Raw genomic sequence first — 71,648 nt, forward strand, 5'->3', positions numbered from 1 at the left:
TGCTTAGTGCTTGTGTAAATATAGGAGATGTGGATATGGGGCGACGTATATTTTCTTCGTTAGTTGATGGGAAGTATGGAGTTCCACCTAGTGTGGAGCACTATAGCTGTATGGTTAATCTGTTGGCGCGTGGTAAGTTTTTGAATGAGGCGTGTAGGTTGATGTATGAGATGCCGTTTGAACCTTCTGTGAGTACTTGGGGAGCTCTGGCTGATGGCTGCAGAGCTCATGGTGCCTTTGAGTTGGCTGAATTTTCTGCATGGAAACTCGTGGAGTTGCAACCTGAGTGCAGTGCGTATTATGTTGCGTTGTCTAATTTGTATGCAGAGAAGGGGAGATGGAATGATGTGATGAAAGTGCGAGAGTTGATGGCTGATAGAGGACTTAAGAAGGATATGGGCAGCAGCACGGTCAAAATTCAGGATTCGAAGCATCCCCTTGAGTTGGCAGCCTGATGTTTTGCTTCAACACTGTTTTCTGGTAAGGAGGAACGCTGCAGCTACATTGTAAATATGATTGCTAGGTTATGTTCTTTAGTCGTGTTGAGGCATTGATTCTAGATTATGAATTCTTGAATACTTTAGTGTAGTGAATATCTTAAAAATGAAGCTTCTACATTGATTTTTTCCATAGAAATCCTTCAACCACTTTAGGATTCATCTCTTGTATCCTTTGCAAATTCATATAGTTATTCACAGTTGCTCCATGTAGTAAATCAATCAATCAATCAATCTTATGAATTGTGATCTAGTAGAAGAGATTCTCGAGTTATTCATAACATGAAACTCTCAACTTCCCCTGTGTGTAAAATTTTATGAATTGGATGACATTGTAGAAACCATGCCCACACTTATTAAAAACAATAACTAGAGATTAAGTTCTGTATATGTACATTAGTACATATCACCCAACTTTTGTCCAAACATATATATATATATATATATATATATATATATATATATATATTTTTGATCGGGCAAAGTCATGTTAGATGTTAGTAGTTAGTTCCCCATCCACTCTAAGAACCACCTTATCTCTCCATTCACCAAATCCACCTTATATCTCCAATCTCCAATTCGCTCCCAAGAGGGATCGAACCCGGGTCACTTCACTTAAGTGAGGACCTGGTGGCCAGTGGGCTAAGCCCCCTGGTTTGTCCAAACATATATATTACCTACATATTATGTTGTATTTTAATTGTGTAGTAATGTAGTATATTTAATTAGGTAAGTGTGGATGAGATTCTTGATTTAGATGTAATGTCTTCCCTTATCAATATTTGTTGGGAAAAATAACTCCAATTTCACTGTTTACTGATTTTAATTCTTTGATTTGGTTGATTTTTGTTCCCTTGCAATGTTTTAGAATATTTCAAACTGTTATGATAAAGGTATGCTAAAAGAAACAGGTCTTTATGATCTGAGCTCTCAAAATCAGGCATATATCTATACTTAGCAAATAAGCAGCAAAATATAGAGTTCTTTTTCTTTCTTGTGGTCCTTTGGAACATGGAAAGCTGAGATTTAGATTATTGAGTTCCATGACTCGTTGACACACTTTTTCCAAATTTTCTGATTTAAGATATTCAACAGGAAAGGAGAAACTGATATTACGAAAATGAAGACCCTTGGAGCTCACTGGTTGTTATGCGTGGCAACAACCTTTTGCCAAGCTGGCCTTGCCATGATATCCGCAATCCAAGCACTCACATGAGGGCGTGAAACAAAGATAGCTCTAATTCGTGAGGCCATCAAGAAGTGCAGTGTCGGGAGATGATGGAGATCTGCTAGAGTGAAGCAGTCACCACCCAAGTACTTGGACTGCACCAGACGATCTTCATACACATCAAGAACCTTAGCCAGCTCGACTTCTTGCTCTAGGACAACGGCATCATCTGTACTCATCCCCAATAATGGTTTAACACCAAGTTCCCAGGTTAGCTTGAAGGCTATAGGTTCATATCTCTGACTCTCCACCTCCGACCAAACAAAGGCGGTTGCCATCTTTCTTTGATCCTTGCATATGAACTCAGTCCCACTGTCGGCATAGGTATGTGCTATGTATTGATTTATGGCCCTAGATTCTGCATTGCAAGTTATTACAGAGTTTGATATGTTGTTGAAATCGACATTTCTCTTACGTGAAGTATTTATGATCCTCAGATTCAAGAAAAGCAAGAGTTTTACCAAAGAGCTTGAGGTCTCCATCTTCAAAGGCTGGGACTTGCCCATAGGGCTGCAAAAGGTTTGTATAGCTTTCCATTAATGACGTTTAACATTTTTCGGGTTCTGAGAAATGACATTTAGAGTTTAGTTCTGCTTACATTGAGAGAGATGAAGGGCTCCTTCTTGTGCTCACCAGTGCTCATGTTAACCGGGACGAACTCGTAGTCGAGCCCTTTCTCGTTGAGGCAAGCTAGAACTCTTAGTGTTGCGGTTGAGTTGAGGTGGCCATGGACCTTGATTGCCATTTTTGGAGAAGAGGTAATTAAAGAAGGATTAGAGGAAAATGAATGATAAGTTTCTTGTTGAGCTATGGAAATGGAGGAGTGGAGCTGGTATTTATATTAATATATCTTGTTTGAAAACAATGGTACTGATAAGTGAAAATTTCATATTTGCTAAATTAAACCAATGTATTTGGAGAATAAATATATATTCAGCTTTTCGAAATTGTGGATCTCAAGTTTGGTTGTTCCTAGATTTGATTTTCCTGTGTCTATTTACTTAGTGAGGCAGAGAAAGCGACTGAAATTATTAGTAAAAGTTGGCTGAAATTTTGGTAGTTTGAAAATCTTGTATTGTATCTAAGTATGTACACGTGTGTAATTCTTAGTGTTTATTGTATGTTAATTTCTCTGGGTTGGTTGGTTTCAGATTGCAGTTTATCCAACTGCGGAAAAGTTTGTTGGTTGACGTGATTCGCATCAAGATTTTATGCATAAACATGATCTTGAATTTCATGCATCCTCCTAACCACTTAGTTACTATTATTCTCACCCACTTGCATTATTTATTAAAAATAAGAAAATTGCGTTAAGGTTCCGAAACTTTTTTTCTTTTATTTTGTTTTCAAACAAAGAACCCATTAAAAACAAAATTCAAAAGTTACAAGAATATAATAACATAAAATTGTTCAAGGATTTTGTGAGTCATGGTCGCATCCCGAACTCTGCCAACATTTTAATCTGAAATTCAGGAAAAGCATGGTCTATTATTTCATGTAGTTATTAATGATCAATTAAAATGTAATACTCTCTCCGTCCACGAATTCACTTTATATCCTATTTTTCGAAAATAATATCACCCTTCAAATTCTCATTTATTTACACATACTGTCACTAATGGACTCAAATAAATCCACAGTCACTAACTATCATTATTTTTTTGTTTAATTTTTAGGACTCCTCCATTTATCAAATATACAACTAATTTTCTTAAAACTCGTGTCCACTCCACCTGAAAACTGAATTTGTGAATGCAAAGAGTATTTATTTATATATTTATTTTTCTATTTCCCTTATCCTATTATGTGTGCGACATATATTTCGACATGAGGCATGTTTCAATACTACCTACGAAAATGAAAAAATCTCTTGATACAAAAAAATACTTCTTCCCTTCACCATAATGTGATGTTTTTGTCATTTTTGCCCACAATGAATGTGATTTTTCATTTTAGGACAATACCCTTTTACTTTATCTCATTCGCACAAAATCTATAAATTTCACAAACTATTTATTTATTACCTTATAAATCAAATTCAATGGGACCTTTTCTTTGCTTTATACACATTTTTAATATTTTTTGAAAACTCGTGGCCATCCATCCACACCACACTTCCGTGGATGGAGGAGGGAGTATTACCTACTATAGATATTAATTGAGTCGGGCCAGTTGGGCCCAAACCGAATATGAATGGATCCAGGCGCAGAGCACGAACGTACAAATTAATTTATATAGGTCCAGCCCGACGCACCACAGCCCAGGCCCTTCTCATGCCTATTTAATTTAAAATATTCTTATCGGAATAAAATCCTACCGAATTTTAGTTGGCAAGTCAAGATGGGCTTTAATCATATTGAAATTCAGCGTATCACACTTATGTCCTATTTTGTGTTTCACTTTTAATTTTTTTTATTTTTTTTTCAGTTTTAATTTTATATGTTTTAGTTTAATTTTGTGATTATTAACTAGGGTGTATTCATCTAATTAGGGTATATAATTATTTTTTATTATTTAATTTTACTTTTTTTAGCTAATAATATATATATATATATGTATTTATTTATTTTAATTTATTGAAATATAATTAAGTATAATTCATAGTATTATTATAAATTTTAATTTTATAAAAAATATTATTAAAATAATAAATATTAGAATATAAGATAGTAACACAAATAAAATTATGAGATATTGGATCTGGTCCCGACGAAGAATCCGCGTGGGCATGAGATGGTTGCTTAGGCATCTCTGCTTCTTGGGTCTTCACAACATCATCTGACATCTCTATGCATTCCCAAAAGGGCCTCCATTCAAAATCTGTTTCATTTTCTTATCTCTCATTGTTTCTACCGAAATAGATTGGTCTTTTTGAGCAATGAAATCGAGAATTGCTTCTTACTACTAGTATATAAATAATAAATTCACTTGACAATTGCTTTTTTTTTTTTTTATAAATTACATAAGTAAATAAAGAAAATTTTAAAGATCGCGCGATTGAATCCGAATCTCGGGTCTTGAACATTAATCTCCCAATACACGCATACACCCGAGAATTGCTTTTTATTACTAGAATTGTTTGAATGACCTTCAAAGATGTATATTTTTCATTTTTTGACACTATCTCACCATAATTTTTATTTTGTATATTCATTTTCTCAACTTATTCACAACTTTACCACAAATTCATTATTTATATTACCACTATCATAATATTACGATAAAAATGAGTTTTTTTTCTCCATTCATAATATATTTAGCTAACATTTATTATAAATCGCGCTCTCAAAAGTAATACACACTGCTAAGAAATTGAGCAAATATTTTTTTTTTATAAAAATTACTAGTATTTTTCGCGTACAAATTATCAATACGATTATTTTAACACATTTAACCCAATAATTATCCCAAAACATCTTTTTGTGGGTGCATTTTCTCTTTTGAGCAAGTTGGGCGATATTCATTTTTGGACAAAACTTAGTGGAGCCATGATTCGTGGGCCTCGTGGCGATTTATATATTGTTACACGTTTAAAGATTGAGGAAATATTATAGGTGTAAATTTCTACAAAATAATTTGGTATTACGTCCCTATCTGCATCAATATATAATAATCCAAGGCGCATCTTTCCGAACAATTTGAATCACATATATGTATCAATAATAATGTGAAATTTTAAATATTTTCTTTGTATGTTTACTAAAACCAACCCGTGGTCCAATTACCAACTAGTACAATACAATCCTACTAATAATGAAACAATTACTGGGTTATTCTTTTTTTGAGAGAACTACTGGGTTATTCTAAAATACTAAATTTCAATATTCCAAATTTCCACTCATTATTCCACATTTAAATTTGATAACAGGAAAATAAGAAATGAAGTGTGGTTATGATCTCCACGACTTCACCCAAACGCACACAAAACAAAAACCAGCTCAACAAAGGCAGAAAAGAAAAAAAAAAAGAAAAAAAAAAAGATAAGATGGCAGAGCAGAAATTAAGCTCCAATAACCTTGAGCCAAGCGGGGCGGGCCACGAGCGCGGCGGCCCAGGCGGCGACGCAGGGCCGCGCGTCGAACAGCGCCTTGACCTTGGTGTTCATCAAGTTGGCGACGATCGGAATATGGTGCAGATCGGCCAAGGAGAAGTCGTCGCCGCCCAAATACTTGGACTTGGCCAAGCGAGCCTCGTACACGTCGAGAACTGCAGCTAACTGCGCCTGCAGCTGTTCCACGGCGCCCTCGTCCGTCGCCATCCCCTTCATCGGCTTCACCAGAATCTCGAAGCTCAGCTTCTGCCCCGCCGCGTCGAATCTCAGAGATTCCACTTCCAACCAAACTCCGATGACTCCCATCTTCTTCGGATCCTCCGAGATCAGCGGGGTACCCTTGTCGGCGTACGCGTGCGCGATGTATCTGGTTATGGCCCTCGATTCTACACTCCATTAACAAAAAGAAAATCAATCAATCTTTGTTTAGAGATATGTAATTAATGATGAATTCAAGAATCTTTACCGAAGAGCTTGAGATCGCCGTCTTCAAAACCCGGTACCTGCCCGAATGGCTGCAACGAACCACACATGATATATACTTGTCAGACTAGAGAGAGAGAGAGAGAGAGAGAGAGGAGAGATGAGGTTAATTACGTTGAGTGAGAGGAAGGAGTCCTTCTTGTGCTGGCCGGTTGATAAATCGACGAGCACGAATTCGTAATCGAGCTGTTTCTCCTCTAAGCAGAGAAGAACTCTTTTTGCTGCCGGAGAAACGGGGGAGCCGTGGACCTTGATCGCCATTAATTCAGCAGAGATTAAATTAATTTGTTGAGTGAAGATGAGTTTGAGGGGCACTTCATAAATAGATGGACTAGTAATTTATAACAGTGAGATCTCAATCATTCATTTATTTATTTTACTGAATTTTAGTGGAACTTTGTGTGTGACATACTGACATGTTACAGTTTAAAATAATACTACTAGTATTAAAGTCTCAATCATGTGAAAGGGTAGTTGAAGTTTTACATGTTCAAATTGGAAAATTTGGCAAGTGGCAACAACCGTGTTGTCACCACGGAAAATAATGCACCATATTTGTAGCTTTGGACTTTCTAGCTACTACCAAAATGATATCATTAATTGCGTGTTTTGTCATTGTATTTGTAATCTATTATATAATAGGATTAAGCCTTAAATTATGTGGCATATCTAAAATCTCACCATTTCAAAATTTACCATATATAATCTTCATCATTTATTAATTAATTAACTATTACATTCTATATAAAGATTCATTAATCGTAATAAATATAATTAATATTATATATATATATATAATATTAACATTACATATAATCTAAATTAATAAATTTTATTATTTATTTTTTCTAGATAATAATTAGATTTACATGTCTGATAAGAAAAAAATTATAATCTATATACGATAAATTATTTTAATTGAATGTAAGTGATTAGATATATATTTGTTATTAATTTTATATTTCTCAATAGCGTACATATTATATGTATATGCTACAATATATTATATTGTATGAATATATATATATATATATAATATTTATATTCTTAATTTTCAATAAAATTAATTTTAAATTAAGTTTGAATTGAGACATGCACATATATGTAAATTATAAACGGGTCCGGTCATTGATTTACATGTTTGCATAATAAGGCACAAATTCTATAAACTGATTACTTTAAAACAAAATCTTATTTTATGTCTATCAAAATAATTAAAATTTTATTTTTATTTTTTATAAAATAAATCCATACATTTTATTTATATAGGGAAGAAAAATATATTTTTCATTTCTGCAAACTTTATTTGTTTCTGTTCGTCCATTACTACAATAATAATAATAATAATAATAATAATAATAATAATAATAATAATAATAATAATAATAATAATAATCTATAATACGATTAGGCCTTAGCCTACGTGGCATGCCTCAAATTCTTTCTTTTCAATCTCAATCTCCAACGTGGCATTTGAGAATCCAATCTATATATTCTCATTCTCACTTTTAAAACAAAAGTCACGCCTCCCTCTTCCTCTCCCCATCGTCGCCGTCCCTGAATACGGTCGGCGTCGTCTCCCCCTTCACTGTCTCTCTTCTCTCGATCATTTTCTCTCTCTAAAGTCGATTGCACACTCAAATCAAGCCCTAATTCTCCCCTTAAACTACCCGCCTCTCTCTCCCTCTAAATTCAGGCGTCGCCGCCGTCCTAAGGGCGGCGTTGCTCCGCCTCATCTCCGACTCTCTCTTCCATTCCTTAATTAGTTCGATTTTGTTTCCACTTCTTAAACCCATGAGAATTCTCCATTCGAAGCAATTAATACAAGAGCCCTAAGATTTCTTTTTCCTATAACCCGTTGTCGTTCCTTCTTCTAGACTCCGGCGAAATAGTCGTCGTTGAGCTTGCGGTAGGTCCGCCGCCGAGTCACCGCTGAGCCCTGGAGTTCGTCCACCGTGTCGTCGACCCCCACCCCACCGACGACTTCTCTGTTTTGATACCTCCATTTCCTGATCTGCCGTGATTCTTCCTACACACCTATGGTAAATATTAAATTAGTTTCCTAATTTAATAACGTGTTTCACTATTTTAAATATAGAATGATTATTATTTTAGAAAGAACAAATTTTGGAAAGAATTTTGGCATCTGCTATCAAGTGTGTTGTGATTGTTGCATGGAAGCAATATGATTTATCAACTCTGATGATGGGTGAAATATGCAAGGTCCTAAGATCAGGACACGTGGCTTTGCTTGGAATACCAAAGATGAGCAGCAAAGAGCAAAGAAGCTGTGAGAAATAGGCAGAGGAAAAAGTCCAAAGCAGAGCTTACCAGAGCAGAGTTGGCAGAGCAAAGCTTCCAGAACAGAGCTGCCAGAGCAGAGCTAACCAGAGCAGAGGGCCAGCGTCAAGTTGCCAGAGCAGAGATGCCAGAGCCAGAGCTAACCAGAGCAGAGCTTCCAGAGCAGAATTGCCAGAGCAGAGCTTCCAGAGCAAAGCTGCCAGAGCCAGAGCTAACCAGAGCAGAGCTTCCAGAGCAGAGGGCCAGAGCAGAGCTGCCAGAGCTAAGTCATTAAAGTTAGAGCCAGAGCCAAGTCGCCAGATCCAGAGTCAGAGCTAAGTCGTTAGAGTCAGAGCCAGAGCCAAATCGCCAGATCCAGAGTCAGAGCTAAGCTATTGGAGCCAGAGCGTGGAGCCACACGCTAGAGACAATTCGCCAGAAGGCGGAGCTACTTAGCAGAGCGGAGCCAAAGAGTAGAAGTTTGCCCCAAGGAAGGAAATACAGAGCTACTAGACAGAGCGGGATGATGAGGACAAAATCCAGCTCTATAATTAGGGGACAACGACCTGACAAGTTATAATCTAATAATAGCCTTAAACCAGGGGGCTTAACCCACTGGCCACCGAGTCCTCACTTAAGTGAAGTGACCCGGGTTCGTTCCCTCTTGGGAGCGAATTGGAGATTGGAGATATAAGGTGGATTTTGGTGAATGGAGAGATAAGGTGGTTCTTGGAGTGGATGGAGGAACTAATTACTAACATCTAACATGACTTTGCCCGATCAAAAAAAAAATCTAATAATAGCCTTAATTAGTTTAATGGCGAGCATGCGGAATAGATGACCAAATGAATTTACTACTTTACCCCGACTGTAATGCTTATAAATACCTACGATGATGAAATAAAGCACACGCTCTCTCTTTTACTGCTTTAAGAACTCTTCTCTTTTCTTTCTCTCTAGAGTTTGAACTAATAAAATCACATACATAAATAAAATATCTAAATTGTTAGAGTTATGTTTGTTAGATAGTTGACAATTGGAGTCATGGTTGAATATAATTTCATATTTGATGATGCTCTCTCAAACTCTAGATGAGATGATGCTCAAAACTCCAGACGAGATGATGCTCTTTCAAGTTTTAGACGAGATGATTCTCTTTCAAGTTTCAGACAAGATGATGCTCAGAAGTTAGAGGTGATCTGTCAAATCTGCGACGAGATGATGCCCACAACTTGGTTGGTCTTAAAACTCCAAATGATACGATGTTCGATAAATCAGTTATGGTCTTTTAAATCAGGCGAGATTATTTTCATAATTAGTTATGCTTTTAGAAGTTCGGAATTATATGATATCACAATTCAATTATGATTTTTCAAACTCCTTATAAAATTATGGTCAAAAGGCAAAAAAAAAAAATTTTGAACAAAATTAATAAATCTTGTAACAACAAATGCAACAAATCAATCCTCCATCATACCCATGTCAAATTTATATGTATTTCTACTCTTTTTTTTTCTTACGCGTCAACTTTTTATAAAATTTCATATGAAAACTGATGGGTATTTTTATGATCTCAACAAAATTAATAATTTAATTACTAAAAGTTGTTGAGATTAATATAATTTAAAATGTATTACTAATTTAATTTAATTTAATTAATTATATAAATAATTTACATAAAAATTATTTTATATAATTATCATAAGAATAACATAAAATACATAAATTACAAGAAAATATGTACCCGTCGAATTTCAACGGGTAATACACTAGTCAGTGTTAATAGGATGAAATACTCATCTCTTACGTCGTCGTCACTAGCTCATTAGTTCAACTTCTATAAATAATGTTGTGTGGATATTATATTTTCATTAATTTGTTTGGTTATTTAATCTTTTGTTTATACTAGTTTAGTTGTTGATTTGTGAGTAAATTTATTCATTCCTTTTAATATATGTTCAATTTTATAAAATGATCTAAAAGAAAAATTATTTAGTGGGGGCCAACCACTCACCCATCTCTGACTACTTCAAATTAACCAACCTAAAATTAAATTGATTCTATATTTTTTATTACATAATTATTAACTATCACTATGATAAAATGTTTCAGCAGTGACATAATTTTTGAAGAATTATTACCCTAAGAATAAGAAGTGTGTCATAAAAATAAAAAAATGTCAAAAAAATTACTTGTATCAATTTTTGTTAATAAAAAAATTACTTGTATTTTTATACGTAGCAAAAGTATATAGATGTATGTATGTATGGATGTCACAAAATTTTACTCCATCTATCCCATTACAAATGTCTCACTTTTCATAATGAAATGTTCTATTACAAATGGAGTGAGATTTAATGTACCATATTTTATGTTTCACTTTGTGTCCCACTTTCAATTTCGTTTAATTTCTTATGTATATTTTCTTCAATTTCAACTTTATATGCTTTAGTTTAATTTTGTGATTATTAACTAGTGTTTATTCCATCAATCTAGGATATATAATTATTTTTTATCATTTAATTTCACTTTTATTAGCTAATAATAGGTTGATAAATTCAAAGTCATGGTATATACTTGTTAAAAAAATTAATTTTTTAAAATTAAACTTCAATATAATTCATAGTATTATAATAAATTTTTATTTTATAAAAAATATTTTAAAAATAATAAATATAAGCATGGGACACAGTGACACACATATAATTGTGGGACACTGAACCTCATCTCATTACAAATGTCTCATTTCTTTCTTGATAAATAATTAAAAGATTAATTAACTAATGATGTCACCACTTACTCTCACTATATACCTACTTTTACAAATTTTAATATATTTATTTTCCTCCATCAACTTATTTTATCTACTAATTACACATTCATTAATCTCTGTGTTCAAAAGCAATGAGATATTTGTAATGTGATGGAGGAAGTAGCCTTATACAAAAAAGTACTCCCTCGTGCTCACTCTAATAGGCTTGGTAGGCACATGTTTTAATGATCAATTAACTAAAAAAGTGAAAATCAAATTATTAAGGTATTTGTAGATTATAATTCATAATTATAAAATTAAATTAAACACTAAATAGCCGGACAATAATGACACATCAAAAAGTTGGAAAGCAAAAAAGGAGACAAAGAGCTATAGAGGATTCAAATATTTTATTATTATTTCCTCTATTCCACTTATATTGATACACTTGTATTTTTTATTTATCCCACTTATATTGAAACTTTTCAAAAATAGTATGCGTTCCTTACTTTTTCTACACGCATTAAATAAATGATTCTCATTCACTTTACACTCTCAACCCTTTATCTTAATTTTCATATTCAAAGTAAAAGTGTCAATATAAGTGGGACGGAATGAATATTTGACAGGTAGTTTTATGAGTGCATACGCTCATAAATTACATGTAGTACATATAACATCATTGGTTGCATTACGTAGGTGCATATGTCATCCAAATTTCTCAAAACTTGGCTTTTCATATGTTGATACCTAGTAGACCTGTCCTCTATTCATTTGTTTCCTTTTATTACTCTTTGGTACTATTAATAATAATTCACTTTTTTGTGTATTTTATAACAGGGTTAATTGTCGGAAAAATCATATACTTTTTCGATTTTTGGTTATTTCCCATGACAAAAAAAGTATGAACAGAAATCCATGAATTGAAAACTTAATTGTAATTTTCCCCTGCGTTCATTTTCCGGCGATCTCCGATCCAACGTGGCATAATTCATTCCATCTGTCAAAATAAATTGATGACTAGGCATCCACATCGCCTGATGACTAGGCAGCCACATCTGGAAGAGGAAAGGGGAGGGCGGAGGCGGCGAGGTGAGGCGAGAGGGCAGAGGTTGGAGGCGAGACGAGGGCGGCGGAAGTGGGAGCCGGGATCTGAATCAGTTACCCAAATTTCTGAAAGAGGCGCCGCAGATCTGGTTCTGTCTCCCTCCCCCTGCTTTGTCAAGCAATAAACCCTAATTAATGAGAATAGAGGCGAGCGAACTGGAATAGGAAAAGGGAGGGCGAAGGCGGTGTGTGGAAGCGGCGAGGCGAGAGGGCGGAGGTTGGAGGCGACTAAGCGTCGGGGACTCGGGGTGGAGTCACGAGGCTCGGGCAAGGCGACCGTTGACTGGTTTGCTGGCGCCGGAGGTCGAGGTGACGGGACTAAAAAAAGCTTCACTATCGCCGCAAAACTTCAATTCCCGGCGATGACACGCTGGAAATCCGATTGCCACCTCGGATTCAATTTGGGGAAAAAATGGACGCAGGGGAAAATTACAATTAAGTTTTCAATTCATGGATTTCTGTTCAGACTTTTTTTGTCATGGGAAATAACCAAAAATCGAAAAAGTATATGGTTTTTCCGGCAATTAACCATTTATAAAATATATATACTTTCATCCGTTCTTATAAAATGTATCCACTTTTAAATGACATAAATTTTAATAAAATAATTAAATATGTTGTGAGTTGAGTAAAAGTCTCACGTTATTGTGAGTAGAAAACTTACCAAAAATTAATTAATATATTTATTATTTTGAATGAAATAATCTATTTTCAAAAGAAAATAATCAATATTTTAAACATAAATATAAATTTAGAAAGTTCGTGTAGGTTCGATTAAGTTCGTGAGCTTCAAAGTATTCGACAAACAAAGTTCGGGATTCAATTCGATACTTAACAAGCCAAACTTGAACACACCACTATTCGGTTCGGCTCGATTCGATTACATTCCTAGTCATCATACCTCGCTATTATATTTATTATTTTATTATTTTTTTGTTCACAAAAAAATTGTCATATTATGAACAATTACAAGTTTTAATAAAATTGTCAATTAAGTTATTAATGAGATAAACTCTTATTTAAATATGAGTGAAGTTACGTAGACCCTACTACTATAAATGGAAGTGATAAATATTTCGTGAATGAACTGAAAAGAAAATTATGGCAAATGTTTCGTAGACGGATGGAGTAATTTTTTTAAAAAAATTAAAATTATTACAATATTATGAATTATATCAAAAAAATAAAATTTTAAAAACTATATAAAATTGTGGCAAATGTTTTATCAATGTATTATTAACTAATAAAAGTGAAATTAACTGCATAATTATATACTCTAGATGAAATAAATCTTAGTTAATAATGACAATCTTTTTTTTATAAATAAATTAACAGTATAATACGAAGAAATTTAAAGGGCACGCCACATGCGACTCAAACCCAAGACCTTTTATTGGCCTTAGGCATTAACCCCTTACTCACAAAATTAAATTATAAAAATTAAAATTAAACAAAAATTATGTAATAAAATTAAAAGTGAAATACAAAATGGGACACAAGTGTGATGCATTGAATTTAAGTGATCTCGGACCACCTAAATTTATTGTTATTATTATTAAAAACCATGCGCGCGGAATCAAAATACAGTGAAGGAAAATCAGGGGGGCAAACCGAATAAGGCACATTTTCAAGCTTCAAGCTGACACACACACACACACACACTCATGGCCTCGGCGGCATTTCAATTCAATCCGCAGTCGGCTAGAACCTTTTGCCAAGACGGCCTCGCGGTGATGTCCGCAGCCCAAGCAGCGACGTGAGGGCGGGCGTCGAAAATCGCCTTAACCGGCGTGGCCATGAGATACTTCAAGGTGGGGAGATGGTGGAGGTCCGCCAGAGTGAAGGCGTCGCCGCCCAAGTATTTGGAGTGGGCGAGCCGGGCTTCGTACACATCAAGAACCTTAGCCAGCTCTGCTTCTTGAGCCTTGACAACATCATCATCTGTAGGCATTCCCAAAATGGGCTTGATTCCGAGTTCCCACGTTAGCTTCGCGGCTGGTGGCTCGTATCTCTGAGCCTCCACCTCCGCCCAAACCTCCGCCACCGCCGCCTTCTTCACGTCCGAGGATACTAGTGGAGTACCTTCTCCGGCATATGCACGGGCGATGTACCGAGTGATAGCCCTCGATTCTGCATTACATAGTTAAACACATTAATCCTTGGTGTGTGTGTGTGTGTGACAGAGAGAGAGAGAGAAAGAGAGAGAGGGTTTACTTACCAAAGAGGTTGAGGTCTCCATCTTCAAAGGCCGGGATTTGGCCGAACGGCTGCAGGGAGCAAAAGAAGATAGATGTTAGTTAAAACCTTTTTACTGTTTTTTTTTTTTTTTTCATTTAGGATTTTTGTAGAACAGTTGGTGTGCACGGGAAAGCATGGCTTACGTTGAGAGATATGAAAGGTTCCTTCTTGTGGTCGCCGGAGCGCAAGTCGACGGGGATAAACTCGTAGTCGAGAGATTTCTCAGTGAGGCAAACCCGAACTCTCAACGTTGCAGTTGAGAAGATGCCGCCGTGGACCTTGATCGTCATTGAAGAAGAAGAAGATGGATTTGGAGATTAATGAATGATGAATTGGTTAATTGTTGGAGATGTTTGCAGTAGGAGATATGGAGCAGCTATTTATACCAATTTAATACCTTGAGAAGCTTTCACCAAAATAAATTTAAAATTTTCTAAATAAGTGGTTCTAATTATTGGTATGTACACAAATTACATGTGTACATACGTCACATGTATATATCTAGTACTTATGTCTATGAAAAGGGGGTATAACATGTGGGATTCGGACTATTACATAAGTGCATATGTCATCCAAATTTCTCAAAAAAGAGAAATTAACAATAGGGTCAATCTGGAGCTAAGCGTAAAGGGGAAAAAAGTGACATAAAAAAACTGATCAAATTTCGCGGAACAATTCAAAAATGAATACTAATCAAGTTTTGTGAGACGAACAGAGTAGAACCATTGTCACTTATATACTCATGTTCACCAGACTCCTCTGGCGCCTCGACTCCTCTGGCGCCTTGTCTCCTCTGGCACCTCGACTCCTCTGGCGCCTGCGGTCCCGTCTTTTGTTCGTTCTTGTTGTTTTCCTTTTCCTCACGCTTGGGTTTTTTGTCTTTTTCTTGTTTTGGTTTTTTCGGACCTTCCTTGTTTGCGGCTGTGCTCTCAAGGGTTTTTATTTTTCTTCAATAAAATTTCTATTTCAGCAGCACCACGAAGGCTCGCACATGTGAGCTTTTGTCTAATTTAATACTCTTGATAGCTTACTTGATAGGAGGAGACCACATTGAGTAAGGAGGCTGCATTGTGATTACTTGATAGTCTACTTGATTTTTTTAGTTTTGATTTTTATGTTTTTCATTTAATTTTAATTGCTCAAATTTAAATAAAATAATTTACTAATAATTAAAATTGCATTAAATAAAGATCCTAAATATTACATCAAAAAACACCTAAAGACACATTAAAAATTACTTAAATCCTAAAAAATATATTTAAAACTAACATTAAAATAACTAATTTCAAAGAAAAGAAGAAAATATATATAAAAAAAAATGGGTGATTCTCGAGTATACTCGAACAAACGAGTAACCCTCGAGTAGGCAAGCTCTGCAACGGACTACTCGATGCTTGGGCTACTCGAGTAAGGGGCATCGAGTAGCCCGTTACTGATGCTCTAAATGCTTAAATAGTTAACCCAAAACAATTTTATAGGTGGATCTCAAAATGGGATTGGTTTATTTTTTAACGAATATTAGTGGATCCATGATTCGTGGCTACTACACATTTTTCTTTTTTTGAGGGGGCTACTACACATTTATATATTGAGGAATATATAGGTGTAAATTTCAACCGAATAATTTTTTTTTTAATATATTACACTATAAATCCATTTCAACCGAATAATTTGATATCTCATATCTTTCTTTAAACATCAATAATGCAATACGCATCTTAGCGAAACTATATCCACCGTATATCAATAAATTTAAATATCGAATGTTCCTATAAACGATTGGCTTCTGCCACGTGAGAAACTATATCCACCGTATATCAATAAATTTAAATATTGAATGTTCCTATAAACGATTGGCTTTTGCCACGTGGAGGACGGCATAAATTTTAATAAAATGTAAATGAAGTTGTTAGTTAGTGAACTAAATTTTTTATTTTAAATATAAATTGAGTTATATGTAGATTCTAGCTACTACTATAAATAAAAGTAACAAATTGTTTGTAGATGAATTGAAAGTAAATTATGATAAAAATTTTGTGGATCAAATGAATATTGTTTTATGTTCCCTAATACAAACTCCCGTAGAAGTTTGCTTTAATAACCGAACACACAATAATTAAATCTTAAAGAAAACATGAATTGACTAATGGCTCTAAACCACTAGTTACAATATACAACTAATTTCCACATTTCAATTTTACAAGAAAATACTTCCTCCATCCCATATGGATAGGCTGATTGGAATTTTCACAAAGATTAAAAAAAATCATTGGAAATGAAAATATATAAGTAAATTTCCTAGTATGCCCATATTTATTATTTAATGATGTATTAAAGTGAGAGTAAATTAAAGAATTAAATAGGAATATAATAGTAAATGAGTAAAAAAAATATTACTTTTTATGGAAACAAGCCTATATAAATGGGACATTCAAAAAAGGAAAACAAGCCTAAGCATATGGGACGGAGGGAGTAGGTAAATAGAGTTCATCAAGAGTTCCAAGTTTCGTTCATGGACTCCACCCCATCGAACACATGCAAACAAAAATATTTTAATAAAAGAAGTTTACTTTTAAGATTAGTCTACATAAGTTAAAATAATACTCCCTCCGTCCCACTATAAATATTTCATTTTCTTTTAATGGGATGTCTGATCCATTTTTTGGCTAATAATTAAAGAACTTACATTCATTAAATAATGGGCCCACCAACTCTTCTTTCACTATATTTACTTTTAAAATAATGCTTAAATAATCTTCATCAACTCATTTTATCTACTAATTACACATTTCTTAATATCCGTGGCTAAAAATCATGGGTCATTTGTAATGAGACGGAGGGAGTAAGATTAATTCATTATTTACTAAAATGATTCAATTGATGAACTTTGATTACGGGAAGAGTTTAAGGACTTTATTAGTAAAAGTAAATGCAACTAATGATATTCAATTAAAGGAATATTCTTGACTTTAAAATTTATTGAGTGAGAGTGCAATTCAAAACTCTGGCCGACATCGACCATTTCAAATTTAAACACTAGCCAACATCGACCAATTCAAATCTATACATCGGCCAACACCGACCAATTTGAATATGATTCCAGAAGAAGATGACGACAATGGCAAATTTCCCACACAAACAATAAATTCAAGATCTTCTGTTTATCAAATCAAATCTGAAGATGGTGCTCTTTGTCGTTGTGCCGCTGCTGCGAGTCCGACGACCCTAATTTCTGGAGAACGTGGATGGGGGCGAAATTAGGGTTTCACTCATAAGGGAAACGACGAGAACAGTGGGGAAGAGATAAGGGGAAAGGCGGTGAGAACATGCTATGAAAGAGAGGGGATGCGACGAGAACATAAAGGGGAGGCGGCGAGAACAGACGGTAGAGGAGAGGGGAGGCGCTGAGAACAGTTGCAGAGAAAGAGAAATGAGGGAAGTGGCGAGAACAGGCAGTGGAGAAGAGGGGAGACGTCGAGAAGAGAGAGTCGTGTGTGGAAAGAGAGACATGCTTCAATTAATAGATAGAGTAGGTTAATAAGTGAATGTTAAACATGTCCTAATTATTACCCAAAATAAAAATATACCATGAATATTGGAACAATTCAAAAAGAAAAACATGTATGTCATTATTATTGAAAGAGAGGAAGTATATATCAAAATGTGAAGTGTATTTTTGTTGGGTAAAGATAATCTTTTTTAAGTTATAACTAACACATGCGAAGATTCGAACTCCCAAATAATAATTGTAAGGGAAAGTCTTGCTAATTGAATTGCACTTTATCATATAATTGAAAATAAATTTTAACCATAATAAGTGGAGTAATGGATAATACTAGTCAAGTTTTATTGAGATTTGCCCAATCTTGACCGTGTAAATTTTATATACAAGCCATTTTTGAATTGGGGAAAGGGAGATTTCAAATCTTAGATCTTTCTATTTACGCACAAAATCTTTACCGATAAAATAAAACAATAATTAAATCAACAAACATTAAAGAATTGACTTGATTGTGAGATCTGCTGATTATGGGCAACTTTTGTACTATTAGACCATGATCCATAACTTTCGCTCCTAACAACTTGTATAGGAATTTCCATCCAAAAAAATAAAATAAATAAATAAATAAACAACTTGTATAGGAATTAGAATATTATAAATTTTTTTTGGATTAATTGCCCCTAAATACACCACCTTTCATTGATTTCTACAATTGCACATTACTTTTAAAATCCGCATTTAAATACACCACCTTTCCTTGAATTCTATAATTGCATATCACCTTTAAATCCGCCCCAAAATACACCACCTTTAAATTTTTTCTGTTTTTGCACATGACTAAAAAATCATCAAGAAATAAATTAAAGTGTTAATTTATAAATTTAAATATCTTTTTAGCAGTGGAAATATAATAAAATAAAATTCTTTATAAAAATTTATAAAGAATTTTATTTTATTATATTTCCGCTGCTAAAAAGATATTTAAATTTATATTTAACACTTTAATTAGATTAGGGTGTTACCACTTTAAATGACGTGGCTTTCAGATTGGCAAAACTGTGTCGTTTTGAATGTTATGATCGTATGTGTTACCATTTTATTAACGTGGACAATAATTGCATGTTCCCACACTAAGTATACTATGTATGCTTATCCCATATTTAATATTTCAGGTAAATGACATTGGAGGCGCGTGGAGAGTCGAATGGGCGCGTCGAACCTCTTTAAAAAAAATAAAAAAAAAATGTTTCTTTCAAACTCATTATATTATTCATGTGGTACTTTTGGTTATTGTAACTCTAAATTCCAAATTATATCGAATTCGTGTGAAATTTATTAAAATAAAAGTTTCATTTTATTTTCTTAATGTCATGACTTGTTTATTTTTTTAATTCAAGTTCTTTCTAAAAATTTATTAGAGAATTTAATTCTTTACGAAAATACTTATATATATATATATATATATGATTTTAAACTTTATAAAGAATTTTATTTTATTATATTTTCGCTGCTAAAAAGATATTTAAATTTATAAATTAACACTTTAATTTATTTCTTGAGGATTTTTTAGTCATGTGCAAAAACAGAAAAAATATAAATGTGATGTATTTTGGGGCGGATTTAAAGGTGATGTGCAATTGTAGAATTCAAGGAAATGTGGTGTATTTAGGGGCAATTAACCTTTTTTTTTTCATACTATCCGCATTTTTCATGCTTAACGTTTTAAAAATAAAACAACCAAACAAACTACTCTAATTCACCGTAATGGTTTTGGCCATATTATTTTCCAATGGATGCCTTCCGTAGATCAGTGGATATTAATTGTCAGGTTTTTGTGTTTGATATGTTAAACAAATATGTTAGTCACACAATATTGGTGGCCTATATAATTAATAAGAAAGACACAAAAGCCCCTTCGTTAAATGAATTTTTTCGTTTGATTAATTTTGGAGACAAAAAACAAGGGCAAATTTGGGAGAGAGATTTTAATCTCAAACCCCATAAAACGTAACGGAGGGGGGCGCCTGATGTGTATTCCATCAAAAACAGTAGATTAACTCTGAGTCCGGACCATCAAGAATATTTTAATAGGATTTCAAACACACGTAATGCGCCGTATACCTTTGCTAATCCACTCTTATGCAACCAATCAAACGAGGCTAAGAGCATCCACAACCCTTGTGTCTTAGGCTGTATCCCCACCTATGACACAACCCTTCACAGCCTTTGTGTCTTAGCTTGTGTCTTAAATCTTCATTTCCACAAAATCCATATTTCTACACTTCTACACTTCTATGTTAAAATATTAAATTTTCATTAAAAATAAAATTCAATATTACATTAAATATTCAGTATTACATTAATTAAAATGATAAAAAAATTACATAATTTAAATTTTATTTTAAAATTTAAAATGAAATATTCAGTATTACATTAATTAAAATAAAATATAGAATTTTAAAATAAAAAACGTTACAATAATTTTTTAGGTGAAAAAACTAAAGTAATTAAAAACAAAAAAATAAATAAATAACGAATCAATCCCACCCGCCGCCCACTATCTTCTCTTTCTTCCCCAAATTGTTTCATCCCTATCTCCTCTCTTTCTCTACAACTATATATAAATTCAAGAAATCAGTTTTTTTTTTTTTTTTTAATAAACGCGCGTTCCATGGATGCGCCTCACCCTTCTCCCCCATCGACCCGATGTTCCAGGGAGACACGGCGTCGACACAGGCCGCGTCTCCAGCCCTCTGCTTTTCCTTCGTCCCGCATCGAGATGTTCTAAGAGTAACAAATTTCACGCTGCAAGACTTTAAAGGATAGTACTCTCTCCGTCCCACTCTAATAGACTCATTTTCCTTTTTGGGATATCCCACTCCAATAGGCTCATTTTTATTTTTGGGTAAAAAAGTTGTACTTAATTGGTGTGGACCACACCATTTTACTACCACTTTTCTACTAAAAAATAAGTTTTCTTAATCTTCGTGCCAAAAAAAGTGAGTATATTGGAGTGGGTCGAAGGGAGTAATAAATTTGATGACAGTACCTATATATTGTAATTATTAAAAGTTAAATTTCAAATAATGTGTACAAATATTTTTTTTTCTACATAATTATAATAACTACAACGTCCATCCATACGATAGACGACCAACATGAAAATTAAACGATATTTTAAATAAATAAATATATATTAAACATAATCAAAATATAATTAAGTAAATGCAATTATTTTTTTTAAAAGTGAAATAATCAAGACCAATTACTCAATAAAAAAACATGAATGAAGATGATTTTAATTTATTCTGTGTTGTGTTATCGATAATTATTTTTTTAGCAATGGGTTAGTGAGAAAAAAAGCGATTGAACATGATACATATGTCGTTCATTTTCAAATAAAATGTAGATGATCTTAGTAAATTAAAATAGATGTGCTACTACAAAATTAAACTGTTCAAACTAATATTAATATTATTTTTAAAGAAAATTAATAATGATTCTCCAATTAATGATTTTTCAATGAGTTATTTGATGTTTAATATATACGTAAATGTAAGTCTAATATGAAATCCAATTAAAAAATAATACAAATATGTTAATATAAAGAAATACTGTATAAAAATCATACAAACATAACTAAAGATTTAATAAATCTAAACCACATTTGAAATTCTATTTTTAAGATTATATAATTAATTATTTATCTACAAATTTATATCAATATCAATACAAATTCTACTTAAAAAGAATAATTTTTAAACTAAAGAGTTCTGAAATGAACCAAAATAATTTTCATTTTTTAGTTGTATTAAAACTATTATAATAAAACAAATATAAATATGAATAAAAAATTATATAAATAAAATAAAATTGATATAGAAAAACAACCATACCTTCAACATTAAAAAGAAAGGAGACACGAAAGAGAAAAAATTAATTTTGTGAAACGATTATAATGTTTTCGTTTTTAAATTTATTTTTACATAAAATTAAAGATCTTGTCATGATTTTTTTAGTTTAACATCCATATTATTATTATTTTTTCCCACAAATTTAATTTGATAATTTTTAGAAAAGAATCAAAATATAAAAGAAAGAAAATTTGATGTGAAAACCTTAGTGTATTAAACTAAGTTTTCATATACTTCCTGTGTCCCACTAAGCATGACTCAAATGTTTTGGATACGTAAATTAAGGAAATGTTGTTTATAACTATAAAGTAAAGTAATTATACTTAAATCTTAAGGTATAAAGTGTATTTTGACCCATTATAAATGAAATATTGTAAATTGGATTTTGAATCATGCTTGGTCGGACGAAGGGATTAATATATGAGGTGGTCTTGAGGACAATCGAGTGTACCGTACAATCAGGTTGCACCCTTACTTAGACTCTGACCAGCATTCTACTTAGACTCTGACCAGCATTCTGATCTCAATCTGTACCTTGACCTGAACTTTATAAATAAGTACTATTTTGAGTGCGGGCCAATTCGATTATATGGTACACCCGATTGTATTCAAGTTTTTGTGTTAATATCTAGATTACTTTAGAACGAGCCTCATGCCTGAAAAAAGACCGGCCCGCCTTGACTTTTTTGTTGGACTCCTAATTTTCGATCTCATACCAACCCTAAAATTGCGTAGGTGGACTAATTTTGATACATTGATTCTATCGAAGATATTTTTATCATTATTTTAAAGCAATTTTATCGAAACATATTAGATTAAAAAAATGTGAGACTAATAGAATTCAATGTAGACACAAAAATATGCAATCAAGTTGTGCAATTTCCAGCATCATAAACTCAAATTATGTTAAAAGAAGTAGAGAATTCATGAGCAAGAGCTACACCAACTCATTAAACACAAACCAACAACTTAGCATGTGCAGAATTGTGTGTGTGGCTAAGCCGCATTTATCTTCTGCCAAGCGGGGCGGGCCAAGAGCGCGGCGGCCCAGGCGGCGACGCAGGGCCGCGCGTCGAACACCGCCTTCACCTTGGTCTTCATCAGGTTGGCGATGATCGGAATGTGGTGCAGATCGGCCAAGGAGAAGTCGTCGCCGCCCAAATACTTGGACTTGCCCAAACGGGCCTCGTACACGTCGAGAACCGCCGCCAGCTGGGCTTGCCCCTGTTCCACCACGGCCTCGTCCACGGCCATCCCCTTCATGGGCTTCACCAGAATCTCGAAGCTCAGTTTCTGGCCGGCGGCGTCGAATTTCTGAGATTCCACTTCCAACCACAGACCGATGATGGCCATCTTCTTCGGATCCTCCGAGATTAGTGGAGTTCCCTTGTCGGCGTATGCATGCGCGATGTATCTCGTTATGGCTCTCGATTCTGCAACACCAAACAAACAAATGTATCTCAAATTTTGGAAGTGTCATTTCAGTGAACAAGTGGAGTGCAAGACAAGATTTTTTTTTCTTTTTTAATTTTACCGAAGAGCTTGAGATCGCCATCTTCGAATCCCGGCACCTGCCCGAATGGCTGAATCGGAACAAGAAATGTGGGTCAAATTAACAATTAAAGAAGATGCAAGCAATTAAGAAACACAGAATAATGGTTACGTTGATTGAGATTAGGGGCTCCTTCTTCTGCTGGCCGGTTGCTAAATCGACCAACACGATCTCGTAATCGAGGCCCTTTTCTGCTAGGCAGACAAGAACCCTTCTCGCTGCGGGGGAAAAGGGGTGGCCGTAGACCTTGATCGCCATTGCTGCTGTGTTGAAGAATAGGAGTGAAAAATGGTTTGTGGAGGAAGATGAGAGTGATGTCTAGTGCTTAAATAGAGAGATGATCTCAATCATTTAAGATTTTACTCATTATGTTAATACTATTATTATACGCAAGTCAAAATAAATAATATACTATTATTACACCAGATCCTATGCTATTATATTGGAGTATGATTTTTGTTATCATATCAAATTATAATTATAATTATAATTAAACAATTAAATTTATAAATTGCATAAAAATCAAATCTTGATTTTAATTTCATTCCTCGTTCTTTTAGTTAACGGAAAATATTAAATCAAATTTTTATTTTTATATAATTTATAAAATTGACAATCTTAACTATAATTTATTAATTTCTAATGGATAAAAAAATTGATGTACCGCTGCGCGTAATAAATGTTTAGAAATAATGTTATCGATCTAATATATTATTAAAAACTCAATTTTGTGATTTTTTTTTTCAATTGTGTGGAAGATGCTAGAAGAAAGGGTTGAATTTTTCACGTCTATATTGTAGTTTTGAGTTTTGAGAGATAGCGACGAGGTAAGTCCCCTCCCAAAGGAAAACAACGCCAATAGCTAGATCTGTAATTTGGACTTTATAACGTGTTTCAATATATTTGGATATATGGTTGCTTAATGTTAGATTATACAATTTCTAATTTTATACTGTTTGAAATAAATAAAAAAATCTTTTATTATATCTATTAATTATTCTTAATATTTACTTGGTAGTGTTCAATTTTTTTTATTGAAACGGGCATTCAATTATTAAATTTAGTTCAAAATTAGAATTAATATAATTCTATTTTAAAAATATAACATGTTTCTAAACATGAAATGAAAAGTTATTGATTAAAATAAATTGCCAATTTTTTTTAAATGCAAATATTCACATAGATATAAATAAACATTTAATAGAGTTCACACCATAAATTCAGTCAAAATTCTTATTGGAAATATAAATATTTAATGAATTTTTTATTCCATATATATATAATATTATTATATTAAAAATATATATATAAAAATAAAAAATCAATATTTATTATATTTGATCTGGATCAAATTGATCCAAACACCATCGCCCTTTATTATTTAGAGAAAGGATGGAGTATAATAGCATGTTCTAGAACTACAACATATGGTCCATGACCCCTTTCTTAGGCTTTAAATATAGCGTTTTAAGATGCATTAAATTAAATATAATTAAAAACCTTTGGTAGTTCACAATCACACCCTCGTGCACTTTCCATGCTTTAATAAATAAAAAAGTCTTTCCTTTTCCCAAAAAAAAAAAAAAAAAAAAAAAAGCAAGTAACAAGTTTCACACTGGAGGGCCAAGCACGGTATGACGGTATGTTTGATTATTTCATCTCATGTTTTTTAATTAATTGAAGTTTTTAAAAGATAATTGTACATTTAATATGTATGAGTAGATATACAATAAAATTTCCGATTTTATTGTTCAATTATATTGTGATATCTTAATTTCAAATATATATATATATATATATAGGGAGAAAACATTGTAGAAAAAATATAGTAGAAAACATTGTAGAAAAAATATATATGATACATAGATTATCATACTTCATACATCACCTAGGATGCTCTTAGCTTTTTGTTAGACAAATTTTGTAAGATTGAAAATCCAATCCTTAGCCCTGACTTTATTTTTGGATGAATTTATTTTAAAATATCGAAACAAACAAAATTCCTCATCAACACTGCGGCAGATAAAATTAATACAAACACCACCTACTCCCTTCTCCCTACTGCAACTAACTTCACAAATAAATGGGTAAGAAAACTTCAGTGTAGCATTTATTACAATTGCTTCTTTCTGTCATGACACATTTATATATACATATATACTTCCAGTAATACTTTTTGTGTTTTCAATAATTTAACATTGATCATTAACCCCACCATCATATAATATCCACTTTTTCCACACATTTTAAAATTGAATAAAATTAAATTATTTAAACTACTTAACATTTTTAAGTAGTTAAAATATAATTACAAAAATTTACAGTAATTGCACTAAAACACACTAGATTTTAATCTTATCTCACATAGTAGAATTGGTATAGATAGTATAAATGTTTAAGCAGACAGTATAGCAAGCAAAATCACATCCCATCTGTCTCCATTTTTTCCTCGTTATTGTTTCTTCTTCAATTCATTTCTTCTAATCTTAGTGGATGCTCTAAAATGAAGAACGAACCGCACCAGTTTGTAATAAAAAGTCAACACTTGATTCCATCAATATTCTTTTAGCTCGAATATGATTTTTCTTGTTTTTCAGGTATGCTTAGCTCCACACTGTTTTTTCTAGTTCGAGTTCGAGCTGCTCCAAATTATTGTATAAAGATGTGTTACATTTTAAACAAAATATTTAAATATATTGAGTTTAAAGTTATTATGGGTAGAGAAAGAGATGAAACTATGGGCGACCTACTTTAATATTTTTGCCGCTTGTAGTCCATGCATTAGTTACCTTTTTTACCTCTGATAAAAGCAACCTTTTCCAGTTTTGATTTTATTGAGCTAACCATATACTACAATACAATATTCATACAAATACCACAGCAAACGTAGCATCACCTCAAATTAACATACAGACACAGGATTCTCTTATTTGTTAGTAGTTCACAGCTTCCATTTTTGACACAAAATGATGAGTGAGAGAGATAGTGGTGCCAAGGGCCAACTGGAACCGGCGGTTCGACCCTGAACCGGCCCAGTGGTCAACGGTTCCGGCTCGGACCGTTGACCACCGGGCCAGTTCAGGGCCAAACCGTCAAACGTTAAGGGCCGGTTTAGGTTCACATATATTTCGACCCTGAACCGGCTGTCCGAACCGGCGGTTCCAGCCGAATTTTTAATTTTTTTTAAAAATCAAATTCATATCCTACATTTTTCAATGTGGAATTCAACTTAACTTATAAATATATAACTTATATTCATGTAATATATAACTTATAAATATATAACTTATATAATAACTTATAAATATATGTTGTATTTTTTAAATTTTGCGTATATATATATACTTAACTTTAATAATTTTGAAATTACTCAACTTAAAAATCTTAAATAATATAATAACCTACAAATTTTGAAATTTTAATAATTTTTGAAATTTTTGAATAATTTTAATAATATAATACTTAACTTTAATAATTTTGAAAATTTTCAACACTTGTAAAGTAAATTTTTTTGAAATTTCATCACAAATCATTTAATTTCATAAAAAAGAATACAATTTTTTTTTTAAAAAAAGGAAAAGCCCGTGAACCGCCGGTTTTTGACCCGGCCCGGAACCGCCGGTTTAGGGTCCGAAAACCGGCCCTTCAAATTTTAGGCGGGCCGGTTCAGGTTCATGAAATTTTTGAACCTGAACCGCCAGTTCGGGCCCGAAACTCCTGAACCGGTGGCAACCCTAGAGAGAGAAGGAGATAGAAGAAGAAGAAGAAGGGCTTCTGCTTCTCAGAGGCAACTAAGGTTTGGAGTTTGGTATATTGGTTGGTTAGAATTGTTGCCACGTGGGCATCCTTCAAACGAAATTTCGTTGGAGCTATAAATTCAACCAACTTTAATTAAACCGGTTATCATAAATTAGTTCAAGAGACAATAATACAATAATACTATCTATATATGCCCACTAGTTAATACGTAAGTCTAAATAACACAAGTATTCAATTCTAATAAAGCGATCTTATGTTATTTTGGCTATATGACCAATTTGGTCAGACCAACGATAAGTAGGTATATTATCAGCTTTGTCCAACTGAATAATTTAACGAATATAACATCGCCTCACACTTTTCTTAAAAGAAATATCACCTCCGACTTAACAGATAAATTAACCGCTAGAAATACTCACTATTTTATTTTATTTTTAAAACAAGAATTGATGAATGGACCAAAATATCAAATTAAGACACGAATTGATGGACTGAGAGAATATACCGTATAATTTTATACAACTTTCATCCCAATAAACATGACACATTTCTTTTCGTTATCAATATTTAGGAAAGTAAGATTTTAATGGAAAGTAATTATGTGAACTTATATTTAATATCACCACCAGAAAAAGAAAACAGACGAATATTAATAAGGCCGGAGGAGTAATGCTTTTCAAATAAGTACCCTAAAAAAGTTTAATCTGAAATTTATCCAGATGCTCTTTAGAGGAGAAAAAAGCAATGCATTTAAAGTGAGAACTCAATTACTTCCATCAAAATCAAATACTACTACTAGTTAGACTTTTTACTATAATCTCTAGAGAGCGAAAAAATATCGTGAAGCTGCAGCAGATGACATAAAAGCAATAAATATAGAAGCAGATATTGTCATTATTCCCATTTTTACAATATTAGACTGGTTATAGATTAAGCAGTTTCACTCAGTTGGTTGCATTTACATTTGGATATTTACAACGTCATCGCGAACCCACAAATTAGCAGCGGGAAAACATTAGAGTGGAGGCAGGGTAGTATGATACTTGTGCTAAAATGCTTCTTCTGGCTTCAGAAAATTGTGATACTCCAACTGTGTCATCTCCCCACCACTCCCCGGCTCGAATTTGCACCGGTAGAAGCTGCATATACATTCACCAACTAATCAGTATCTTTTCTTCTCTCTCAACAACTTACTACAAAATGATATATAAGCATGTTTGTAGATATCACTTACTAAAAAAGGATATACAAGATGTAATATATTATGGGAAGCAAATGCAAAATGTCCACCAAAGAAAACAGATGGAATTTCAACTCTTGTTAGTACTCCCTCTAAAGTTATTAAGCATCATCGTTTCAGAGCTTACATCAGTTCCATTTAATACTTCAATCCTGATCTTATTTCGAGTTTATTATATTTTTGACGTATTTCTTAATAACCATAAAAATATCTAAAACAAACTTTAAACAAAATCAGAGAAGTATTATCTTTTTCCCTTCGTATAGAAGCTCAACTTTGTAGCTCAAAACATCAAATGCCCAACTAGCCAGCCCAACTTGAATAATTGCACCTAAGTATCAGCTTTACAAGGCCATGTAGTTGGAACATATAACCACCTAGAGAGGCGGGTGCCAACCATAGATCTTTAATTGATTCTTTAACCTAACAGTTCTTGTGGTGCTTAATTACTCATCTTTTCTTCCACTTAAAGGAAAAAATTGTAAAGTTAACTGATGTTTAGAACCCAGTCTGTGCAATTCAACAGGTCAGCCAATCTAACTTTACCCAGATAGTAATACTTAGAATAGGAACAGTCCTTTCAGAGGTTTGTGATTTGAACAAGGCCAGGTCTATGACACAGGAGCCTAGCAGCTGCATGTAAGCTTGGAAAATAGAAACTTCCAAACTAATTGAAGTAGTACAGCTGGGAGTTAAATAAAACTGACCTTCCATCCAAGCCAAGAATTACCACTGTATTCTTCTGGTGACCAAAGGCAACAATATATTGATATCCTTCAGGTAAACGGAACTGAGCCACTGACCACTCTGAGCTGAAATATTTCGGAAGGACTCCTGCCAAACAAAAGAAAACTGATTCAGGCCGTGAAGCATTCAAAGAGAGGCAATACATACTTGATACTTTCCATTTCCTCATTGCCAATTAGACATATTCTTATGAGAAGACAAACAGGTCTAATACTAGCTAACAACCGTCAAAAGGGGAAAAACATAGAAAAAGGGACAAAGAAAGAAGTCAAATAGAATTTGTACTGGAACCTAGAAAAGAAGCTCCTCAATGCAAGCAGCAAATAAAACCAAGCAGTATCCAAGATTTGACAATGGCCGACATGAATGATTTAAGGAAATTCCAGATAACCAGATTAATTTCCAAATGAACGCTACAATGAAGCTATATAACAACTATGCTAATAATTTGAGCTTCTAATAATTCTCTTCAATCTTCCATTAGTACTTGTGGAAAAAGAATCAATCCAATTTCCTTCTGAACTCAGATAAAAACAAAGCCACCAATTTGCAGACTCCACAATAAAGCAAGGGGCTGCAATATTTCATTAAATAAGAGAGTATAACTGAGGATTATACCTTTAATGAAAGACAGTGAAGAGCCTGCCGTCACAGTTGAAGGGTTCGTATCTGGAGGACTGTTTGACCTCTCGCTTCCAACATTCCCAGAATTAACCTTAAGGCTGAAAACATGAACAGTGCCCTTATCACTTGACACTGCCAACCACTGAGCTGTGGGCGAGAATGCCACGCTATATATTTCTGCCCTGTCCGCACCCCTTCGAACCTGCAGCATATTATAAGTGAGCTCTTCTTAGATCATTTTTACATTGATTGAGCATAAAACATAAACAAACTTATCAAGGTGCAACACACAGAAAACAAGAAACAAAATCAGAATACAGCTTTTTTCCACACTTCAGAACAATAGCATTGTCACCAACATACTCACAACAACAATATATGCACAAACAGACCTCTAAAGAAAGAACATCATAAGACTATAGCAATACTCTAATCCATTCGATGTTAGCTCATGAGAGAAACAAAGGGGCTCCAAAATTCACAATCTCTCCCATATATATTCCAAAAGAAATTGTTATCTAAATGGCTCTTAGCACTTCTCAAGACCATGTTTTGAAATAACCAACATTAACATTCAGTCCTCAATCACATAATTAATGCTTACAGAAATGAATGAATGACCAAACAATCCAGTCGCAGTTAGTTTTCCATAGATTTTCATGAATGGACACATATTTAAATCAAGCTGCAAAAGGTATACATTAATTGAACTCCCTCCATTGCTCACCAAGTGCCTATTACCATATTGAATCTTTTTTTTGACATGATATTACCATATTGAATCTCATCAATATTACCACATTGAATCTGATCAAGGTAATCCGCCACAATATTTATTCCCATTGCAATTATTTGCACCCTAGTCAACAAACTTAATGGGAACTGTACATGTGAAGCTGTTCATGTCTGCAAAGATAGAAGTCTTGGCATACCTCCAGAACATTGTTGCTGTTGAATTAATTAACTAACATGGAGCACTTTTATCGAACATTCAAAGAATCAACTCACGCCCAATGGCCTACATTATATGACAAATAAAACAACATTGCTAACAACATAAACAAGTTACCTCCTGCAGCAAACTTCCATCGTGTGTATTATATATCCTAACAAGCGTCCCCTTACTGCTAGCAGTTGCCAGCAGATTCCCATCTTGCGAGAGCGTGAAGCACGCAATTCTGGAATCATGAGCCATGATGAATTTAGTTCTCTTTGATGCGTAATGTTCCACCCTAACCTGCCCCTTCTGCAGCCCAGGACAAACCAGCACAAACGATCCCGCAACCTGCGACACTGCGCAGAGTCCCTTGGGGTTCGCAATAGTCTCAATTTGATGCAGCAGCTTTAAATCCGCGAAATTGTACACAAAAATCTTCTGCTCGAGAACAACAATAATTCGGTCCCTCCGAAGTCGAACCCCGCGCACTTCAGACCTGAAGGACAACTCCCCAATACACCGGCTCTGATGATCGTCCCATATCATTACCTTATTCAACGGATACTGCGGCGAATCGCCACCGCCGACTAGGGCAAGGATATTGCACCGAAAAAGCATCTCGACGGCGCCAACTCCCCCGCCGTTCCCATCGAAATCTCGGCGGAAGATCTCGCGGAAGGGATCGCAGTTATAGATTCGGAAACCCCGGTCGGTGCCGGTGGCGAAGCAGCCGTAGTCTTGGTTGAAAGAGACGTGGAGGAGCTTGATCGGGCTAGGGTTTAGGTTGGGGGTGAGAACGGCGGGGTTATTGTTGGCGGCGGTGGAGGAATCGCGGTCATCGGTGTCGGGAACAGCATCGTAGGGGGATCCTCCGTCGTCCGGCGGCGTGTCGGGCTGGAGGCGCTCCTGCTGCTGCTCGAGGTAAGGCTGGAGCATGGGGGAGATCAGATTGGGATTAGGGTTAGGGTTTGGATGGGAGGCGAGGCTCGATATGGTGGCCATGGCGCAGGCGGGGACCCGGATGGAATTACGGGAAAAGGGGAGGAACGGATGATTTTGGGGGCGCAAAGGATCGAAGCGATGAGGGAGGCTAAGAAGAAAGGCAGTGAATTGACGATTGTAGCCTTGGGAAATTCGGAGCCATCAAGGGACAAAAAGGGTAATTTATTGGGACAAAGACGAAGTGTTGTCACTGTATACGATTCGTTAATTGGAGGGCACGTAATGTAAAAATTAAACAATAACAGAGAGTGACGTGTCATCTTCCTTATCGATTTCAATCCCAATATAAGTAACTCGTCGAGTTTTAATCACTTTATAATAGTATAATTTATTAGTATTAATAGATTATAAAAATAATTTTATATTTGTATTAAATTTTGTCATCTAAGTTGTTAGTTATAGTGAAACATACATCAAAATGATAAAGAGTGTATGGTTTAATTATCCACACTCGTTCAAAATTTATGTACCCGCTCGCACTCAATCCAAACATAATTAAAAATTTATTTTATTAATCATTTCACTAATTACTCAAATCTATTAGGATTTATAAATATAAATTGTTTGTTAATACAGTGTGTGCAAGCATGCATCGAACCAAACTCATTCTATAGAGCCACCTATCAAGCTTGAGAGCTCAACAACGAAGCGGAGCTTGCCGAGACGAGGCTCGAGCCCCACGGTCGAGTTCTGATGTGGATGCTTTTAGTGGCGTAATTTAATTTATTTTATGAATTGAGATATTATAAATGAGACATCCCAAGAAAAGTATTAATATTGATTAATTGATCTGTATTTCCAAAATAAGAGGTACTTTATTTATTTATTCAACGATGTACACATGATCACTAAATATGAGTTTACACAGCGTCTGAAATCGAAAATATTACTCCATCTGTTCACAAAAAAAATTGACACTATTACACTTTTGATCTGTCCACAAAAAATTTGCAATTTTCATTTATAATAATAGAGTCCACATAACTCTACTCACGTTTAAAATAAGACTCTTACTTCATAAAATTTATTCGCATTTTATTAAAACTAGTGTACCTCCCGCACGATGTGCGGTGATGTGATTTTAGATTTGTGTAAAATATGCGTATATTATATAATTATTAATTTAAATTAAAATTATTAAAATTTGATGCCAAGTTTTTCTCTACAAATTGATCCAATTTTCTAATATAGTCAATGTAATTTATACAAAATCATATTCCTTCAGTCTCATAAAAATATGAACCTTTTTACGTTTCTACATTACCTCACCACGATCATTTTACTTGTTATCTTTACTTTTCATCAAGTAGAACCCCTTTTCACTCACAGTACATTTTTATCTAATAAATCTTAAAACTCGTACAACTTATAAATGTTCATATTTTTATGAGACAAAGGGAGTACTACCTCCGTCCGCCAACAGTATACAATATTTATTCGATTTAGCGTCAACAAAGAGTATATTACTTTCTTTTTAGGACATGTCCACCCTTTTTCTTTTTTTTTTAACCATAACTACTCATTTTTACATGATTCACACTCAATTTAACTACAACCGCTCGTTTTTATATGGTAAGACCCTTTTATTCACTAAAACACATCTACCAACTATTTTATTAAATAATTAATCACTATTATTTATTTTTAAAATTTAATTTGAAATTAAAATATTATAATTACAGGAAAAATGGGAGTAAAAAAGGAATTTTTTTAGTTTTTAAAAAAGGATTAGTTGTAAAATAAATTATGAATCGAGTCAGCTTTATTTTCAACTCATGTATTTATATACTCCCTCAATTTTAAATATTTCCTCATAAATACCAAATTTTTATAATATTTACAATTGGGGCTTTCCAACACAAAATTGAAATAAGAGTTTGAGAAAGTAATTAAAAATAATTAAGATCGAATTAGTTTAATGAGATTATTGAATTATTATTTCATAATAATTACATAATGTCCTATTAATAAATTTTAATACTATAGAATTAAAAGAAAGTAGAAAATTATTAAAGTTTAATAATATGTTCAACAACAATTCTTTTTGACTAAATATTCAACAAACAATAATTTGGCAGTTCGTTTTCCATTATTATCGGCAGAAGTGGAGTGAATTTGATTTTTATTTTTTAATTATTCATTTTTCTCAATTCCAAATTTACCCTTCAAATTAAATTTATTTACATTTACTTTGCTTTTTATATATATAAAGATTCGTGTCGTCATAATTTTTTTGTGGAATAAGATATTAAAATTAGTGCACATTTATCATTCATTGTCTTTTTATTGTCTCCGATTGGGATGCAATGTTAGATGGGTGATGCATTGGACTGCGTTACTTTCGTCCCAAGTCACCAAGTTGACATTCTCATTTGCATCCAAAATCAGGAATTTAAAATAAATGGACGCGGTTGTTTATGTAATATACCAACTAGTTTAATTGTAGTACTTATAGCTAGTTACGGTTTTTGTCCGTTTCTAGGACATTAGCCAAGTTTAATTGATCAAATTTATCCGTCAAAACCCATCATAAAAATCTAATCCACCTCAATTCACAAGGATTTACATAGAGGGTGTTTGGCTAAGCCTATAAACTCTTTAAAACAATTTATAAGTTGCTTAGAAATTACAAGTTATTTAAAGTGTTTGGCAAAATAAGCTCCGAAAGAACTTATAATCTACAAAAATAAGTTCCAAGTGCTTATAAGCTCCTCATAAAATAAGTTCATCTACCTCAACTTATTTTCTTATTAATACTATCTTATAAGGAACTCTCATTTTGCAAAAATAACTCAACTAGTATAATTTTTTATTTTTATCATATATCATTCTAATTTCATTTTTATTCGATTTTCTCTCTCTAACAAAATTTTTCTCTCACTAACTAAAAATTCTCTTTTTAACTTATAAGTTCAATTACCCAAACACTTTGACAACTTATAAAGCTCTTAGAAAACTACGTCTTATAAGCTCTTTAAAATAAGCTTAGCCAAACACTTCTTATTTTCATATTTCACTAGATACCACGTCTATCTTTAAAAAGAAAAACTAAGGTACGCTCTATTAATTTAATGGAAGTCGCAAATTAACCATACTACACTTAATTATTACAATGATGACCAAACCAAAGATTTCGTAAATGATAGTCTAACTTTCCAAATTCAGCCAAATGTTTGCGTATTTTTTGTCATCAAGCCAACTTACGATTAAAATATGTATTAAGATTTTCTAGATAGCCAAACTAGATAGAGTGTTAATAAATAACAAAATAGGGGCTTTTATAATAATGACAATGTACAGGACAACAACAATTAAAATGTACTCCTACTTAGCATCTGATAGAATTTATGAGAGCACTCACCAGTAACTGAAATCGCAACAACTCCTGCTTACAAGACCACTTTTTTTCATTCTTCTTTTCGAAAACGCTTATGATTTATGAGAGCACTTTCACTTGGCTATTTTCAGTTTTCACACACACACGCAAGCATATGTGTATAGTTGTGTATAAATTTAGTTAAAAAGTAAACATAGAACTTGTACTCGAAACCTGAGGATCAGTAAAATTTGTTGAAATGGGGTGAAGTCGAAGTCAAGGCTGGACCTGGGAGAAGTATGAACATAGAAAGATTACTTCATTTTTCACCTGCACCTCTTTCCTGTTCCAACAGACACCACGGCATGAGAGCACTACTCATAACATGAAATATGAACAGCATAGTCACAAGAACACAAGGTGGAATGGGCGAAGGGTTAATATCTCTTTTGGCCTAGCATATGCACAATTTTTATGTGTCCTAACATAAGTCTCTTTAATAATGAGTACGTAACATTTTAAATGAGTTTCTGGAGATTTGGAGAGAAGGATGACAGGGAGAGAGAGAATGGGAGTAAGAAGAGAGGGATTGAGTTTAATAAATATATAATAGAAATTAATAAATTTGGAGTACCACTTAAGCAAACCGTACCAACTAGGCAAGAGGGTCCGAATTTGGAGTGCCACATAAGCAAACAGGTCCGAATTCCTATCAGCAGGACATCATCGTGAAAAAATTGCAAAGGAATTGCAAAGGTTAGGTAATCATTATTAAAGAGGCTTAGGCTAGGACATAGACATAAAAACCTACATGCTTTAGGCCAAAAAGTGATATTAACCCAATCAGCAAATCGTGACAGGCATGGGATCCAGGTTAAGACAGAGTGAAGTATAATATTACTGCATTATAAATGATATGATATCGAGGGAATGAACTAAACTAAAACAAGTAAGCAACTAATATGTCTTATTTTAACTTGAGCAAGAAACCAAAATATACTCAGAAAATACTCTGGACCTGCAGATTTCATATGGTGTTTAAGCTTGTGCAAGTCATACCAAGGAGGGTGAATATATATCAGGTTGCTGACTTCCAGATCAGCATCGTCCGACATTCTTGGGTTGAAGATGATAGTCATAGTCCTTGCCTCCTTAGGAAAATTCTGGAGACATAAAACAAAAGATCATTCGTATATAAGGTTAAGGAACATGTGTGCAACTCTGTCAATTTGCCCATGCCATGATGCAGTTACTAATCACAACCTCTTTGAAGTTTCTCTACTGTGAGAAAACTTATGGGAGTTCTCCATGAAGGCACATCTACGAGATATGAGGACCTAAGTTTGGAAATATCCCAGCAAAGGCAACTGCCTACTAAAATTAGATAATGTTTAAAATGATCTAGTTTTTATATTCTGGGAGCAAGTGAACCTTTCCATCTCCAACACAATTACAAGAGCACACAATCAGCTTTGCTTCCAGAGACCTCGACAAAATTCTGACCATAACTGACGTTCCTTCATGTGGAAACAAAAGGAATTCAAAGATCAAGGAATTACTTGGATACAAATGGTGGTATGTAGATAAATAGAATGTTCGGTCTCACTTTTACCTTTGAAACCAGTTTCTGCACATGCATTCTTTAAGGAATCCATCTCTCTTTCTTTCTCAATTTGCATTACTTGCTGCAACTTCCTATACATTCCACCACTGCATGATTTACAACTCAATGTGAATAAAATGAAGAGAATCATGAGCTGCATTTTAGAAATCCTGATATCTAGCACGGTAGCACCATACCCACCACAAGGGTCTAGGAAAAGAAACATGCAGTCTGTCATCAATTGCAGAGACTGTTCTGAAAGCTTCATGAAATTGGTCTGCCATAGTCCTAGAGATAATCGACTTTACACTTTGAGCATTCTCCTGACACGACCATTTTGACAGTCAAGCAGGTAAAGGTGTGATGCATGGATCAAATGAGTTCAAAGAACTTTGATAGCCATTTAGCTAGGAACTACCTCATTCTCACTTTCAAAAGAAGAGTCACTATCTAAGGCCTCAGGAAGATCCTTGCCTTCTTGGATGCTATCACCCATTGGAAGCACATTTCTTACTAAAATAGCCTGCTTCTTTCTTCTTTTCTGGATCTCCTGCATTCCTTATATAACTGAATGTAAAATGTACATGCAGGAGAAAAGTTTATAAAAGAGACTAACCAGTTTGGAACTCCCTTCTTGCAGATCACTTCTCTCAAGGAAGCTACCTAGAATCTCAGACATTGAATGCCCTCTGGTGTCATGTTTATGGGACATTTCGAAAGGGTGTATGCGTTTATCATGAATGTTCAGCTGAGAGTCGGCCATATTAATGTGCATCTCATCGTCAGCTACAGCACCAATTTCATCTGCTACGAGGATATTGTCAGATGATGCCCCTCCATCACTATCACTGACAACCAAAGATGGGTCTGTTTTATCTGAATGGCAGGGGAATGAAAATTTGACCTTAGCCTTTCTCCGGACCCGTCCTCCTACATGTTGATTATTCAGTATAACATATATCAGTTAAACTTAAACCACAAACCTAGGACATAAAGAGGACCTGGGTGATGATATAGAAAATATTCTTCATAAAAGCATCTTTGCTTTAGGGAGACAGGGTATATCAAAAGAACGTATAAACAAAGAAAGAATGTATACATGATTTTTGTCATTTAGCTTTTGCCAGAAACATATGCTTAGTACCTCTATTCGATTTCTTTTCTTTCACAAATGCATCATGGTGGTTTGAGGAACAGCAGGGATTCTCATTTGACCGGACTAATGCCTCCACTTCACGACTTGCTTCAGACCATGTGATGGCCAACTTTTCTCTAACACTTCTAGAGGTACCAGGATCGATTTTCTGGATGTGTTACTACTCAATATTTAGAAACTATGATTATTAGATATATAAGATGGCCTTCTACTTGTTCAAACATAAGTACCAGACCTCATCATCAGAAATAATTTCTTCATCAGAGTACGAGACTGAAGCTACTTCAGGTAAGCAGATAAGTCCTTTATTGGAACGAGCACGGGTAGCGGAGGCAATTCCATGGTAGTGGCTGCGAGAACTATCGCTGAAGATAGGAGGTTCAACTTCATCTTCGATTTGATAACGTCCTTTTTTCTATCAACAAACAAGATTAGTAATAGAAACTACAACCATCGAATTTTAAGGATATATAAGGATTACACTGTTATTTGTGTCCTCAATCATTCTCAAGAAATCATAACACCAAGTCACCAATAGCAGGGACGAAGTTTTAATATTGAAAATTCGTAACAATTTAAGGAATAAGATTATTTTTCTTTTTTTCCTTTTCTACAAGGAATAGATAACTTTCATGTTTATATAGTAGTAAAAGCAAGTTTCTTCAGTACGCATTCCAGCAAACAAAATTGGCCAACATATTTTGTAGAGCATATCCAGATAGTTCTTATAGTACTAAAACTTGTAGCTTTTAGAGTTTGCAGTAAATACCCCAGGGGATGAGATGGACTCCTCTGTAAAGGACTCTGCAGAAACGCATCAGGTTATTCCATTTGAGTTTGGGACCCGAGCTCTATAACTAATATAGCTGAAATGCAGAAACAAGAAATAAATCACATAAACTACCTCTGAATATCTCAAGTTGTGAGAGAACCTGTATCTTCCCCTGCCAAAAATCATACTAGTATTTGTTATGGTAGCCTTTGTCGAACATAGACAGGGATACTAAATTTCATTATTTCAATAGGCAGATAAAGATCATTGCAAACTCAAATTCTGAAATAATTCACTATTTTCACAATACATTATTACACTTTTATTTCGACGAATCAGAACTAAAAAAGTGCAAACAAGGATGTGACCAAACGTTTAAGTATGCGTGATTGATAAAAGCATTTACCTTGCCATTTTCCTCTCCACCCAAGGAAACAGTGTTTCGTGTCCAGTCACCATCCGGACCTTCATCCTCTTCTGATAGATAATAACAATGAAGAGATAACAGACAAATTTGTGAACTAAATACAGAAAATAAACTTGTTCAAGATTTAAATCATCAAGTTGACCAGAGAAAGCGTAATCAAAACCCTAAATCGTACTTCATCATCATAAACTTAACACCAAGCAGAACAACCGAACGCCAGATAAAAATCCAGACATATTACCAACTTCGCAATCAAAATTTTCATATATCAGAACAGAATCCCCCGTCCCCCAAATCATATAGCAGAAATTAAATAACCGAATTTACCGAACGAAACATAATCCGGAAGAAGAACGAGAGGAAAATTCAATAATCTTTTTTCACTTGATTGATATTTCCAACTCTTACCAGATATGCTCTGATCGGAATCTTCATTTTCTCGCGCTTCATTTCTAAACTACAAGTCCGAAAGCAAACTTTATCAGCAGCGGCAACAAAAACGAAATAACAACAACAAATGCAACTGCAGAATATGCAACCAAAGTAATAGATAAAATTATTAGCTAATTACTTACTCCAGCAGCGTTTCTCCGCCACATTCGCGTAGAGCTGGCAAATTGGATAGCGAAATTATGAAATTTTCCCGCCCTAAATTGGAACTCGTCGCAACAATTGCTTTGGCACAAATGGTGTTTTCTCGCGCAATGCTAGGCCGACTGAAGGATAGCGATTGTAGTTGCCAATGGAAACTACTGTAACTCTTGAACCGGACTGACTGAGAATAGGTGAAGTACTTTTTCTCTTTTAAAAGCGTTTTATGCCCAAATTTTGCCTATATTTTTAGAAATAGAATACATTTTCAATTTTGATATCTCATACTCCATTCCTCGACTGTAGTGTAAAGTGCGGTGTGTATGTAATAATGTAAGGTCGTGACTCGTGAGCTTCAAAAAAATAAGAAGAAGAAGAAATGTGTATAGGGTGGAAGAAGAATTCACCAATATTGATTCGTCAAGTACTCTGTATACAGGGTTAGATTATAAGGGGAATTAGTGAATAATTATTTTCATGAAAAATAAGAACACAGAATAAGTTAATACTAGTAATGTCTTAATTACTATTGAGACGTTCAACTAGTAAAGTCACTACTTTTTTTAATAAAAAAAATAACAATTTAAAATAGGGTTAATTACACCAAATATCGCCAGTTTTGCCTGAATTTCATTTTTTCCATAATTTTAAATAAATTTATTTTTTATCACATATTGAATTAGTCGTTCATTTTTCCCACGATTTTTTCCCCTCAGATCGGAGTTGACGTGGCATTGATATGGCTCGCTGGCACATGCCACATACGTTCCACTCCGGTGGTTGAAAAAATTACGTTTTTTATTACACTAAATATCACGAACTTTGCCCGAATTTCATTTTTCTCATAATTTTTCATTTTTTTTTCATTCTTCACTCTGACGATTGGTGGTTAGCGATGATTTGTGGAGACAATTCTATTCTGTAATTTCGAGCTTGGGGCGGGGGATGGCGGAGCTTCTATGATTTCAGGCGTCGGCGACGAAGTTGGCCGTCCCACAGCGGGTGAGTGGCAAGAATGGAAGACCAATGGCTAGCGGCGCAATAGAAGACACAGGACTGGAGGCGCGATGGAAGACAGACGGTGACAAACATGGTTTTCGTACCTCATTTTCGTATGAATTGTTGTCATTTTCCTTTATGTTTTGCTTGTGAGTGCTTGTTTGTACCTTAATGTTATGCTTTGTTGATATTTGATGCTTGGTATAGTTTTTGGAGTGTTTTCAGGAAAAATCAAGGACTAATTGGAGGATTTTGAAGACATGAGATTGAAGTACGTCTCGAGAGGAATCCGTGAGCGCAAACGGCGACCAAATCCGAGTCCGGACGAGGGAGAACGGAGCAAAACGAGCAGTCTGCGCAAAGAGCCCAGTAGCCCGCGGTCACCACCCGCGGCCGCGGGGAGGGACCGCGGCAAACTCACCCTCGACACCAGAAGACGCCCGCGGTCACCACCCGCGGCCGTGGGGTGGGACCGCGGGTCCCCTGAGCATCCCCACGTTTGAAGGCCGCGGACGCGGGCCGTGACCGCGGGAAAAGGGCGGGGCTTCCCCCAAGTGGGCCCCAGACGTGATTTTGAGCCCTAAAACCCCATTTTCCCCCCATTTCTCACATCATTCATCTTCCCCAAACATTCAATACACTCTCCTACCTCCATACTAAACCCTAACCCCCATTAATTTTCCTAGCTTCCATAACTTCACTCAACCACCAAGATTTGAAGAGGCATTGAAGAGGAGAGAATGAAGAAAGCAACCTTGAAATAGGATTTGTCACTTTACTCTCTATTTCATTTATGTATCTCTTTATTTTTGGATTGTTGTTTGTGAACATGTTAGGCTAAAATCCCCCATTGGTTTGGGAGTTAGGCTAGTAGATTATGTAATGGATTGATTATTATGCTTAATATATGTCTTGATTACTTCCTTGTCATTATCTTTTCAAGCCCTAGTATTCTTTCTTGTATGGATTGTTGGCCACTTTCTATGCATTTCTCATTTGTGATTTGAATCGGGAGAGGATAATCATAATAGATTAGGAGCTTGAAACATATTAACTCAATAGACCGGGAGGTTGAGAGTTGGGTGAGAGTTTATCGATCTATTTGTGCTTTTGGGAGTTATAGGTTAGAAGTTGACCGGGGACGGCAACTATGACCCGTAATCTACCGTTTTAGTCGTCCGGGAGGGGCTAGAACTAGTTGGGAGATCACTCTAGATAAATAGGAATATCAAGACTAATATTGAGCTAAATTGAAGTCCATTGCTAATCCATCGATGCCTAATCCCTAAACCACCTTCATCACTTGATTAATCCACTTTGTTTGATTGTTCTTATTTTGTCTTTGAATTTGTTAGTTAATCAAACCACTCACCTCCTTGTTTAGTCTAAATAGCTCTAGCATAATGACTTAAGGTAATCACTAGAATTTGACTAGTAATTTGACCTTGCTTCCCTATATTGCAACTACACCGTATACTTGCGGTGTAGTAAAAATAATAGCGAACAGACGTCGGTGGGCGTCGACGGCTCACAGCGCCTTGACGGCGAGATGGGTGGCGGCCGACGAGATGAAGGAGAAGAAGACGGCCGATTTTTGTTGACGAAGAAGACAACCGATTCTTAGGGCTTTTTTGTGTGATTTTGTTACCTGAGTAATTTTAAATTAATATATGTTTTACATCAATGTTATGTGTAAATTTAAATCCACATCAACGCCACGTCAATTTTTCGGTCATCGGAGCTAAAAGTCGTGGGAAAAATGAACGACTAATTCAATCTGTGATAAAAAAAATGGAATTTTTTTAAATTATAAAAAAAGGGGAAATTCGGGCAAAGTTGGTGATATTTGGTGCAATTAACCCTTTAAAAAATTACCAACAATGGGCCCAACTTATTTTATACATCAACTCACTTAAAATAATTCATAAATTTCTTCCACCAACCTACTATATACACTAATTAACTACACTTTTCTTAATACATGTGCCCAAAGTAATGAGACATTATTAATGGCACATAAGGAGTATAAATCTGTGAATAACCTGTTTGTGATGCACGAACAATGTATTTAGTTAATATGGTGAAAGTTTTGCCTCCTTCAGGATTTAGACCTCAAATCATGCATTACAAATGGCTTATTCGTAGATTTGTACTGACTTATTCGTTATTTTTCTTTTAATAGGTACTTTTGAATAAATTAATATCAGCCATATAATTTAAATTTCTAACGTTCCAGAGTCATTCTCATTTCTCACCACATTTAGCCATTCTTATTAGCTCATTTATGTATATATGGGGAAAGTTCTAACAAAAACCAATATTAACATGAGGAATTAGAACTAATCTTGAACATGTAATTTTTTAATCTAGCGGTTATGGTACATTTCTTTATTAATCACATTTTTTTTTGTTTAATTCATTTAAAATTGTCGTTTTTTATTATATTTATGCATAAAAGATTAAATATGTAAAATGACTTATATTTAATTAAAGAAATATGAGATTTTTAAGGGATTATAATCCACTATCTTTCAACTTAATTTATTTTCGTTCGTCTAGGTTTTTACTAGTTTTCTATTCTTAGTATTGTACCTTAGTTTTAATTCTCTCATATTTTATGTAATTCATCACGATTTATCATTCGATCAAAGTGAAATCTTATCGAAGGCAGTGGAAGCAATTGTTCATATACTATGAACATGGTATTTCTTAAATTTATTATTCGTTGATTAATATCATATTTCTTTTAATGAAATTGTTGTCGAAATTATATATGTAAATTTGTTTTCTTATTATTTTGGAAATTACGATATAGTATGAATTAATATGTTTGTATTGCTGAGAGTTTTTGTCGTTATGATGAAAGTAGAAGTTTTATAGTTTCATTATATAAAATGCATCGTTGAATTGTTGTCAATGCATATATAAGTGAAAATTTAAAATGCCTTATTCTTTAAATTATATATGAAAAATGCTCTCTTTTATAAACATAAACTTTTTATGCCTTATTCTTTAAATACCTTTGATATTGATAGGTTTGTTTGATTTTTTGTGAAAGTCTTACACATTTAACCGATTTGACAGCTATCAGTCAACGATTCGACAACTATTAATCAAGAGTACATGTGATCGGTGCATTATCTGACCGCCAAGCAAACCCATCAACATCAAAGGGTAAAATAGATTATTCATTTTTAATTTGGACATAAAATGTTTAAGTTTATAAAGTAGGACATTTTTAACATACAGCTTAGGGAATAAGGCATTTTTACCTATTAACACTATATGAATATATTAAAATGCATGAACATGTTCTTAAAGTGTTGAAAAGTGATTGCGAAAAGTCAAATTTTGTGCAATCTGTTGTTGCTCATAATGTTTTTGATATGCACAAAAAAAGATGGTTGCACAATCTATTATTAGTTTTCATATATAATTTATTATTGTCGCACATAATATTCTTGGTCTGCATTAGTTCAATGCAATTTTAGATTTTTTTTGTAAAACCTAACCTCTCATTCTCTTATGCGAGATTAGATTTTTCCTCTAAGATATCATCTTTGTCAATCATTCTCATGACAATACACTTCGTTAATTCACTTACTCTTGTAATCGTTCTTCAACAATACAATCTCCTTTCGCCCGTTACCATTTTATCTCATTTACTCCTTTGGTTTTAGATCTATTCGTAGAAATTATTCCACCATGTCGTTATCATCTCTACTTGAGTTCGTTATCATCTCTATATGAGTTCGTGGTTTCAAAGATCTAGATGGAATTTCAATTGGAGAGCTCGAATGTCAAAAATTCTATCTGAATTAATCCTTAATATTCGTTGACTAGAGTCTTCCTTTCGCATCAAGTTTTTATTATTTTCTTCAATTATTTTATTTCTCTTGTTCTGGTTAAAAACCCACCACAGCACACAATACGACAAAAAAAAATGTGTGTGGAATAGACTCGTTGTAATACAAATTAGGGCTAATTGCCTGTAAATTCCTAACGTTTCCACGGAATTGGTTTTTGCACCTTTTTTTATTTTTCTTCTTTTAAATACCTAACCTTTACTTTTCGTCTGGAATTTATCCGGCGACCGGTTTCCCCCAAATTTTAATTGACGTGGCACCGGAAAATGACACCGTGGCACCGGAATGTGCACTGTAGGATGCCGGAAATTGAAAAGAAAACGACGCCGTTTTCATTAAGTAGAAACGACGTCGTTTAGTGTCATTTTAAGCATTCACATTTCAATCCCCAATCTCATTTCTTCGATTAGGGTCGATTTTCTAGGGTTCATCGACGAATACCATCGGTCGTGGGCGATTTGGGACAGAGCAGCGTGATTTCGGGCGACAATCGTTAAGAAAAAGATGGCGGCTGGTGAAATGACCGACGACGAAGTCGTTAACCCGTAAGTATTCGTCTCTCTAGTTGCCGAATTATGATTGCGAAAGGTTTGGATTTTGATTGTAATTGTCGGGTGTTTGTTGTGTGCAGTGATACTTTTGCTATTTTTATACACCACGGGGGTTATTTTGATAAGCATGCGGGGTTTCCGGTGTATGCGAAGGGCTTTTACTTGGGTATTTTTGACTTGGTGCCAAGTTCATTTGATTATGCTAAGCTTAAGCGTGCTGTGAATTATGTAGGGTATAAGTAATGGAATAAACTGTACTTTCGTTACCCTAGGACAAACACGTTTGTTTTGATTGAAGGGGATCAACAGTTTAGTCAAATGATGAATCTTTTGAATGAAGGGCTTACTGTCATAAGTGTGTATGTGGATGGGGGAGTAGATGATGGATCGGGTAGATTGCAAAAGAACACAGGAAACATAGATAACACACATAATGCAGTGTTTACCAATCCTAAAGAAAAGAAGAAACAACAAAATGAACCAGTTAATATAGATGTTGAGGAAATGCATGATGCTCAAGAAAGTCAATTTGTTGAGGGTAGTTTAATAGACACTGTGATGATAGAACCTGAAGTAACACAAGTACAATCTCAGGCTGGGGATGGGGACCTAACACAAGTAGAAAATGAGGCTGGGGGAAGGGATGGCGAATGATGCAGCAAGTTCTGACTTAGATGAGATCCTTGATATGGTAGAGCAGGAGTTTATGACTTTAGAGCAGGATGATAGTGATGATGGGCTGAGTGAGGAAGACTTAGAGAATGATGACCCTGAGTATTTACATGCTAGGAGAATGGCTAGGGAAACTGATGATGAGGAATTGAACAGGCTCATGAAACAACTGAATGAACCTGTCATTGATGCAGATGCTCAGAGTGAGTATGAGGCTAGTGATAATGATGTCAACAGTGATGAGACTGATCCTGAGATGGATACTCAGACTGAGAGGGAGGCTAGGAACAATTCTCATAGGATTGTTTATGACCCCAACTGTGATCATAAGACTCTTGAAATTGTCCTTGGAATGAGATTCCAAGATGGATGGCAGTGTAGAGAAGCTTTGACAACTTGGAACATAGAACAAGGGAAGTTTGTCCAGTTTAGGAAAGTTAGCAAAAATAAATGTTTTGCTAGATGCATTCCACCATGTCAGTGGAAGGTTTATGGGAGTATTGACAACAAAGATATGTGTTTCAAGATAAAGACATATGGTGGTGATCATAGCTGCCCTAGGCATATGAGCAACAAGCTTCTCACAAGCAAATGGATAGCTAAAAAATACTTAAATGTATTTAGGGCTAGACCTCACTTCTCAGTGACAGACCTTAGGCAGGACATTGTTCAAAGATTTCAGTATGATATACCTAGGGACAGGTTATATAAGGCTAGATCCATTGCTAAGGAACTGTTGAGGGGAAGTGTTGAGTACCATTATGGCTTGCTTAGGATATACTGTGCAGAACTTAGGAAAAGTGATAGGGAGGGCAGATTTGAATTGATGTTGGGAGATGGCCATGTTTTCAAAGGGTTATATGTGGGGTTTAGTTCATTGTTAAAGGGGTTTAAGGCATCTTGTAGACCTATAATAGGACTTGATGGGTGTCACTTGAAAACTTTTCTGGGGGGGGGGGGTACTGTTGTGTGCCATTGCAAAAGATGGGAATGAGCAAATGTTCCCAATTGCATGGGCTGCATGTGAAGTTGAAAACGAGGAGTATTGGAGCTGGTTCATGAAGCTTCTGCTGCATGACTTGGAAGTTGGAGATGGTTCAGATTATACATTCATATCTGACCAACAAAAAGTAAGTACCAGTTTTATTGATTTTACAGTGTTTATTCATTGCTATTTATACTAATTTCTTCTATTTGCAATGCCAATCAAGGGTTTGGAGAATGCTGTGAAGGAGATAGCTCCCAATGCAGAACATAGGAATTGTTCTAGACACATCTACATGAACTGGAAGAAGTCCCACAAAGGTGGTACGTTGAAAAACATCTTTCTGAGAGCTTGTAGGAGCATTTATGTGGAGAAGTATAACACTCATCTACTGGAGATGAAAAGAGAAAGCATTGATGCATTTGAAGACTTTGTGTCTAGGGACACAAGCAGGTTCTGTAAAGCATTCATCTCGACTACTATGAAGTCAGACATGATAGACAACAACATCTCGGAGACCTTTAACGGGTATATTTTAAATGCAAGAGGGAAGCATGTCATACACATGCTTGAAGAGATCAGGAGCAACCTCATGGTGAGACAAGTCAAAAAGAGGGATCAAATGTTGAGTGTAACAGACACTATATGCCCAAACATAAGGAAAAAGCTTGAGAAGCATAGACAGAAGATTTCTGATTGTGTTGCCAGGCCTTCACTTGATTCCAAGTTTGAAGTTTCTCACTTCGAAGACAGGTATTATGGCTTCATGAACTTCTCCTTGCAATTTCTGAATTTATTAAATATTGAATTTTTTGTGTACAGGTTTGTGGTAGATATCAATGCCAATAGCTGCACCTGTAGATATTGGGACCTCACTGGAATCCCATGCATCCATGCTGTCAGTGCACTGCATTGGATGGGAAGGGACCCAGTGGAGATGGTACATGATTATTACAGTGTGTCTAGGTTTTTGAAGGCTTATGAAAGTGGTCTGGTGCCCATAAGAGGTGAAAGCATGTGGCCTGAAGTGGAGGGATTTAAGGTGAAACCTCCAGCAGTAAGGAGAATGCCTGGGAGGCCCAAGAAAAAGAGAATCAGATCAGCAAATGAGAGGGAAGGTAGGAATCCAACTCAACTGTCAAGAGGGGGGATGATCATGACATGTAGGAGGTGTGGGGATGCAGGCCACAACAAGAGGAATTGTCAAAATATGTTCCTTGATAAACCTCCTGCTCCTAAGGTAAATATCTTTTAAATTCAGATTATTCTTGATTGCATTACTATTTCAAAACTAACTAATGCTATGTACAATATAGAACAAGGTTGGTAGACCTCGTAAGGTGAGAGAAGAAGGCACTCCAAGCACTTCTACAAGTACCACTCCAAACACTTCTACAACTACTACTGGAAGAGGGGCTGGAAGAGCTGGGAGAAGCACTGGAAGAGGGGGTGGAAGAGCTGGCAGATCCTCTGGAAGAGGTGGAGGAAATGATGTTTTCTTCAAAGAGAGGAACTTTGCAAGAGCAGGGGCTGGTCTGTATATCAGTGAGAGGACAAGAAATCAATACCTAAGTGCCCCAAATTCAAGAGATGTTAGAGTGATCCAAACAAGGAGCAAGGCCTCAATCCCATCAACTGACATTCAACCATGAACTTTACTTTTGAACTATATGTTACACATTTTGTATTGATGTAAACAATGATCTGCACAAATGATGTAAAACTCTATTTTGGGAGATTGTTAATGCAAGTTGCTAGTGCTTTTGTTCATACAATGTTTGTTCAGTAATTTATAATTAAAATCAAACTCATTTCATTCCATCAACAAAAGCATGAGTACAACTTGCACTTTAGGCCATTACATGTTCTATATTATAAGCTATGGCAGTTTACACAACATATTGTTTGCAAACAAACCAAGTACTATGCCTAAAATGAAGACTATCATCTGAACTTTCCTTTCTCTTTTCCTACTTTCAATCTCTTGATCCTTCATCATAAGCTTGAATTCTTCAATCTCAGCACACTTCACTTCATACATTTGCATCAAATCGGCATATTTTTCCTTCTGGATTTCTCCCATCAGAGTGCTAAATTTCAATTCCTCATAAGCTTTATCTCTCTGCAGAATCAAATTGTTCATGCTCATCTTGTAGTATGTAGTAAGCTCTGGATCAAACCAGCTCCAGAAGCCACAATTGTCAGACTGCAAAAAATCCAAAAAAGTATGAAATCCAAACCTAAAGAGAAAATACTTCAAAGAAACTAACCATTTTCTGAGAACATCTGCAGAAACGCCGCAGAGGATTTTTTTCAGTTTGAGATGTATCGATTTTGGCTGGGATTTTATGCTCACAAACAGGAACCCCTTCATTGAACTTCGAATTTCCACTGGATTGTGAAGACGACATAGCAAGATGATGAAAGCCACAATCTAATCAGTCGAATTTTTAGGGGATGTGAAATGGGCTACGAATCTTCCACGATTCCCTATTGATTCGCACTCTTTTCTCTGAATTCGTCGATGAACCCTAGAAAATCGACCCTAATCGAAGAAATGAGATTGGGGATTGAAATGTGAATGCTTAAAATGACACTAAACGACGTCGTTTCTACTTAATGAAAACGGCGTCGTTTTCTTTTCAATTTCCGGCATCCTACAGTGCACATTCCGGTGCCACGGTGTCATTTTCCGGTGCCACGTCAATTAAAATTTGGGGGAAACCGGTCACCGGATAAATTCCAGACGAAAAGTAAAGGTTAGGTATTTAAAAGAAGAAAAATAAAAAAAGGTGCAAAAACCAATTCCGTGGAAACGTTAGGAATTTACAGGCAATTAGCCCTACAAATTATGGGGAATATGTATGAATTCGTTATAAAATATACCATGAATTCAAAGTGAAAATTTTGCTCCCTATGAGATTTGAATCCAGAACCGTGAAATCATCCAACAAAATGATGAATTCGCCGTAGATTTTTGTTATCTAAGGTTGAAAATTATTTCTATCTTATATTAAGTTTGAATAAGGGATAGACAAATAGAAACTCATTTTAAAATATAGATTATGAATCATTTTTAATTCTTAAATCATAAAAATCTACGATGGATTCATTATTTTGTTGGATGAATTCATGATTTTGGATTAGAATACTATAGAAAGCAAAAACATTTAATTTTTGAATTTATATATACATTTTCACAACAAATTTATATTTCAGAAAAAAAAAAATTATGAATTGGTAGTTTATATTCCCCTAAATATATCGATTCTCTAATTTCCCAACATATATATGCAGCTGATGAGTCATCCAAACTTGTGGGAAGAAGGGCTCAATCCAATTAATATTTCAAATTGGTTGATTTCATTTTATCGTATGGCGAGGGAGACATAGCTAGCTAGCTAGGTTATTGACAAATGCAGTATTTTGAGAGTGAGAAAGTGGTCCCTTCGGCATCTAGGGTTACTACATAGTTAATTGGGGAATACCATAGGTTGTATTTTCTTATTACATAGTTAATTAATCGCCAACAAAAGTCGAGTACACTTTATATTACAAATTAGATGTTTAGATGCTCAGTGTGTACAACAATATTTTCAAGGATACACGAACTGACCAACCACGTGTCAAGCACACATATTTTTTTTGGATTGAAGTGCTTTGATTTATCATCACACAGCCTGTTTGGTTGAATATGTAATTTCTTGAAAATAGCTTAGAGCATTGGCAACGCAGCTCCTCGAGCATTACTCGAGTAAGGCAATTTCTTCGTGTATGGCGTTGCAATGGCTGTTTCCTCGAGTGCTCGGATAGCACTCGAGTGGCGCGTGCTGTGCACGCGCCTCAAATAAAAAAAAAATTATTTTAATTTCTAATGGCTGTTTTTTTTTTTATTAAAGTTTTATGTAATATTTAGGATTTTATAATTAATGCAATTTAAATTTGAAATAAATTGTGTTATTTAAATTTGAGCAATTAAATTTAAATGAAAAACATAAAATCAAAACTAATGTTATCAAGTAGGCTATCAAGGAACCCAAATGCAGCACTACCTACTCAATAACACAACCACTATCAAGTAGGCTATCAAGGAACCTCATTACGGATGCTCTTATAAGTTGAGTAACTTATCAATTCTTTTAACACAAACTTTAATTTGAGTACATTTGGGTGTACCGTATAATCGGATTGACCCGTACTCAAAATATTATTATTAATTATATGAGTTGGGTCAGGATATGAGTTCAAATCAGGGTGCGGGTCAAAGTTTAAGTGAATGTATAACCTGATTGTACGGTACACCCGGATATACCCAAGACCACCTCTTCTTTTAAAGTGTTTGATAAGAAAAGCTCCTAAACACTATTAAATTTTTAAAATAAGCTCCTTGCCTTAACTTATTTTTTGTAATCTTATATGTGCAATAATCGTTTTATAATTAAATTTTAACTATGGTTTAATTTGTTATTTCTATTAAATAGTCTTTCTAGTTAATCCCTCTTCAACTTTCTCTATTTAACAAAATCTTTCTCTCTCTAACCCAAAAATTTTCTCTCCAACTTATAAGCTAAATTATTCAAACACTTTGACAACTGAGCTCATAAGTTCTAGATGAAAAACTATATATCTTATAAGATCTTGAAATAATTTTTTTTTTTTACTTGGGGGAGTTGGGGAGGGGGAGCAGTGGGGTTTGAACTCGGGACCTCACTGTTCACACACAGGAGATCGCACCGCTTGGTGTCTCCTTGGCGACAAGATCTTGAAATAATTTAAAAATTGTTAAAATTTATAAGATCTTTAAACTAAGCTTAACTGAACACAATCAAATTCAAATCTACTATTTAAAAGTCGTTTTGAGATGTAAATTAATAGACTTGTTGTCTGAGATGCGCCATGAAGTTTTTATTGATTTGCAACAAAACCTAAAATGGGAAATTAAAAGAGAAGCAAGAAGAAACAACGTTTTGGATTACAAAATTTTGGGGTATTGTATTTGTTCGGTCGAGTTCTCCAAGAAAACCTCACAGACAGAGTTCTCAATTAACACTTCACATAACTGCTTATAAATAGTATGTGATGATCTCGAAATTAATTTTTAATTTGATTAATTACAAACAATCCAACGCCATTTATAGAGACGATTTTTCAAGATTAAATTAACTAATATTAATACACACGTACTCTAACAATGGAGTAGAAGAAGTAACTGTTTCAGTCGTCTTGCTTTGACTTGGATCCAATTTTCAAACATTGAAATATTAACCCTAGCTAATTCGAAATTTGTTTGAAAATGTAAATTAATCTAAACATACTCGAATTAATTAAACATTCACGAACTGCAAATTACAAGCTTAATTTTAGATAGTTCTTCGCGAACTGCAAATTACAAGCTTAATTTTAGTATCGTTCAATTCACATACGAGCTTCAAATTAATTAAAGCACTTCACAAATTAACTCATCAACAAACCAAGCAACTTTGTAAAATTAAAACAACCAAATTAATTAGTAAGCAAATTAGGAACTTTAAGGTATTCATACAACCCCAGCTGGTTTAGAACTCAAAAGGAGAGAGAGAGAGAGAGAGAGAGAGAGAGAGAGAGAGAGAGAGAGAGAGAGAGAGAGAGAGAAGTTGAGAAAATCACAGCAAGGTTCAACCAAGATAAAAATCAGATTAAAGAAAAGATGTAAAAGCCCTAATTAATCCTCCTCTTCTCCATCAGATCGAAGCTGAAGGGCAGGCCTCCGTCGTCGGGCGCGGCGGGCGCCTTATTCTGATTGGCCGCCCTCTCCCCCTCGGCCTCCCTATACCTAACGAGATACCTCTTCAAGGAGTCGCCATAATCATCAAAGCCCAAGCTCCCCAGCGCCCAGCAGATGTCGTCGCCGTTGACGGTCTTCCGCTTCTCCTTGTGGCACTTGTCGGAGGCCTCGCCGGTGACGAAGCTGATGAACTCCGACGCGCATTCCTGCATGGTCTCCTTCGCCTCCTTGGAGATCTTCGCGTTGGGCGGGAGGATCTGCTTCATGATCCGCCCCACATTGGCGATGGGGAGGAGCCGCTCCTGCTCCCTCATCCCGCCTTCGTCTTCGTCTCCGCCGCCGCCGGAAACTGCGGCCACGGAGGCCGCATAACTGGTGTATGATGATCGAAGCCCTCTTTGCCTGCTTGAGTGATTAGGGCCTATGTTATCAACCATGTTTTTCAACTCTTTCTATATACAGAAACCTTTCGACCCTCTCAGACAAAGACACGTTGCGAAATTGCATCATGTCTACTTACTTGACACTTGTATATATAGACACCACCAACTTTTTAGCTTCAAATTTATCAATGTTTATACATCGATACTAAATTAAAGTACTTGAGCGAAATAAATTTTTTTTCATAAACTTTGATTTATTGAATTTTCGTAATAATTAAGAACGGACTAATAAACATAGACTATTATTACATGTATTGAAATTCAAGAAATTATAATTAGCATAAATAAGGATTAATTGCAAGTAGTTAAAGAAGGTGAAAATAATTTGTAGAGTCAGCATCCTATAAGGGAGCAGAATGGCAGGTAAGTTATTTTGAGTGAAATTGTATGTGGAACCGAGTTAGGTCACCTTTCTTGGTGTTAAATTGTTAATTAATTAAAATCCAGCAATAGACACTTTATATTAGTTGATTATTGAAAAGAGAAAAGGACTTGTGCAATTTTTTATTCATTTATAGTACTTATATGGTCCCTTATTACGTTTGCTCTCAAATTGGTTTACTAAATATATATGCAATAAAAAAAGGTTTTAAACCGAGATTAGCAAGTTAATTATGGATTAGTGTGGCGCACAGGTGCCTGTCACGGAGTGCTTTGCTTGCTACCAAACAAAACCTAAAAAGAACCAAATTTTTGAGGATTTATAGTCCAAACCCATGTTGGATTACCTGCACTACTTAATTAGGTCTAGCTGCACATATTACTATATATGTACATCTCTCTTATATGTATATGTATGTATTACCTACGTACCTACTCGATAAACTATAGATGGATATGTAAATCTTTTTATCCATTCCAAGAAATCTAGCTAGTACTATAATATATATTAACACATAGAAGCAAATGACTAGTAATAATTAATTTTTTAGTGTCTAGAACGACAAGAAAAACATGGGTTAAAGTTATATATATATGAACTGAAGAATTACTATTAATTTATAGGTTTTTTTTTTCTTTACCTCGTCTGATTTGGGAGCGTAAGAGTGGATATATCTTCATATCCACACTCACACTCCTATGAAATGGATTAAGAATCAAACAAATTAAATATTAGATTAATTTGTTTGATTCTTAATTAATCCATTTCATGACGAGATTGTGATCGCACATGGCTCTATTATATTATTTTGTGGATGTTATATAATTAATAATTATGTAGAAACTGATTAATTAAATATTATATATATATATATATATATATATGTCTATTTTACTTTGGAGCGTCCCACATGGCTCTACTATACTTATTTTGTGGATGTTATATAATTAATAAGAAACGATCACATGCCCACCGTGGGCAAGCATAACGTGCCCACCAGTGATGTTGCAATTGTAATTAGGAAAGAGAATTAGCAAATCTTACTCTAATTACAATTGTCACATCACTGGTGGGCACGTTATGCTTGCCCACGGTGGGCATGTGATATAATATATATATATATATATATATATATATATATATATATATATATATATATATATTACATGGGGGCGGTTATTCAATAAATCACCCTTATTTTAAGAATTACGAACCAGCAAAAATGCATGAATTTTATGTATAACACGCATGAATAAACTGTATAAAGGCATGAATTGCGAAAAATAATTTTTTGCTACCTTTAGGATTCGAACTCAGGACCATGAATTTATCCAACAAGCTGATGAATCAACCGTAGATCTTGATGATCTAAGGGTTGAAAATGGTTCCTAATTTATATTTTAAGAAGCGTTCTTATTTTAGCCTTCCCCTATTATATATATAGATATATATAGGGTCGCATTCAATGGAGATCACTAAATATTCAAAGAACAGAGACCAAATCTCAGTCGTTGATCTATCTAATCTAACGGTCACCATTTATTCACTTCATGTGCAACATAATTTTTTTTTTTGAACATATACAAGGTCGAATCCCACAAACCCCCAAAAATCGGCATTTATTCAAGCCATGCTCAACGGATTTGATGAATGTTCAATGGAATTATTGATATGTTCAACGGATTTGATGAACGTTCATCAAATCCATTGAACATGGCGTGAATGAATGCTGATTTTTTGGGGGTTGTGAGATTCGACCTTGTATATGTTCAACAAAAAAATTCCGTTGAACATGGCGTGAATAAATGGTGACCGTTAGATTAGATAAGATCAATGACTCCATTGAACTCTTCCGAGTGTGTGTGTGTCGATTTTACCTCTACTTGAAGCGTCCCATTAATCATGGTTCCCTATTCAAAGCACATCCATATATATATATATATATATATATATATATATATATATATATATATATAGGGGGCGGTTATTCAATAAACCACCCTTATTTTAAGAATTACGAACCAGTAAAAATGCATGAATTTTATGTATAACATGCATGAATAAACTGTATAAAGGTATGAATTGCGAAAAATAATTTTTTGCTACCTTTGGGATTCGAACTCAGGACCATGAATTTTCCAACAAGATGATGAATCAACCGTAGATCTTGATGATCTAAGGGCTGAAAATGGTTCCTAATTTATATTTTAAGAAGCGTTCTTATTTTAGCCTTCCCCTATATATATATATATATATATATATATATATATATATATCTTTGTCAATTCAATGCAATTTATATTTAGAGTGATCCATATATATGTCATTTTCCTAATGTGCTGAGTTTTCCGGTGAACAATTTACCCCTAACATCGTCGAGATGGTGACATCCAACATTTATAAGTTGCACATATAAAAAAAGAAAAAATTCATGAGAAAAAGAGGTCACCAATAATTGACTTGCCTAATTTACGTACTATATACTAATATTTAATTGATTCAATCTCTTTCACATCTAGAATTAAAAATGCAGTTTAGGAAGTAAATGAAAGCTAATCTCAAATTATATATATATATATATATATATATATATATATATATATATAGGGAGAGGATCATGTGAGAACTTCAATTTTTTGTGAGAACTAAGAACTAATTATAGCCCTTGATTCTTGTCATCTAACGGTTGATATCTACATTAGTAATTAGGCTTTATTTTCGTGGGAAAGGTTGATTCCGTCATTTTCTTATTTTTTGTAATTGTTTTCCTCCTAATATCATGCAAACATATCTCTTATCTATGGAATGTTGGATTTTGACCATATCATGCATTCCCCACTATCTCACATCCGAATATTTGGTATTGTGGTTGCTTCGATTTTGTCATTATTCACTCAATCTTGTTTGAGTTTTTTGTTTATTAAATTCCATATCCATTATTCACAAGCCTCCATATTTTCGATTTCAAATATTATCTACTCAAGGTTCTTGTTCATGTAATTGTATTAGTTGTTCATTTTTAAAATGTTTTTATATTTTATTTTATAAATTAACAATTCAATCATTTCATGTATTTGAATTTAGTAGTATAATTTTATTATTTAAACAATTGAAGATAATATGTATTTTATGTCATTAAATCCATATCAATATGTTTGCACTTCACGGATAATTAAGATTTTCGTTTTGCAGGATTTGACTATGAACCATATTAACCCGTGAACAATAACATGAATGAACAAAAAAGAATATAGACATGAACAAAAGTACTTAACTTGAACAAAAAAGTAAATAACACACATTTATTCTTTTCTCATAAAAAACCAAATTCTTAATGAAGACCAAATGAATAACCTTATGAACAATAATGTCATATACTTTGAAATTAAACACAAATTGTTGAACAAAATAATAACATAAATGAAGAAAAGGAACATAAGCATGAACAAATCTTATTAACCAGTGAACAAAAAATTATAACGCGTAGATTATTCTTTCCCATAAAAAACCAAATGCTTAATGAAGAAATAATTAAACAGCCCACATGTGATAGATGAACACAAATATAATATCATGAATATCAATTTTTACAATAAACGTAATGAAAAATAAAATATTAAATGAATAAGCTTATGAACAGTAATTTCATATAGATAGAATATACAATCTCATTTCATGTAATCATTGAACATTGTTAATAAATCAAATAAATAATACTCTCAATTTACTGACTTGAAGATATAAGTTCAAACTCATAGTACGAACATAAGATTAACAATCCCAACAAATAAGAATCTCAAATATGACAATGTTGTATTGTTCACAAAGTTCAATGTTCATGAATAAAACAATAGCAAAACTTAGGATCCATGCACAGTTTGCGATATATAATTCACATTTGCGGACTACGCGACTTCTTCTTTGACACAATTGTAGTCACAATATAGAATCGATGCACAAGGTTATAATCTCATAGCTCTCTTCCACATGAATCCAGAGACGGTCCTAATATTTAGTCGAATATTTGAATGATCTGTAAGTCAAATAAGATTGTTATTAAACAACGTACATAGTAGTGAACGAGAATCAACACTTAATGAATGAATTCATAAGGTTATTAGAACATCAATACATTATTATTAAATAATACATCTCACGAACAACAATGTTAAGGCATATGAACAGACAAATGACATGTATATGAAGCATATGAACAACAACTGAATAATCAATGAACAAGTTCACACATCAACCAAACCACACCCTGTTCATCCAATAATATAAGTATGTTAATTGATTTCATCATTGTAGAATTATTCACTCCATATATTCATGTGTCAAAATCTATATCATTAGTGTCATGAATGAACATATACCGTGAACAATATCCCATGAATATTTTCACTACTGACGTGAATTAACATACACCGTAAATAATATCTAACATCACACTTTGAACAAAAACAACACTGCCGTGAATAATAACCATATTCAAGTGAACATTTCACTAATTGAATGAATGAGCATATACCGTGCATAATTTCCAATATCTAATGAACATATTCCAAAATGAATAACGTCTCACACACATGAATAACATCTACCTAACATGCGTTCATTTCTATGAACAATACATTTAAATTCGTGAACAAAGTGAAAAAAATTATGAAAAGAACTAACAAATACATTATCAAAAATCCAAAAGAAAATCAAATATGTTCATAAATTCTCGACGTTTCGCCAGAAAGCGCTAGAAAACCAAGGGTTTTCATGTGCTTCACAGTTTTTAGGGAGATAAAATTCAACACATACATTATCTAAAATCCAACAAAAAATCAAATATGTTTATACATTCTCGACGCTTCGCCGGAAAGCGCTGGAAAACCAAGGGTTTGTTCAACATTATCGGAAACTCCGCCGGCTGTTCATTTCGTGAAAAAAATATAAAATCGGAACACAAGCCGACGAGATTTAAAAAATGATACAAACATTTTTCCGAGGTCGGCGATGTTCAGCGATCTGCTCTCTATTATCCTTCTCCTTGCTTTAGATGAAGAAGTCCGGCGGTGACAAATGACAATGAATAGCCAAAACTTCACTCTCTAATGGTAGATAATGAAAAGACTTGAATATGACTATAGGTGATAGGCTAGAAATGGCAACGATAATTGTGGGATTGTACCCAATCTTTCAATTCACACGATTTTTAACTTCTAGTTAAATACCAAAACTACCCATATTCATATGATTCAACTGATTTCTAATTAAAATGGTAATTATAATATTAGCGCCTAACTACTAATCTAAACCGTAGAATTAATAATAATCTAGGGACTAGAATGGTTCTTAGTTCTCACAAAATCATAAATTCTCACAGGATCCTATCCCTATATATATATATAGAGAGAGAGAGAGAGTGTGTGTGTGTGTGTGTGTGTGAGAGAGAGAGAGAGAGAGAGAGAGAGAGAGAGAGAGAGAGAGAGAAATGAGAATGTGAGAATGGATAAATGTTATGAGAATTGAGAATGAATGTGGAACGTGAGATATTCAAATCTCATATGATTGATATTTATTCAAATTAAGCATGAGAAATGAGAATGAGAATGAGAATAACAAATAAATTGATAAAATCTATGAATAAATTAATGTAAAATCAATGTAATGCACGAATAGTCGTATTAAGTTAATGTGTTGAAATTTCCACCTCCTTCAGGATTCAAACCCAACTGAAACTGACTATTCGTGCGCTACATTGATTTATTCATGGATTTTATTAATTTGTTTGTTATTATCATTTCTCACGATAGATAACATTAATTATATAACGGATTGAGATGCAGTGAGAATGTTATGATCTTTCGTGAGAATGATTATTTGTGCGTTATACATTGATTTCTTCGTGGATTTTATTGATTCAGTCATAAAATCTGAATATCCAGTGCATGTTCCAAATTTATATTCTCATTTCTCATCATATATATTTAGCGCCATTATAATTGGATTCTTTCTCACGAACATATATTGAGTAATTATTAGGGCGGGCAGGTTACGACGGCAGATTAGCTAGCTAGTTATGGGCGTTGGTATATCTCTGATCATATCTATAAGTTTTATCTTTCATAGAATTAATTTGTTCGACTTTCAAAAAACTTTCACAAAATACATGCGTACATAGTTGCTTCAGAAAAATCCGAGAAAAAATTGCTTCCAAAAAAAAATCCGAGAAAAAAATAATCAACCACGTATTTCGTTTCGAGGCAGCACCCTACTCTAGCCAAAACCTTTTAGTTATAGGAAATTCTAGCCATACAAATAAAAATATGGAAATAATAGCATTTTTGACTGAAATACCCTTTTAGTGTGTAACAGTATAAAATACTCTATTACACACATTTTATAAGCGAAAAAGTGTGTAACAGTGTATTTTACACTGTTACACACTTTTTCGCAATCACACACTTTTACGTAATTACACATTTTTGAGAAAAAGTGTGTAACATTGTAAAATACACTATTACACGATTTTTGAAAAAGTGTGTAACAGTGTATTTTACACTGTTACACACTTTTTTGCAATTACACACTTTTACGTTATTACACACTTTTCCGAAAAAGTGTGTAACAGTATTAAGGGTATAATTGTACATTTACATTAAAAAAGGCTAGTTTTTCCATATTTTTATTTGGGTGGACATTTTTTCCTTTTCTTATCCAAGAAGTGCTAATTGAGCCCATTAACTCTTTCTTTCATTTATTAATTTTATTATAATTTTAGTCGTATATACTTAATTAAATTTTTGGATCGATAATGTTTTTATATTTTATAAATTAAAATTTTAGATAATTACAACGATAATATCAATATGTAAATCAAATTCTTTTTAGCTTTATATGCTACTCTATGTGGTAAAATTGCCTCCACTCTAGCTTTATTAAGAAAGAGTACATCTGCAGCATGGTTTTTGCATTCGGAAAAAGATATCTAATACTTTTCTCTTAATAATATTATTAACATAGTGAATAATTCAAAGAAAAATGCTAAAAATACCTATTTTGTTATATATTTATAGAATTCCTTTTAAGTAAATTATACATACATATATATATATATATATATATATATATATATATATACTATATAGGGTAGGGATCCATAGAAAATTATATTTTTCGAGAGAATGAAAAATAACGAATAAGTTTATAAATTTTACGAATAGATCAGCATAAATAATGAACAGATGTATTCAGTAAATATGGTAAAAATAGTGAAAATCTCACCCCTATCAGGATTCGAACCATGGCCAAAAATCTTATTCATACGATATATTGATTTATTCATCGAAATTACAGACTTATTCGAACGCATTCTCTATTCTCAAAATATTTAGCATTCTCCATGGATCTTCTCCCTATATATATATATATATATATATATATATATATATATATATATATATATATATATATATATATATATATATATGGGTTAGGTTATATATAATGAGAATGACCACTTTCGTGAGAAATGAGAATAATGAATTGTAATGGACGAATAATGTATTCAGTTAATATATAAAATTTCGTTCCTTCAAGATTCGAATTCAGGTTTGAACGATTGTTCATGTATTACAAGCGGCTTATTCATTGATTTGCACTCACTTATTTATTATTTTTCTTACATGATAAATTTAAATAAATTAACATCAGTCATAATTAAATTTAAATATCTATTATTCTAAATTCGTTCTCATTTCTCACCATATATTTCACCATTATTTTTTCTCACTGAAATTTTGATCCATAAATAGCATTGTCAATATTATCTTCTCCTTGGAAATATTACCTTAGTACTAAGGTTGTTCTGATTCTCTCTCTCTTCTTTTTTTGTGTGTGCATATGATATTGTACAACTTACAACAAAATAAAAGAAGAATAAGAGAGCAAAACCTAAACCAAGAATAAAAAAGTCAGCTTCTAATTGCCAATGGCTGTTAACTTGTGTGAATAGTATTTATAAGGTAAAGTAATCCAGATACCTATTCACTCTTTATTGAATTCCTAAATATATACGATTCATAATTCAAGAATATATCCCATTATAGCATTAATTAAAATTTCCACTATCTACGTCAATATTGTTTTATTATTGGATTTAACCAATAATATTGTTCCAGCCGTACCGTGAATTCACTATTGCATGGGACAGGGAATGTGGTTCAAAAATCAGCTTGAAATAAACAAACAATATGTGACTTTTGGTCTTATCAAGTAGGAAAAGCATTTTAGGACCACAAACTAAAGTAGGGATCTGGTTCAAGTTTTACTTCATTATTTAACTTATTTAAGATGAGCTCATAGGTGAAAAGTTTTGGGACTCATTAATACATAAATAAAATTATATATAGCCAAATCATTCATGGAGAAAAGTTTTGGGAGTCACTAATACATAAAATGATATATATAGCCAAATGATTTTTTTTAAAACAACAATTAATTTAGAACCTAACCTAGCTAATTGACTAATTACAAATCTTACACTAGATCAAATTTTTATTACTTCAAAAATTACATGGATCAAATTCTAGAAACCTACTTGAGTATTCATTTGCCCATCTAGTACTCCACGCTATTTTGTAGGTAATGCAAGTTTGATCCGATGTCAAATTTGTAATAAATCAAACAAATTAAGTGCTGAATTTTTATTTTATAGTAAAGTTCAGAATATTTTTGAAAATGATCCTATATCAAATAGAATATGCATGGTATTTGTCCTTTAATTTATATTTGAACACCTAGGCCTTTTATTTTAAGGTTGACTTTTAACTCCAAACTACAACATTTTGCATATTTAATCCAGCCATATGACTTCACAAATTTTATTTTGCCTTCAATAACAAATCGCTGATGGAATATTCTACTATTAAAATAGAAAAAGTATTGCTATTTCTGGGGTTGGAAATAAGTTATGCGCAATAAAGAATGTAGATAAATATAATAGAAGGATAAACAAGTGGAGCTTTTAGAGGTGTCACAATCGCATTTTGAGATTTGAAATTAGTGAAGTTATCGTGGTTTGGTAAGTGGAATGATCTAGGATTATTGTTCTATATACTATATTCTTTTCTCTTTTAATATTTTAATACAGTTTATAACCAAGGATACAGTTATGTCATTGGTTATTGCCGAAAAATATCTACAGTTTACCAATTTTTTTAATTTACAACATGATCTTAAAATCTTATCAGAAAATACACTAATTTTCAATTTAGTCGCAATTATAACACGACCTTATAATTTGACCAGAAAATATGTCAATTTTTAATTTAATCGCAATTATAACATGACCTTATAATTTAGTACTAATAATATCAAAATTTAACATTAAATATTTTTAATCATCTCACAATAATATATATATATATATATATATATATATAGGAAGAGGTTCTAATAAAAACCTCTGTTAAAATGAGAACTAGGAACCTAATCTTGACCTTTTAAATATTAGATCTAATGGTTATGATTTAGTCAACAAAAGAAACTGTGCATCTATTATATTTTACTGTGCACTTAAAAAATATGCAATTTATGCAATTGAAACCAACAATGCAAAATACTCAAGCAAATCGAAATTGTGCATCTATGCAATCGAAATTGTGCATCTGTAGTTTAATCTCAGCCCTCTATTTTATTTAAATCAATGACTTTAAATTGGTTCCTAGTTTTCATCTTAAGAGGGGTTTTTATATTAACCCTACCCTATATATATATATATATATATATATATATATATATATATACATCTATATTTGATGACATATATAGTTCAAAAAAATTACTTTTCATATTTATTTCATATATATAAATAAGTATATAATATATTTACTTTTTTAACATAGTTCCCATTACATGTGCACCTAAATTATTTATTGGTCCTAATATTTTATAATTTCATAATTTAAATAGATAAATACTTATTATATATGTAATATATTAATAGAATATTAAAATCAAATTTATATATCTGCATTTGTGCGTTGAAAACGTAGATATATATGTGTGTGTGCGCGCACGTTTAAACAATCAATACGAGGTCAAGTTATCATTGCGACTAAATTGAAAATTGGTGTATTTTTTGGTCAACTTATAAGGTCATATTATAATTACGATTAAATTGAAAATTGGTGTATTTTTTGGTCAAATTTTAAGGTCATATTATAAATTAGAAAATTGACAAATTATAGATATTTTCCAGCAATAACCTCTTATCTTATTTCGAAGTTGAAATTAGGGCAGTGGAGCTGTGGATGAATGATCTAAATTGCGATTACAGAATTTTTTTTTTTTTTTGACGAAATCCGATTACAAAGATTAGTAATTAATTAAATTGCGAGTTATAAAAGGCCTTACCTAAAAATGTAATGATGAAAGAAAAAGGGATTATGTAACAAATGTGTTTTATCTAAGACGTGATCCTTTGAGTGGATGTAGGCATTGAATTCTTGAAAGTGAACCAAAAAGGATGTCTTTTCTGGAAATTTGTTCCCTTAATTTAAAATTTCCCCACCTTCAAAAGTTGTAATAAGATTCCGACTACATATGCTTTCTTTATTTCTAGCTATTATGTATATAGGTATATATATGTTTTGAATATTTAAAATATATATATATATATATATATATATATATATATATATATATATATATGGATCACTCTATATCGATTAAACTTTGACAAATTTTTAGTTGAGCAGCGAAATTCTATTTGTGATTGTTGGGCTCTTTGCATCGTCACTCGTGTACGTAATAAATCTTATTTAAAAGTATACAACATTATTTAGTTTGAGTCTAAATTAATTTGATTTTCTCTTTTTTTTCTTAAGATTTTCATATCAATAGAGATTATTGTCAACGCTAAAAAAGATAAAAATTTCTAGAGCGAACTAAGCATTGGATGTTCTGAAAATACTCCTCCAAACACCTCCTCCGCCACATATTTATTAATTTAACGCAAAATCTCATGTACATTCGAATGTACGGTACACTCGAGTCGTATCCGATCCGAATCTAATCCAATTGGACTATTCTACTCGAATGCCAAGTGTTAGTGTCATTTCATTATAGTGTTAGTGTCATTTTCAAAATAATGTCATTTGTAAGACAAAATAGTGTTAGTGTTATTTTTGAAATAGCGACATTTGTAAAACAAAATAGTGTTAGTGTCATTCCAAGATCGTGTTAGTGTTAGTGTCATCTCAATAAAAAAAATGGATCAGAATAGTTCCCTGTTACATCCTTATTATTATTACTAGTATGATCATCGTGCCATACACGAAAAATATCAAAATTAAAAGATATATTTAAATAAATAAATATACATATTAAAAATAATTAAAATATAATTCACATCAACTAGTGAATAAAACCCATAATTTGAAAATGTAAATTTTTCAACATTGTATAAAGTGTAACGATAATTATAGTTATTAAATAAATTTAAATTATTTGATATTGAAAATTAGCATTACGCATTATTATTAACTATTATGTGTCATTATAAATAAATAAATAAATAAATATTTTCATATATAAACATAAATAAAATTTAATGAAGAGAGAGAAAATAAAATATTTTAAAACTTTAAAAGTTTCATAACTTATTCATTTAAAATTTATTTTTGATGATTTTTATAGCATATTAAACTTAAGATACATATTGAATATGTTTGCCCGATAATCAATCTGGCTTGTCCATTAATTATCATACAATTGCTATAATCCTAGGCATGCTTCTAATTAATTAAACCACACCACATTTTAACTTATCCTAATCAGCTTTCGGTACCGAATAAATTCATCTGAAGATATATATTTGCATAAAATTTTCCAAAAATTTATACGACTTGGGCTTCCTCGTATTTCCAATTATTAACCCAGCCACGATAAATTTTTACGTTAAAGTTGGGCCTGCACATTTCTGCTCCATGTTTTCAGCCCAATATCAGAATAAACTTTTTTCTAAAACTTCACTCAACTTGAAATAATATTATCAAATTTAATAGACGCGAAAAAATAATAATTATATATATTCTATATGTCTTTTCCAATAACTATATGGCTACAATTTTTCATTTCCTGATAATATAAAAATAATAAATTACAAATCTTTTCAAAATAATTCTGATAAATAGCACTTGGACCGACTTCAAAACATATTTGGGCCCACACCGTATAAGGCCGGTGACGATTTGACAATCAAGGGGCAAATCCTGCGCATCAACGGCTTTCTACACTTTCTGTTCACACCTGCTTATGGCGTTGTACGTTTTGCATGAGGAGGGTAAAATATCAAAAATAGTTATGTTTTGGAGAACTTTAATCCGCTACAAGGTACAACTCGATGAAGCGGGCCTCAGAAAATTGGATATCACGGGATATCATATTGAACAATGATTTGAGGTAAGTTGCTTTTAAGAGTGAAAAATGTTGTTTAAAAAATTGTCACCTTTTTGCAATCATCTTTTTTTAAGTCAAAAAGTTTTAAGATTGTGTGAAGGAAAGTAACTTGGCAACTTTTATATTATTATATTTTTATAATTTAAAATTGTACATGACTATGTTTGTTTCATATAGAAATATTATATTAAATAAAAAAATTCAGGGAGTGTTATATTCCATGCATCCTTGATATTTAATTGATGGAATTGTAATTGAAAGATTATGCATCTAATAAATTTTACGATTTGAGTTAAGATAATTTGTGGGTAGAGATGTCAATCGGGCCAGTCCACTGGGTTTCGGGTCAGCCCTATCGAATTTCGGGTTAATCGGGTGCGGGTTAATCGGGCTGGGGATTTTGTCAGGTTATAAATTTTCAACCGTAACTCTAAACGTTCGGGTTTCGGGCTAGTCAGCTTAAATGCGTAAAATAAAATAATCATTTGTATTTTGTTATTTTTAATGATCTAATGTATAATGTATAAAATATACATAGAAATCAAAGATATAAATTATATAACAAGCATGAAATGCAAAAATCTAAGATATTGAAAAAAAACATCAAGATTGCATAACATATAAAATAAGTTGGTACGTAACAATAAAATGTTCAACTTTGTTAACGAAAAAATAATAAAATATCCAACAATAGTTTGAATTCATAGAAGCAAAGCATCTCAAAAATACAGAAAAGTGAAATGATGAGACTTTATAATATTTTGTCATTTTTTTATTTTTATATCTAAATATTTAGTATTAAGTATTCGGGTTTCGGGCTAGCCCATCGGGTTAGTCGGGCCGGCCCTATCGGGTGCCGGGCTATTCAGTTACGGACTAATCGGGTTGTAACTTTTATCGGGTTGAAAATATTCAATCCTAACCCTCTTGGGTGACGGATTAATCGGGCCAGCCCACGGGTTTTGGGCTAGATTGACATGCCTGTTTGTGGGCATCCATGGAGGTTCACTTACATGCTACATTTATTAAGTTGAAATATGTAAATATATTAAGTGAAAATGAAAATAAAAAATATGTAGACTTCCTTTTCAAGGTGGGCTAGCCACGAAGGGTTGTAATCAATTTGAATACAAATAATAGGGCTGATCTGTCTCTGGTTTTTGTTGCTTAGTTTGTGGAGCCTAATTTTTTGATTTTTTTATTTTCCAAATTACCTCTCACTGTATCAATAATTAAATGTCTAATTGACCAAGTTCCTTGCACTATGCAAATCTGCAATGGAATCTAAATAGCTCTTTCACAAATTGATTTACTAAATATTTCTGATCAAATTAATGTCTAAATCAAAGCTACTAGAATAATCCAAACACCTGGGTCGTTTTCATATACAATGAGAATAGAGGAATATAGCGCTCTAAACTGACTTATTTTGTTGGTTTTATACAATAAGCGCGTATTTATTGGATAAATTGTCCATTAATCCTCACTAACTTAATCATTAAATAATAGTTTTGTTGGATTATGGGTGTCATTATATATGTGTGTTGCTAATTCTCATTAATTGTATCGAATTCCATCGATGAATCCCACGTATAACTTTTGTTTTTATTGTTGATGTTTAAGAATTACTTATTCTTATAAATGCTTGAAATTCTACTTTCTGTTTTGTTGTTGTTTTTTTATTTTTAATTAGCCGGACTGTTTGTTTGTAATCTAATAGGGTTGTGGAAATACATATGCAAATCCATACCTTTGAATTTCGTTTGAGTTAGACTGCTATTATGTACGTAGTTATCAATAAGTTTAATTTAATTATGCACCTTCCTTTGTTCATGGATCATTCAATATATTTAGGGTTAATAATACTATCTTCACATGGATCTACATTTTTTAACGACTTTTAGAATATTGCAATAACAACATGACCTCTAAATTGTTTGCAATTAGTTTTAAAAGAAATCGGTGAAGTTCGTTTGACTTAGAATACTAAAACGACTTAGTTTTACCGTTGAAAAAGCAGATGAGATCATCTGTTCCATTATTTTTTGTGTACCATTGTGCATCACTTTTAATTTATCTATTTTATAATTGTTTTTTATAAAAATAAAAAATATTATTATATTATGAACTCTAATTAATATTTATAACTAAAAATTAATTTTTAAAAAAATTATATACCCTAACTTTGAATTAATGAACCCAAATAATCAATTATTAATTTAAATAAATATATAAAAAATAATTATAAACTTTAATTGGAGAAGTGAACCCTTGTTAATTATTTTTTATAATATTAAAGCATAATAAATTAAAATTAAAGAAAATATAATTAAAAATTATAATAAATTAAGAGTGGTACACACAAAATAATGGAACCGAGGATGCCAACTAAAATATGGTATCACAATTATGGTAAATTAATGCTGGGTGGCAATTAATCCATTTAATTAGTAATAAAAGTTTTGATAGGAAAACTAGTTAGTGCTATAAAAGTTTGGTTACTATGTAAAAGTAAATATTCAAAATCAGGTTTGTCGCTATGGATTCGAGTTCGATCGAGTCTTTTCATTGTTTTATCAAATTGCAAACAAGTTTTAAGCGTAATTACGAAAATCGAACAATATTTTTAATGAATATAAAAATAATAGTTTAAATTGAAAATGACTCAATAATTTTTCATTTATATAATCACGTCCGTGTGTATTTTACGTTCAAACGGTAAGAGATCGTTTACTTCCGAGGATTAGTTTTAATAAATCAAAATAATAAGACTAATCTCTTATTTACTTTAATAGATTGTAATTTTGGGCTAACTCAAAATCTTTGATATTTATATCATTTGAACTAGTTTTGCTTGATTCATATATCATTCTAATGGGGGGATTAAAGTAATCCTAGTATGAAGAATAATCTAATAAAATTAATAAGAAAGAGAGGGAGACCGACAAAATTCAGTTATTCACCTTTTGAAACTTAATTATATGTATATATACAAATCGTAGAAACTACAAATAAAGTATACACCAAAACTTTCGAAGCATGCATATTTCTTGTTCGTGATAATTAATCTAAATAATATAAAAAAATTAAATTTATTTAATTCGTAAAATATTGCTGTATTGAAAGAAACAATACCAACTCATTTGGTTTTATCAATCCCAAAAACCAAATAAAAACAATAATAGCTCAAACCAAAATTCGACCATGAATGCACATATTTGGCCACTTAATTGGCTACAAAAAACAAGTACTACCTGGGAATATTACACGATGCTCTATTTTGGACGCTATTCAAATTCCATATTAATATATACATGCATACGTCATACGTGCATATATATATATGAGAACAGAGAATAAAGGATGTAGATTACGTATATAAATCAAAATACAAAATCAAAATACTTTTTTAGTTTTCATAAGATCAACGTTATAATATTGTGAGATAAAGCCGGATACAAAAGAGCAATATATTTGATGGAGTGAACTAATAAAATGGCTACTAATATACTATAAAAAAAGAAGAAGAAGATAAAACTCACTCTTAAACCAAAAGTGACTTTTTTTATTTTTATTCTCCTTATGACTATTTAATATATTACTTCAAAAAAAAATATTGAATATTCAAAGCAAATGATCAAAATATCAAAAGAAAGTGGAATCCTTATTATTTATGAACTGAAGTGTAGGAATGAATTTAAATGCTAGTGAAAGAGCACAAAGTAACTATAACTTATATACGGTCTATATATATAAGGGCTACCGTGAGAGCACCTCTTAAAATAAGAAATAAGAACTAGAAAAAATGTATGAATTTTATGTAGAACGCGTATGAATTTGTTGTATAAAAGTATGAATTGTGAAAAATAAATTTTTGCTATATTTGGGATTCGAACTCAGGACCATGAATCCATCCAACATGATGATGAATCAACCGTAGATCTTGATGATCTAAGGGCTGAAAATGATTCTTATTTTATATCTTAAAAAATATACTTATTTTAGCCCTCCCCTATATATATATATATATATATATATATATATATATATATATAGGGGTGGGCTACCGTGAGAGCACATCTTAAAATAAGAAATAAGAGTAATTTTTAATGTATGAATTTTATGTAGAACACGTATGAATTCGCTGTATAAAGGTATGAATTGTGAAAAATAAATTTTTGCTACCTTTGGGATTCGAACTCAGGACCATAAATCCATCCAACACGATTACGAATCAACCGTAGATCTTGATAATCTAAGGGCTGAAAATGATTCTTATTTTATATCTTAAGAAATGCTCTTATTTTAGCTCTTCCCTATATATATATATATATATATATATATATATATATAAGTGAGAGCTAAAATAAGTACACTTCTTTAAGTATGTTTTACTGATACTAAAAGACGTGTCACAAAATTTGTTAAGTATATTTTTAGGTATAACACATATGTATCCATATACATATATTACACTTAAAAATATTTTTTTTATTAAAATGCGGTTATATATAAAAGAGAAAAAGAAAAAGAAAAAGAACCTAAAAACCCCTGAAAACACAAAAAAAAATAGACTAAGGGTCTAGCCTCATTAAAACCCTTCTACGGAAAACCCGAAGGGAAAAACTGTAAAAGGGAAAAAGAGTACTCGTCTAACAAACGATAAAAAGACAGCTAGGGGTGAAAGAGCGAAAATTAGTGTTTCCGGAACTCCAGCCTAACCATCATCCTCAAACACTCCTGGCTCAAGCCAACCCAAAATAAAAACAAAACTAACCAAAGATCGAGGAAGAACCAAAACCGGAACAACCAAAACAAGAAATTCATTACACGTAAAAATATAAGTAGGTTTTGTTGCATTTAAATATAACAAATTTTGTAACATCGCCTATTAATTAATATAACTAAATTTGCTATATCGATAAAGCTATATATCACAAAATACTTTATGTTGCACATAGGTAGCTCTCTCTCTCTCTCTCTCATGTACATACAAATTATATTATATTATTTTAATTATTAATAAATTTAAAATTTTCAAGAATGTTAATTATAAATATAATCATAAAGAATAATTACACTTTCATGTCACAAAATAACTATACATTTACATATCACAAAATTAATTACACCCTCAAATATTCATTAACTTTATAATACTATCTTTATATTTTTGTCACACATAATAGCTACTAATTTTAAAGGGTTAATTGCCGCTAAATTCAAAAGCTTTTTGAAATTTCGCGATATTCTCACCAACTTCAAAATCGGCGTATAAATACACGAATTGAGAATTCGTTCTTAATGTTCCCAAAATTAAAAAATTCGCCTAATTTGAAACTGACGTGGACTACCGTAATTACAGCGTGGCATAGTCGGCGGCGTAAGGAAACGACGTCGTTTTTTCAAAATCAAAACGACGTCGTTTTGATTTCCAACAACATTAAAAAAAAGAAAAAAAAATTGCAGAAATCTCTCTCTCTTGCACACCACCACCGCCGCCGAGTTCTGGACTTCCAGCCACCACCATCGCCGAGCTCTGGACTTCCAGCCACCACCATCGCCGAGCTCTGGACTTCCAGCCACCACCATCGCCGAGCTCTGGACTTCCAGCCACCAGACCACCACCACCGCCCATCTCCGCCTGTTCTCAACTGTCAACAACAACACACACACTCACCTACAACAGCCGCCGGTCCATCTCTCTCTCGCCTTTCACTGCCGCTCTGCAAATCGTGGCCTCCCTTCCTTC

At 33.2% G+C, this 71,648-nt stretch overlaps 9 protein-coding genes across 17 annotated transcripts in view; 2 read left to right on the forward strand and 7 right to left on the reverse strand.

The window, feature by feature from the left end:
* Positions 1–749, forward strand: part of LOC131000462 (pentatricopeptide repeat-containing protein At5g66520-like) — a 1,783-nt gene extending 1,034 nt beyond the window's left edge. Inside the window, exon 1 of the mRNA XM_057926378.1 lies at positions 1–749. This exon is cut by the window's left edge and continues 1,034 nt beyond it. Coding sequence (XP_057782361.1) covers positions 1–455 — 455 coding nt within the window. The 3' untranslated portion in view covers positions 456–749.
* A 710-nt stretch (positions 750–1,459) lies between these two features.
* LOC131000463 (glutathione S-transferase PARB-like) lies at positions 1,460–2,807 on the reverse strand. The gene is made up of 3 exons (XM_057926379.1): positions 2,324–2,807; positions 2,187–2,235; positions 1,460–2,083 (listed from the first exon to the last, which is right to left on the reverse strand). Exons 1-3 carry the CDS (start codon positions 2,468–2,470, stop codon positions 1,635–1,637), a joined length of 645 nt encoding a protein of 214 aa, XP_057782362.1. The 5' UTR covers positions 2,471–2,807; the 3' UTR covers positions 1,460–1,634.
* Positions 2,808–5,523: 2,716 nt separating this feature from the next.
* LOC131000465 (glutathione S-transferase-like) lies at positions 5,524–6,797 on the reverse strand. The gene is made up of 3 exons (XM_057926380.1): positions 6,374–6,797; positions 6,243–6,291; positions 5,524–6,162 (listed from the first exon to the last, which is right to left on the reverse strand). The coding sequence occupies exons 1-3, from the start codon at positions 6,518–6,520 to the stop codon at positions 5,726–5,728; spliced, it is 633 nt and encodes a 210-aa protein (XP_057782363.1). The 5' UTR covers positions 6,521–6,797; the 3' UTR covers positions 5,524–5,725.
* Positions 6,798–13,903: 7,106 nt separating this feature from the next.
* LOC131000466 (glutathione S-transferase APIC-like) lies at positions 13,904–15,183 on the reverse strand. The gene is made up of 3 exons (XM_057926381.1): positions 14,780–15,183; positions 14,617–14,665; positions 13,904–14,528 (listed from the first exon to the last, which is right to left on the reverse strand). The coding sequence occupies exons 1-3, from the start codon at positions 14,924–14,926 to the stop codon at positions 14,080–14,082; spliced, it is 645 nt and encodes a 214-aa protein (XP_057782364.1). The 5' UTR covers positions 14,927–15,183; the 3' UTR covers positions 13,904–14,079.
* Positions 15,184–22,913: 7,730 nt separating this feature from the next.
* Positions 22,914–23,977, reverse strand: LOC131000467 (glutathione S-transferase-like). The gene is made up of 3 exons (XM_057926382.1): positions 23,716–23,977; positions 23,587–23,635; positions 22,914–23,485 (listed from the first exon to the last, which is right to left on the reverse strand). Exons 1-3 carry the CDS (start codon positions 23,860–23,862, stop codon positions 23,049–23,051), a joined length of 633 nt encoding a protein of 210 aa, XP_057782365.1. The 5' UTR covers positions 23,863–23,977; the 3' UTR covers positions 22,914–23,048.
* Positions 23,978–28,219: 4,242 nt separating this feature from the next.
* LOC131000469 (autophagy-related protein 18a) lies at positions 28,220–32,183 on the reverse strand. The gene is made up of 4 exons (XM_057926383.1): positions 31,044–32,183; positions 29,969–30,176; positions 29,311–29,437; positions 28,220–28,502 (listed from the first exon to the last, which is right to left on the reverse strand). The coding sequence occupies exons 1-4, from the start codon at positions 31,911–31,913 to the stop codon at positions 28,412–28,414; spliced, it is 1,296 nt and encodes a 431-aa protein (XP_057782366.1). The 5' UTR covers positions 31,914–32,183; the 3' UTR covers positions 28,220–28,411.
* Positions 32,184–35,170: 2,987 nt separating this feature from the next.
* On the reverse strand, positions 35,171–40,156 carry LOC131000470 (uncharacterized). Of its 9 annotated transcripts, none has more exons than XM_057926386.1 (15): positions 39,763–40,156; positions 39,596–39,644; positions 39,167–39,237; positions 38,893–38,932; positions 38,758–38,792; positions 38,224–38,403; positions 37,977–38,136; positions 37,449–37,762; positions 37,251–37,373; positions 37,034–37,155; positions 36,842–36,939; positions 36,661–36,746; positions 36,289–36,392; positions 35,882–35,938; positions 35,171–35,572 (listed from the first exon to the last, which is right to left on the reverse strand). In XM_057926386.1, the coding sequence occupies exons 1-15, from the start codon at positions 39,784–39,786 to the stop codon at positions 35,506–35,508; spliced, it is 1,530 nt and encodes a 509-aa protein (XP_057782369.1). In that variant the 5' UTR covers positions 39,787–40,156; the 3' UTR covers positions 35,171–35,505. The 9 variants fall into 9 exon arrangements, 7 of the variants coding, with proteins under 7 accessions (XP_057782369.1, XP_057782367.1, XP_057782368.1 ...); XM_057926384.1 differs by having other exon boundaries at positions 37,251–37,382; XM_057926385.1 differs by having other exon boundaries at positions 37,251–37,382; positions 39,167–39,234; positions 39,763–40,141.
* A 6,670-nt stretch (positions 40,157–46,826) lies between these two features.
* On the forward strand, positions 46,827–48,503 carry LOC130997994 (uncharacterized). Its single transcript, XM_057923433.1, has 3 exons — positions 46,827–46,996; positions 47,078–48,091; positions 48,168–48,503. Exons 1-3 carry the CDS (start codon positions 46,865–46,867, stop codon positions 48,501–48,503), a joined length of 1,482 nt encoding a protein of 493 aa, XP_057779416.1. The 5' UTR covers positions 46,827–46,864.
* A 3,827-nt stretch (positions 48,504–52,330) lies between these two features.
* On the reverse strand, positions 52,331–53,351 carry LOC131000472 (nuclear transcription factor Y subunit B-1-like). Its single transcript, XM_057926391.1, has one exon. The coding sequence runs from the start codon at positions 53,050–53,052 to the stop codon at positions 52,549–52,551; it is 504 nt and encodes a 167-aa protein (XP_057782374.1). The 5' UTR covers positions 53,053–53,351; the 3' UTR covers positions 52,331–52,548.
* Between the last annotated feature and the right edge of the window lie 18,297 nt (positions 53,352–71,648).

The sequence above is a fragment of the Salvia miltiorrhiza genome, chromosome 8 (genome assembly GCF_028751815.1).
Source record: "Salvia miltiorrhiza cultivar Shanhuang (shh) chromosome 8, IMPLAD_Smil_shh, whole genome shotgun sequence".
NCBI lineage: Eukaryota > Viridiplantae > Streptophyta > Magnoliopsida > Lamiales > Lamiaceae > Salvia > Salvia miltiorrhiza.

Coding starts and splice junctions, on each gene's coding strand:
- LOC131000463 (XM_057926379.1), bottom strand. CDS start 2,470: ATGGCAATCAAGGTCCATGGCCACCTCAACTCAACCGCAACACTAAGA. Junction 2,236..2,323: donor AGCCCTTCATCTCTCTCAAT/GTAAGCAGAACT, acceptor AACCTTTTGCAG/CCCTATGGGCAAGTCCCAGC. Junction 2,084..2,186: donor TGGAGACCTCAAGCTCTTTG/GTAAAACTCTTG, acceptor CTTGCAATGCAG/AATCTAGGGCCATAAATCAA.
- LOC131000465 (XM_057926380.1), bottom strand. CDS start 6,520: ATGGCGATCAAGGTCCACGGCTCCCCCGTTTCTCCGGCAGCAAAAAGA. Junction 6,292..6,373: donor ACTCCTTCCTCTCACTCAAC/GTAATTAACCTC, acceptor GGTTCGTTGCAG/CCATTCGGGCAGGTACCGGG. Junction 6,163..6,242: donor CGGCGATCTCAAGCTCTTCG/GTAAAGATTCTT, acceptor AATGGAGTGTAG/AATCGAGGGCCATAACCAGA.
- LOC131000466 (XM_057926381.1), bottom strand. CDS start 14,926: ATGACGATCAAGGTCCACGGCGGCATCTTCTCAACTGCAACGTTGAGA. Junction 14,666..14,779: donor AACCTTTCATATCTCTCAAC/GTAAGCCATGCT, acceptor TGCTCCCTGCAG/CCGTTCGGCCAAATCCCGGC. Junction 14,529..14,616: donor TGGAGACCTCAACCTCTTTG/GTAAGTAAACCC, acceptor TATGTAATGCAG/AATCGAGGGCTATCACTCGG.
- LOC131000467 (XM_057926382.1), bottom strand. CDS start 23,862: ATGGCGATCAAGGTCTACGGCCACCCCTTTTCCCCCGCAGCGAGAAGG. Junction 23,636..23,715: donor AGCCCCTAATCTCAATCAAC/GTAACCATTATT, acceptor GTTCCGATTCAG/CCATTCGGGCAGGTGCCGGG. Junction 23,486..23,586: donor TGGCGATCTCAAGCTCTTCG/GTAAAATTAAAA, acceptor TTGGTGTTGCAG/AATCGAGAGCCATAACGAGA.
- LOC131000469 (XM_057926383.1), bottom strand. CDS start 31,913: ATGGCCACCATATCGAGCCTCGCCTCCCATCCAAACCCTAACCCTAAT. Junction 30,177..31,043: donor ATGGAAGTTTGCTGCAGGAG/GTAACTTGTTTA, acceptor AATATGCTGCAG/GTTCGAAGGGGTGCGGACAG. Junction 29,438..29,968: donor TTCACTGTCTTTCATTAAAG/GTATAATCCTCA, acceptor TTTGTTTGGCAG/GAGTCCTTCCGAAATATTTC.
- LOC131000470 (XM_057926384.1), bottom strand. CDS start 39,786: ATGTGGCGGAGAAACGCTGCTGGA. Junction 38,793..38,892: donor ACAACTTGAGATATTCAGAG/GTAGTTTATGTG, acceptor GCGTTTCTGCAG/AGTCCTTTACAGAGGAGTCC. Junction 37,383..37,448: donor AAGAAGGGAGTTCCAAACTG/GTTAGTCTCTTT, acceptor TAAGGAATGCAG/GAGATCCAGAAAAGAAGAAA.
- LOC130997994 (XM_057923433.1), top strand. CDS start 46,865: ATGTTCCCAATTGCATGGGCTGCATGTGAAGTTGAAAACGAGGAGTAT. Junction 46,997..47,077: donor TCATATCTGACCAACAAAAA/GTAAGTACCAGT, acceptor ATGCCAATCAAG/GGTTTGGAGAATGCTGTGAA. Junction 48,092..48,167: donor ATAAACCTCCTGCTCCTAAG/GTAAATATCTTT, acceptor TGTACAATATAG/AACAAGGTTGGTAGACCTCG.
- LOC131000472 (XM_057926391.1), bottom strand. CDS start 53,052: ATGGTTGATAACATAGGCCCTAATCACTCAAGCAGGCAAAGAGGGCTT.